This window comes from Sylvia atricapilla, chromosome 6 (assembly GCF_009819655.1).
Source record: "Sylvia atricapilla isolate bSylAtr1 chromosome 6, bSylAtr1.pri, whole genome shotgun sequence".
Taxonomy (NCBI): Eukaryota; Metazoa; Chordata; class Aves; order Passeriformes; family Sylviidae; genus Sylvia; species Sylvia atricapilla.
The window spans coordinates 3,976,643-4,048,731 of NC_089145.1; the positions used below are offsets into that span (position 1 = coordinate 3,976,643).

At 41.9% G+C, this 72,089-nt stretch overlaps 1 protein-coding gene across 1 annotated transcript; it reads right to left on the minus strand.

Annotated features, from left to right (window-relative positions):
- Positions 1-30,452: 30,452 nt before the first annotated feature.
- On the minus strand, positions 30,453-43,132 carry RCN1 (reticulocalbin 1). The gene is made up of 7 exons (XM_066320292.1): positions 42,741-43,132; positions 41,664-42,251; positions 37,599-37,792; positions 35,896-36,074; positions 35,311-35,371; positions 32,526-32,725; positions 30,453-31,662 (listed from the first exon to the last, which is right to left on the minus strand). The coding sequence occupies exons 1-7, from the start codon at positions 43,130-43,132 to the stop codon at positions 31,555-31,557; spliced, it is 1,722 nt and encodes a 573-aa protein (XP_066176389.1). The 3' UTR covers positions 30,453-31,554.
- Between the last annotated feature and the right edge of the window lie 28,957 nt (positions 43,133-72,089).

Consider the following 72,089-nt stretch of genomic DNA (forward strand, 5'->3'; position numbering starts at 1 on the left):
CCTGCTTCCCGGGCCTTTCCCCTGCTCCCCGGGCCTTTCCCCTGCTCCCCCGGGCCTTTCCCCTCCTTCCCCCGGGCCTTTCCCCTCCTTCCCCCGGGCCTTTCCCCTCCTTCCCCCGGGCCTTTCCCCTCCTTCCCCCGGGCCTTTCCCCTCCTTCCCCCGGGCCTTTCCCCTCCTTCCCCCGGGCCTTTCCCCTCCTTCCCCCGGGCCTTTCCCCTGCTCCTCTGGGCCTTTCCCCTGCTTCCCGGGCCTTTCCCCTGCTTCCCGGGCCTTTCCCCTGCTCCTCTGGGCCTTTCCCCTCCTTCCCCCGGGCCTTTCCCCTCCTTCCCCCGGGCCTTTCCCCTCCTTCCCCCGGGCCTTTCCCCTGCTCCTCTGGGCCTTTCCCCTGCTTCCAGGGCCTTTCCCCTGCTTCCAGGGCCTTTCCCCTGCTTCCAGGGCCTTTTCCCGGCTCCCCCGGGCCTTTTCCCTGCTCTCCAGCCTTTCCCACCTCTCCAGCCCTGCCCTCCCCTCGCATCCCCTTCACCGTTTTCAATTAAACCTCTGCGACGAAATGCCAGAGCGCAGGGATATATGTTTGCTGAGAAATAGCTGGAATTATACATGGGGAAAAAATAATATATATATATATATAAAATAACACTTAACTCTTCCTTAAGGAAAAAAAAAAAAAAAAAAAAAAAAAAGAGAGAGAGAAGAAAGAGACATGTTGAAAGCTGTAACAATTGATGTGCTGGCTTTCCCCTCTGGGCCCTTTTAAAGGGCTGGTGGTGGCTGGGGGTTGCAATTGCTGCTTTTCAGAAGCCATGACAGTCACGTTAAGATCTATGAAAAGAATTGTGTAATAGGTAGAGTGCAAAAAAATGAGATAATGGTAATTCTCAAAGGAATACATGCTTTAAATTAAAAAGCCACAGTGCTGCTGATGTGAGCATTCTATTAATGCTTGTATGACTCAATCCTCAAAGCTCTTTCTTCTTCCTCAAGCTGTTTGCTTCACCCTTGAAAGTGAGGGCTACCTGGTGTGCTGACATGGCCAGCACAGATTGCAACCCGAGTTATGATTGCAGGTGCTTCACATTCTTGGAAAAAGTCAAGCTTTTGCAGTGCACTTTTCATGAGTAATCTATGCAGAACAAAGGTGGTGTTGGAATGTGGGAAGATTAAATGTGGTCGTGGCAGTGGTGGGTGAGGCCCTGGCCATCCTTGTTGGGAGGCTGCAGGTTGGCACAGGACAGCTGAGTGACCCCACTGCTGTGTGGCACAGACAGGTGAGGTGAGGCCACTCAGCCCTTCCTGCTGAGTTTGCCACTGATGGGGTCTCATTTTTTATGTGTAAAGTTCAGGTTGCAAACCTTGTGTTTGCACATTGTGTTTAAACATCAGAGAACTACACACTGTCCTCTTACTGTTACAGGGAGGCTGGTCAAAATCACCACAGTCAGATGCCCATTGCAAGTATAAGGGATAAAAATTATTGTCTTCATACTGGCCTTCCTCACCTAGGAAATATTTCTGCAGTTTTCAAAACTAGAAATGCTCTATGAGAGAAAAGGAGTGGTGGAAAGGGGCTCAAAGAACTATCAGACTAAATAAAAAAATGTTACAAAATAGATTGTCCCGAAAGGGGAGAGCCTTCTTACTTGTGTTGGTCAAGTATAATGATTGCTTTCAAAATTCATCTTGGCTGTATAATAAGAGCCCATAAGTTCATCTTATTTTATAAACATTTAAAAAGGCATGAAATCCCATCACATGCTTTTTGTAGTAATTAATGATTAATTTGTCATATTCTCCTGTTTACCTTTCCAAAACAGAGTTGATACTTGTACCTTCTGTGCACTTTGGTGTATGTGAGGGAAATTTTCTTATCTTGGATTTCATAAGGTGAGCAGAGGGGTTACTCTTGGCCGAGTTAGAGGCTAAATAAGTGATCTCCTCAATTCTGTCATCTTCTGTGCAGAGCTGTGGAGGAGCACAGTGCTTGAGAGAATATCAAAGGCTGCCTTTGCGAGGCCGTGGCTGACAGGGACTACCTCTGCTGTGGAGTAGTTCTACCTTTCTGCAGTAAACTGTTGCCTAGTGCTTTTTAAATGTATTTCATGTTTCCCCATCTGTGCCAGCCAGGTCTGCTGGATCTACTGCTGGGCAGATGAGTCAGAGGCAGGGCTACTGCAATTGCATCCTCTGTGGTGAAGGCTGAGAGATAACTTCTTGCCTTCTGAACCCTTTCTGAGCAGTCCTATCCAGTAATGCAGCTCACATTTGTGCCGGCTGGCGACAGGAGAGGAGGAGCTCTGGCTGTACTATCAATGCTGCTTCCTGCTCAGACTCATAGCTCACATTTATAGCTGTCACCACAAAAGGCAAATGACATTTTTACATGGAAAGCTTTCACAGGAGCACTCAGAGGGCTGATGAATGTGCTTTGCAATTCTGGATCAGTTTAGACTGACTGCAGGAAAGATCTAATGCAGTGGACCAGCTAAGTGTTCTTATTTCTTAAATACCTTCAGATGCGATTGTATCTGCAGTGGGGATTTTATCCAACAGGGTAGCTGTGCAAATGATGAAAGTACCTAATAAGTAGGCATAAATATTAATATACAATGTGATTTTTCTTTTTTCCCCTTCCTGAAGTGCCTGTTGAAATCAGGGCTATGGCACTGGCACAGATGAAGTATGCAGATGCTCAAGGATTTGGTGCTCTGCAGCTCTGCCCACCATAACCAAACCATGAGACCAAAATTCTGCAGTGATTTTTTTTCCTTTGTACATCTCTTTGGCAGAACCAGTCCAGCTACAAAAATCCACTTGTTCTATATTGTAAGCCTATATTCAGTATCATGTTTTGCACACAGTGACAGTTCATCCAGATATCTGCAAATCTACTTTGCAGCAACACAATCTGCTTACCAAATTAAATAAGTGAAATCAGGGGAATTTCAGGAATCCCTTGAGAGCTGCTTTGCAAAGTAAATGAGTTTGATTGCCACTGATAGCCATTTGCCAGAAGAGCTTGAGGATTTTGGCCATGCCACCTACATAATCCTTGGAAAGCTGGCTGGGTGCAGAACTGTGCCTTTGCTGGTTTTCCCATGCTGAAGGACAGTTCTTGCAGGGACACCCGTGGCTGCTCCAGTGGCTTTTCGCTGACAGAAGCCAACATGGCTCAGCATGGACGTGAGACATCACCAGCTGCTTCTGCCTGCAGCTAGTCAAGGTGAGAGAGCCTAACTCTTAACAGGGGTGAGGTGGTTTCAGAAAAACGATTTAATTTTGCCCTGGCGAGCACTCTAGCCTGTGGGAGTAGTGGAAAAGTTTGAGGGTTTCTTTGATATGAAATTCTTTCAGTGAATCGTAGTGTTTAAAAGGAATTGAAAGATTAAGTCTAAATGTTTTCTCTTTTTTTATCTCCTCCTTTGAGTTTTTGTGTCTAAGTTGGTAAAGGGCTGTCCAAGGCAGAGCTGGAGCTTTGCATGCAGGTTTAATTAAGGCACAGTGTAGAAACCTGATTTGCAGAGCTTGCTCTAGAGCAGCTGACTTGGATTTGCTCAGCAAACCCACCTCTTTCCTTGCTAAGAAGACCCATGAATATATGTATCATCAAGCGTGTGTGATGTGATAGCAGGACCTTGTCTGCTTCAGGAATCAAACATGTAAAAATTGTAATAGCTGTGTCTATTCCTTTTATCATCAGCTAGTTCATATGGAGAAAAAAAAAAAAGTCTTTTTTCTTAGCACATGTAATATATTTTGGGAGGGGTGCCAAGCATGTTCTCATTTCTATTTTGTTTTTGTGCAAAGGTGTTCTAAATGAGAATAATCAGCCCCACAGAGGATAAAGAGACAGTATCCATGTATTCTCTGCCTAAGAATTTTAAAAGGACTTTCCCTGAGAGGTATGATTTTAAGTTACTGAAGCATCTGTACCTTGAAAATATGTCCTGATGCTCACATACAGGTCTTTAACTACTACCATTTCAACCAAGTCTACAAACTTGTTTTAATGCATGAGGTACTTTCCAGATTTGGACTATTCTGGGGCCTCACTCTGTATTTTCACACATTTGTCAAGGAACAACAATATATTTGATGGATGCTGGGTGTTAACACATGCTGAGGGAAACTTTCCTCCAGCCAGAGCACTTTGAATCCGGTTGTCATCGTTCTGTTCCTTCTGGATTGATGTTAATTTTCTGTGATACTGCTGGGGCTAGAAGTGGACTCAACAACTTTCAGTTCATGTGCTCTTCCATGCAGCAAGTGAAGGAAACAACCTTTCTTAATTCAGGAAGTTGTTCTGCCATATCTTTCCAAATGGTTATGAACAATCCTAGGAATTCAACACTTGTTAACTTTTATTTTCTATCTTATTTGGGTAATCTTTAAAGCATTGAGAAAGAGCTGAAGATGATTGGCAACCCCCCAAGGGTAAGAGGGCATGTGTAATTCAATAGAAGATGAGTTTTTATGTTTTTTGTGTTTTCCTGTATTGTATAACCTGTCCGTGAGAACTTTTAGGCCCGTTGGGCTTTGTATGTTTTGCTCCTGGCTCACAGCTAGCTCATGTCCTCTGGCTTACTCTGTTCTGATAAAACATGACTTGTAATTTAGAAGAAAATTATGTAAATTAAGATGTTAAGTTCTTACCAGGGCATTGTAAACTTCAGTTTTAAAGGTCAGCTTAAAGAAAACATAATCTTTTTGATGTTGTACTTTTCGGATTATTTTAATTGGCAGAATGGGCAAGGGGGCACCCTGATGATGATGATATCTAACAGATAGCAGCATGAGCTGTGCTGAGTAAAGCTGGGCAATAAAGTCTTTGATTACCACTTGTTTCTTCGCTGAAATTTTAACCTCAGAATAAACCAATTTTTCATGGTACAAAACTAATCTCTTTAGTAGCTATTTCTATAGTTATATTACTGTATCTACTCTTTGACAAAAAATGCTGTAATCTGGTCAGCAAGGAGGATGTGATGCTCCAAGTCCTACACCAAAATGTGTTCTCTCAGAGCAATCTCAATGAACAGATTCTTTTCTACTTTCAGATTTTTTCACAGTGTTGCTGAAGATCAGTCTGGTACTGCCTTTGATACCCATGTAGAGGGGAAAAATGCACTGGGGGTGTGGGGTTGTCTCTTTCTGTTGTGACTTTTCTGGTGGCACCCAGGCAGTAGTCTGTATCGATACATCTTTGCTTTTAATAATTCTAGATGTTATATACTTATTTATTTAAAGGTCAGAAAATTCCTTGCTAGGACATTAAGGGTTTTTCAGGTAGCTGGGGTCTCACTCGAGAGCTGTGTGGAATTGTGATTTTTGGATTAAATTGCCTTGAAAGATTGTTTCCAACACCACTCTTTGCTGCCTGCCATCTGCTCCAAGGGCTGTTTCTTTTTTCAGCTGTGAAACGCAGCCAATTTGGCCCTTGTTCCTCGGGGTGTTGGGAGGAAGAACTTCTCCCCAGCTGTTGCCGAGGGGAATTCCCTGCAACTCTTAAATGTCCCAGAAAGGGTGAAAGCAGAATGAAGCCTGACAACAGACAGTGCCAGGCAGAATCCTGCTCAGTGAACTCTGCTCAGCTCAGGTCAGAATATCTGTCAGTTCTGGGCTGAGCTACATGGCTGAGGAAGTTGGTCCTGAGTGTGTGTCAGAGGCAGACTTGGAGCTTCCCTCCCCTGGTTCTGGCCAAACAAGGTGTGTGACATACAGAAACCGGGAGATGAAGTTTGGATTAGATTTGATTGCTTGGATCTGGCTGTGGCCTTAATATTATATGCAAATTATTTCAGGTCCATGCAAATAATGACAGCAAAACCTCCTAGATGAAGTATTTTTCTTCTCAGTCACAAGCTTGGTGTGTTGCATATGAAAATCTACAATGTCCCCAAATCCTAGACTTTAGTTTTAGGCAGCTCTCCATAGTCATTGATGCAGAAATAAGGGATTTTTCCAGGTAGGAAGGTTTTTGTTTGGTTGTGTGGTGGTAGGGAGGGGATGGGGGTGGTTTCTGGGTTTGGTGTTTTTTTGGGGGTTTTTTTTGTCTGCCCAAAAAATATTAGAATCTTAAAAATGAACGTGTTATTTGCTATGCTCCTATTAGCTTTCCACACCTAATTTTGGGTTCAGTGAACAGTCAGTTAGCAGTTTTCCCTTTCTACAATATACCGTGGAGGACATTCATGCTTCTTCATTCTCCTTATGTGAATGCTCCCAGATGCCTCCTGTAGCTCTGCTGATAGTAGATTATGTTGCTATGCAATAGATTAAAAAAATTACATGTACTTTGTATATATTTGCATTTCTTTATATTATCTAAAAATATATTTTTACATACAGATATAAAAAGTGTTTATATGTGAAGCCCAGCCAGCAACCGAGCCCAAGGTCAGCCTTGCACTCATTCCCTCATGGTAAGATGGGGGACAAAATCAGAAGGCCAACAGTGAGAAAACTCAGGGATTGTTACAAAGCCCATTTAATAAGCCAAACAAAGTGGAACAAGGGATTATTTTCTCACCTCCCATTGCAGGCAGGTGCTCAGCCATCCCCAGGAAGGCAGGGCTCCATCATGCATAGCGTTACTTGGGAAGAGTCCATGGCTCCAAACATCCCAGCTTTTCCTTCCCCCAGCTTTCTGTGCTGAGCATGGCACCAGATGGTCTGGGATATCCCTTGGGTCAGCTGGGGTCCTCTGTCCTGGCTCTGTCCCCTCCCAAGTCCTTGTGCACCCCCAGCCTCCTCACTGGAGGGGTAAAGAGCAGAAAAAGCCTTGGCTCTGTAAGCACAGCTCAGCAGCACTGAAAACATCTCTGTTTTCAGCACAAATCCAAAATGTAGCCCACATCAGTTACTATGAAGAAAATTAATCCTACCCCAACACAAACCAGCCCAACCCATCTTATATAGTGCCAGTCTATCTGTAATTTTCAGTGTGAACCTGTGGGAATCCAAAACCAAAATATTTTCATTGTCCTGACTGAAAATAGTGCTGATATAGCTGAAAAAAAATTGCAAAAATATGAACACCAATCTTCCAAATTAATATGGTTAAAATTTATATTATAAAAGCTAAGTTCCTCTGCTGAAATCCCCTGAAAGCAAAGCAAAAGGAATGAAATGCCAGGAAACAAGAAAAATTCTACTTGATACAAAACAGAATGTGCAACTGTTTTTAATCCTATAGCTTTGTATACCATAAAGTTAAAATTACTTTGTATTGCACAAAATAAAAAAGAGAAAGGGAAGAACTTTAAATCAACAAAGTTTCCTAAAGTAAATTTATATCACTGGAGTAATCCAAGAATTTTTCTGCTGTGTGTTTCATCACAGAACGGAAGTAACAGTCATTCAGCCTTGTTATGCACTGTTCATTTTGCACTTTTGAATATTGCCTTTTCTTTCCCTTTGGGTTATTTTTTTTTTTTTTTTTTATTAAAAAAAAAAGCTCTTTTAGTGTGTAAGATATTCTTGATGTTGATACTGTGTGTGCATGTTAACTGCTGTAGCAGGCCTGGCTGGGCTCTTTGGATGCTACAGCTTCCAAATGATTAATACAAATACTGCTGGGAAGATTATTACAGCAGAGGCAGAACCAGATTAGGGAGAGAAGTGCAGTAATGGCATCCAGGAATTCCTGAGCTTTCAGCTCACACTGGCTACCAGCCCTCCTCAAGTAAATTGCTTCACATTGCTGCTCTTATCCTCATTACTTAGAGAAAATAATATTTTCTCAGGACAGTATAAGATGACTATGGATAATAGAGAAATAGGCCTTTAAAGGGCAGAAACTGTTATTGAGCAGTTTTTTTACTATCATGCACATCTGTTTAAGTCTTTTTTTCAGAGAAAAAAAATCCACATTACTTAAGAAATGACACTCACTGTCTTTTGAAGGAATTAGACTGGTATTGTTTTAGCATTAGACTGCCATTAAAAACCTGGGGTATGGTTTAGAGGTGGGTGCCACTGCACACAGTGTTTACTTGTGGGGCAGTGAAAGCAGAGGAATCCCTTTAGGATCACCAGTGAGTACTGGAGAGCCGTGCATCCTGAGCAGTACATCCAATATTCTGCTCCTGTGACTACATCAAATATCTTGTGGTCAGCTGCAGAGCAGCACAACTGTCTTCTGGTTTCCTTTCTCTCTGCCCCCAAGATGATTTTGTACCCCTACCCACGTGGGCATGGTGAATTTGAACAAATATATACATTGTTCCTTTGCAAAGAACTTCCATGCACAGTTTCTAATTAAATGATTTTAATCATTCCAATTCAATCAAGCTACATAAACATCAAATATTAAAAAGGAATCTCTGTTCCTGTAGTCCTCTGCTGCCTCAACAGAATGATTCTCAGCCATATAAATGATGTTTGTTCTCCTGTTACTGCATCTCCAGATAATGAGCAGTTTTATTATAGTTGAAGCATTATCCCAGCATGTATTTGCAAAGAAGTATATGACAATGAAATAGTAATTTTTCATTATTTTTCTTAATATCTTTAGACCATCTATGCCTCTGATAAATATTTATACTCAGCTTTGTATAGAAATATATTCCTGTTTTCTAAATTACCCTCAACTGCAGTTGCTTTATATGACTTTTTTTTCTCTTTTTATCTATTATAAAGCTGTTTTTAAGGTCATCTCAGTATTTTGCATGAATGCTTTTTCTTCTCTGTGTTTGTTAGGAATGTGTGTTATGGACAAAGGAAGCATTATTTATCCAGGGTAATTTTCAGTTTTACTTTAGATCTGTTGCAGACTACTGCAAAGCATTTTGTTTTCTTTTAATCTATATCTTAGTGATGAAATTATAGTGACACTTTTAAAAGCATTACTTATCTTGTTTTCAAGTAGACTGTACCATAAAAATAGGTGGCATGAGATATTCAAAAGGATTCTGTTTCTTACAAGATTTGTCCCATTTTTATTTGAATGTCCCCCTAACACATAAGGTTCATTACAAGTAATTATTTTGCTTACACTTGGATTTATGATGTACTTCCCAAAAGGAAAAAAAACCAACTTTATTTTATCATATTGTTTTCTTCAAAGAGAAAGTTTGGCTCATCTGGGGGAGTGACTGCACCAAAACACCTCCTGTCAATAAAAATATCTTCATCTTTTTCAGGGGTTAAGAAAATGAGAATGAGAGAGCTGAGTGCCAGAGGGATGTGTGTGGGTCTCCTACTTCTTACTTTTTAAACTATATCGTCTTTCATAGCAAATATTAAAGATGAAACTAGTTCCGATTGTGGGCATTTTTTCCTTCTACTGCTTTGTTACATTTATATTGGTGATTGTTAGACATGAATTCACATGAAATGAACTCTCCCATTTTAATTTTAGTCTCATCTAAAAATAGAGATTCTATATCAGAAGAGTGTAATAGAGGATAATGAGATGATATGTAGAAAGGAAATACCAAGAAGCAAGAGAAAGACCAGAAAAAAAATCCATGTAGCACTTATGTCCTGGTTTAGGGCAAATTTGGGAGAAAACCTCTGAATGTTACAAGATAGCAATCCAAGTGTCCCCTGCTCTGCTGATTTCGGAAAAGATTTCTCCTGACCCAGGTGTGGAAAATCCTGAGTGGTGTAGAGAACGGGCCAAACCTTGAAGGATCCCCCTGCTTGAGAATTTTCACGTGAACAAATTCAGAACCCAGATGGGGTGGGGATACAAGCATCACGAAGTCACCCTAGGACAACTTAGCACTCATTTTGAGGAAACAAACTCATTGCCCTCCAAAATCTTGACAGTTAAAATCCAGCTTTTTGTTGCTGCATCCTTATAATTTTTGCTTTATATGTTTCTAGAATTATGGCATTTTAATGTAATGGGGGGTTAGTGAGTTTATTTCACAAATCTCATTTGCACAGATTAAATGGGACGAACAGTGCCTTAGTGACCAGAACAGAAGAGGCTCCCAGGGCTGCCCCTTGTTCCACACAAGGAAAAGAGTCACTGGCAATCTGAGCAACATAGAAAATGGACGTATGATGGATCTGTTTTCTTTCTAATTTAAGAAAGTTAAGACGTGTCTTCATTGCAGATCTTTTCAGGCATGCCTGCAAAGTTGTGGTTTCCCATATTTCTTATTAATTTACTGTTAATGTTTGGATAATTCTCAAGCACTTGTTGTTGTCTTTTCTCCTCAAGTGCATGTTAAACATGGCCTCGCACAGATCTTGGTACATTGAGTGTAATTGGCAGTATTATTGATATTTGCCAGTATGCACCGTTTCAAAGGATTGCATTATAATGAGTAATTTTTCACTTAATCATCCTTTTTTTCTCTGCCAGTGTAGGCTAAGTTAACCTCACTGGGTGCAAAATGAGGATTTGAACCTATATTTTTATTGCCAGCGACATCAGGACTCATATGAAAGAATTAATACGAAGCCTTTAATATACTGAGTGAAAAAATATAGTGCAGTGAAAGCCACCTGTTTTCATGGTGGTCGTGGTATTGAGAAAAATCTGTTCTGCTTCACAACTCCTTATTGTATTATATAGGACCCAGGAGAGTTTAATGCCATTAGCAAGTGTAGGAATGAATGCAGAAATGTTTCAACAGATGTCAGAATTGTGCATTGTTTTGCATTTCTGCTGTTTTCAAATACTTTCCATCTAACACCACCTTTGTTCTGCCAGGAGAAGAAAACCAAATGGGTTTTGTGTGGATGTAGAGTGTTCATCTTCGTGTTACAAGGCAGCCTTGTCCTTCCGCAGTGCACTTCACACAAGCAGCATGGAGCCCTGTGGCAGCTGTAGTGACGCAGAAGTAGTTTAAAACATCGGCCCAAAGCCTGGATTTAAAATTCCCAACAGGTGGAGCAGATCTCATTGCATTTACCAAGGTATTCCAAGGCTCTCTAGCTACTGTACAGAAAATCCTTTTGTTGCTATTTTCAAACAGAGCATAACATTTGCTAAGGAGTTAATTGTGTAAGAAAAATCAGTTGTTACTAAACAGGATGAAAGTCTAGTTTTGTGGCAACTGTAAATGAAGAAAAAAAAAATAATGGTAAAAGATGGTAGAATAACCATGTATATGGGTAATATTGTGAGCCTTTGAAGTGGCATGTAAATTGTTTAACAAATCAGCAATTTCCATATTTCCCAAAGCATATACTTTCAATTTGCTTCAGTCTAAAATAATGCAAGTGTCATACTAGTTGTAATTTTATTTAATTTAAAACAATGGCTGTTAGCAGAATTATATTAAATCAGAAGTTTGGAGATGTTGAATCTGATTTTTTTGTTTTGTGAGGAGAAAGATATTCTACATCAGAAGGAGTGAAATAGAAGATAATGAAATGATGTGTTGAAAGGAAATACCAAGCAGCAAGAAAAGCTTTATTATTACAAAGCACCTAATTATAAGTTGATATTTTTATGAAGTTTTATTTTGTCTATAAATTAATGTTACAAAAAGTTATTTTGAGAGATTTTTGGATTCTTTTGGGAACGTGTTCATTTTTCCTTTTGTGCAGAGAGTTGAACATAGTTTTGATTATAAAGTGTGTTTTTATATGTTTTTACTTTCTGTTACAGGACTGGCTGGTTTTTGCTGGTGCTGTTTAACAGAACACTTCATGGTTTACATTCATCTTGAATTTTGATTACAGACTACAAGCTTATAGTTTTCAAAATTTGAAGTGAGGATACAGAGATTATTGAATAGCTTGATGCTGAAATGATTGACCTATTGACCTATGTTATCTTCTTTTCCTCTTGCTGTGTCTATCAAGTTTCCTTGAAGATCTGTGTATACTTTTGATGCCCACTGCAGAACGTGTTGAGGTAGCTTTTGCCTAAGGCAGTGCTGAGTCCTTTTGGCTCTTTCAGGACAATGCCTCTGTCTCCAGAGTAAAGGCTTAAGACCTGAAATGAGTTGCAATGATCAATATTTCTTTCTTCCCACAATAATTCTTACAGAACTTTGAAGAATGAAAAACTGACTCCCAAAGGCGACTGAAACTTGTAATTTCGTTTTGCTCGACGTGAAGTTATATAATCCTTCAGCACATTACATGGTTCTCCCGTGGCATTAGGGTATTAGTACTAATGGAAAGACATAGTTATTACAAACAATTCCAAATTTCACGGCGTGTATCTTAATAGCAGAAAGGGATTTTCTCATGATTAAAAAGAAAAATGGGTGGCAAAATAAGGAAGGAATGCTTGTTACATAGGATGATCCCCTGGGGGCTTAATTACTGAAAAAACAAATAGGAGGTAAATGTTCAAGATGTTTACAGGTTAAACATTCCAGGAGTATCTTTTAAATAAGAGTATCTGCAACCTTGGAGCAGCTAATTCCTCAAGAATCACAGCCATTTGTGCTGCCTCATTTTCCCCTGGGATCGACACTCACAACAGGATAATTCTTACCCTGATATAAGTGTCACAGTAGGAACTCAGTGTAATTTGCTGATATGATATCAAAAATAGCATTAAGGTAATTACATTTTGCACTTGTAGTGTTTCACAGGCAATAATATAACTAAAAATTGCTCTTCTTTCTGCTTAGAGTAACCTGGCCATTCCCCACCAGAACCACAGTTTTCTTCTCTTTTTCCTTCTAAGGTTGAGCAGTGAAGTTATTAATTTGGGGCTTTTTAGCATCTTCAACACAGAATTGTATCCAATAATCAGAGATGAAGAGCAAATTGAAGTGAGTATTACACTGTTTGGCTTGGGAGATGTTCTGTAGACTAAGATGATGCGTTGTGTGATCTGTCTTTAGTACTGTTCCACTGCAGTTTAAATGGAACTCTTTGTTACTTTCCTTTTCTGGAGGAAAAAGTAAAATTAGTAGATTGCTTTGTTGTTGTCATTTGGATGTATTTCAGTTGATAAAATTAAGCCTTTGTGTTGAAAAAATTAATTCCCTGTAAGACTAACATTAGCCTGTGAATTGCAAAACCTATGCAAGGTATATCAGTATTTGCAGCACTTGGAATTACCTGGTCATACAGTTGTTGTAGCAGTCCAGAGAAAAAGTGACCACAGCAAGAAAACTAGACCTTGGTTTGTTGGAAATTGCTGCAGAGATCTGGATTTAAATTGAGCTCCTCCTGAATTTACATCAGATGACAGCATGAACCAAGTGCTACTCACTTGGGCCACCAGGGACAAAAGAAATGGATGTAATTGTGATATCAACTCAGCTCAACCAGAGATTTTGCAAAGCTTTCTAGTAAGTGGGTGGTTCTTTCAAGTCTTATACCAATTTCTGGGAAATGCTCAAGTCCTGGGAAGCACTTTCTTATTTCCATGTGATATCTTATGTAGGTGGTGCCTATCATCTTATTTAGACACTTTGGATTAGATTTACAGCTTTGGTATTACAGAAAGGATGTTAAATCCTGGTCCTAATAAGCAAGGGTATCCCAGAGATGACAAACATGGGGGATCAGAGTTTACGCTTTTGTAACTACAAAAATACAGTCAAGCTGAACCAATGGCAGCTTTCAAACCAGCTGGTGTAACTGGTATGGAGGTTGGCCCACAAAGCCCCCAGAGCTGGCCTGTGGAAATTTGCTCTGGAGCTGCTCTGTGACTTGGCTCTGCTTCATCCCCACCTCCACTGAGTTCTTGCAAAAAAAAAAAAAAAAAAGTATTTGTCTACCTGACTTTGAGGGGCTCCCAGACCACGCTGCCCGTGCATGACTGTTTCCTGCCAAAGAATGGTCATGAAAATGTGTAGAGGAGCCAAGCTGGACTGATAATTTGTCTCTGCAGCTGTTATATTTTCAATATGTAGAAGAAACCATTGAAAGAGAGATTATTCTTCAATAAAAAAGGCACTCTGAGCATCTCAGAATTAAAGCCTAGAAATGAAGGTGAATTCAGATGATGTATTTGAGGCTCTCCTGCAATGGGCTAAATCACGCAGAGCAAAAAAAAAAAAAAAAAAGGAAAGGCACACTTGAATATAATTTTATTTTGCCACTGAATAGTGCTAGAGACCCTTTTTGTAGATAGACAAATGCTTGTCATTACTTTATGCTCAAAGGCAACATTGAAAGTGACCTGGAACAGGCAGGAACTGACTTTTTTCTCCTAATATGATATGAAAGTTTTATCGTATTAGGAATTTTCTGTCATGGTGGATTAGTATCAGGTCATATTAACGTTTGTTTTTACTAACTTACAATGAAATGTGCTAACGTGACTACACTATCACATGAGAAAAAAAGCAGAATGATTTTATATTAATGTGATACCATAGAAAGATTTCAATACCTCTGTCCCATGGCAAGTAGGAAGAAGTTAAACATAAAATAAAATATAATGGCTTGGGACAAGGAGTTTGTGGGTTTTTTTTTTCCCAGGGATGAAACTCCTTCCCTCACCCTCCCCACCCCCAAACATCACGTCTATATTTGTTTAATGGTTTCTGGATTTTTGAAGTGATTAATTTTGAAGCAGTTTGGGCTTGATTTCATAATTATGGCTTCTCTCTCATTTCTAACTAAAAGTCATTGGGAGCAGCAAATACTGAATATCTATACAAAACAACCCAGGGTATTCCAGGCTGATTATCCCTTTACTTTCAACAAAGCAAGTGTTGACTTCTCAAAATGTTGATCTGGAAGCCAAATTAAAAGAAAAAAAAATAGAGAGAGTGTGGGGAAAAAATAAGAGGGAGGAGGAAAAAAATGGAAAAAGAAAAGCCATCACATTGTGTCCATGCTCCATTATGCACAGAATACTGTGGCCAGAAATAATTAACAGGCACAAAGGGTGGCAGTTAGTCATTTGGCTGTATGATCGTACCTGCAAGGTTTCTTTCATCTGGAGCCAAAATCTGATAAAAATGGATAATGCTTGAAATGTTCAGTCTTATCTAAATTATGACCACAAAAAGCCTGGGTTTAATCTTGGCTCCAAACTTTTACCAATCAAAGCAGATGAGTTTGGCTCCTAGTTTCAAGATTCAAGAAATTGAAGTCATCTCTAATTCTGAGAATCTGTAATGCAGTTTTCAATGTTTCCTTTTTGATGCAGCTAACATTCCTAAAAGCTTTGGTCTAAAATAAAAAGGGACAAAAACCCTTCAAAAACACTGAAGAGGTGATAAAGTAAAGCGGAGTTACTTTTCAAAGGACAGGATTTCTTCATTAGATGACATCCGTGAAGACTGGGTTTCCTGCTGGAAGGTGATGGAACATATTTACACCAGGTCAGAGGACTTGTGGACTCTTCTTGCTGCATGTACAGCCCTTTACTTCAGGCCCTTGGAAGGTAAGGGGAGAGAACAGCCCCCATCACACTCCCATTTCCAGTGAGGAGAGAACAGTTGTGGTTTTCAGTTGTTGCTCTAAGTAATAGCAGTGCCCCTGTAACTGGTCTGGAGCCCTTTGTCCTTTTGCTGTTTGTCGTCCTGGCCCTGTGTGGGTTGTGCAGTGCCAGGAGCACTTCCAGGAGCACTACAGCTGCAGGGCAGAGCTGGAGATGTTGTGCCAGCCCTTTTGTTTTAACAAACACCTACAAATGAGGCCGGCCTTTGTGCTCCTAAGCATGGCAAGGGCAGGCAGAGGTGGTGGGCTCCTTCTCTCCATCACTGAAATGGGGACTTCAGTGCTGCTGTCAAGCTGGGGAACAAGTCTCCCACTGATCCAGGTTGTTTATGACTAGGTCATGGTTTTGTTGGTCTGACCAGCACTCAGAGGAATTTGGAACCTCAAATGCTCTGCCTCATTCAAAATACTGATTTGGGAATCTAGAGCAAGCAAAGCTAATCCTAATCCATGGCTCAGCACAACAGTAACAGCCAGCTGCTAATGGATACTGGGCAGAAAGTGTGGGTACCCAAGCTGAGTTTGGTCTTTCTGAGACTTGTAGAAGGATGTTGTATTAGGAGGAGAAACTCTGAAGTTTTTATGTCAGTATATTAAAAATATGTTTGTTAATCCTGTGTGGTCATTCAAGAGCTCCTGCAGGTTAGAGAACCTGGGCTCCTCATCCCAGTGTTGTCCCCGTGAGGTTCAGAAGCTTCTCATCAAAATGGCCTCAATTAAAACAGCAGCGCCGCTATCTGTAGATTACTGCTCTCCATCATTTATATTGTGTTATCTCTCTCTTCAGACTGGTTTTTAATTTTTATGTTTGCAATTATAAGTGATTTATAGGAAAATTCATTGCACGACCTGTCCAGAGTAATTAAATTCACCTAGCTTGAATAACCTGATGCTCACCTGGAAATAACCACATCAGTGACATTATCTTACTGAATTTTCGGCTAACTTAGAAGTATAGCACTTATCTTTTTCTTCTCTTTTTTATTCCCTCTCAAGTGTAGTGGTGAGGGAGGGGGAAACATTTATAATTCATAAGAGGTAATTAGCCAAGTCTGAAAGGTGTGCACTAATTACAGAATGCTGTATATCTCGTGTAGCTGATTGCAGCACAGGTTTATGAATAGTTGATATGATTTTTTTCCAAACACTGTTCAGTAATTTGAAATGTTATTAGGGGATTAACTTTCCATATGAAAAGCTAAACTAATACTTATTATACAGATTATAACAGCAAGTGGCCTCCGAAGCTGTTGAGGCCATTATTTTGCAGGCAGCCGTCACTGCCAAGGACTGAGAAGAGTGCTGGGTAACCATCCCAGCCAGGGGAATATGCAGAGCAGCATCTTCTGCTGTTCCTCATCCTTCCCACTTCTGCCTGCACAAGGCAAGCCGATGGGCTCCATCTAGGAGCAGGACTCTGAAATCAAGAGGCAGAGGAGAAAACAGTGTGGGGACTGTTTTGTGCTACATCGTTCTGCTGTGGTTGCAAATCAATCAAACTATGCTGATCTTCTTGAGGTCTATTTTTTTTGTTTTAATTTGCTTCCAGATCAACACGTTGAGAAGTCAACACTTGCTTTGTTGAAAGTAAAGGGATAATCAGCCTGGAATATCCTGGGTTGTTTTGTATAGATATTCAGTATTTGCTGCTCCCCATGACTTTTAGTTAGAAAAGAGAGAGCATTTAGTTCTGTACCCTGGTTTAGTGTTAAATTTAGAAAGCCAGTCTTTAGGAAAAGGCTACTGTATATTTACTGTTTTGAGAAAGCTGAGCAGTACACCTGTAAGTATCCATTTCAGCTTGCTGGATACAGTGTAAAGATGGTTTCTGCATCAGTATTTTTAAACCAAATTAAATGGCTTGTTTTGATTTGCTGTTTATGGTGGTATGTACTAGCTGTTGCTGATTCTTCTTCCTTCCTCCCTAGTCTTTGTGCTTTTATAGGATCACATATTCTCTCTTTGTTTGACTTCTGATATTTGTCCGAGACGTGGGGAATTCATCTGGATTCCTCTCAGCTAAAAGCATGAAGCTGTGGCTAGAGCTAAAGGCCTGTAGTTCCAGTGAAAACCTCCCATTCCCTATGAACGAGGCAACAGCAAATGCAGACCTACTTTTAAATGGAGGCCACACATCTGTGACCATGGAGAATGGATGTGGGAATATGTGGGGCAGTATTTTGATTTCTCTGCTGAATAAATCATCACTTAACTGTAGGGCTCACACTGGAGCTGTAAAATGCACACTAATCAGTGGATGGAAAATACCTGTGTACAGTTTGTGCTTCTAGGGGAAATGTAACCTCTTGTTGGAAAAGAAAGGGGTAAATGATACAGTTTGCTCACCTTTTTAATTCTGTACCCTGGTTTAGTGTTAAATTCTAATACCAGCTTCACCACCAGCACTAATCCCTCTGCTACCCCCAAAAAAAGAAAACAACCGTGCCATTATTTTAAAAAGAAATTATTTTTATGTAAAAATGTACTAGTTGAATCATATTATTTACACTGAGTTGTGTTCTTTGCTTTGGAAAGTACTCGGTCAATTCTTCATTAATAATTTTCAACAGATTTCATTATGACTTTTTTTCTCTGCCTTTTTGTTTTCCTTTTGCATTCTTTGATAGATCAACCAGCAGAGTTCTTCCTAAGAGGACATGCATCTCCTCTTTAACAAATGTCCAAATTATTCATTGGAAAGTAAATTATCTGTTCTCACATCTGCCTACCTTATTAATCAATGCTTCCTTTGGTTTGCTTTTTAGTGCTCTTTCTGTTTGTAAAATTCTACCTTCAGCTATAATATAGCTGAATATAGCTTCAGCTCCTCTGTTTCTGCTGATATATGATTGAATAGCTTATTGAATGCACTTTGTCCACACTTCTGGAATACATTTGCTGTTCTAAATTTTTTAATGCATTTAGCTTCCAATATGAAACTTGGGGAAATGGTTCTGAACATCTCCACATCAGGCTCCCATTGCGTCCCTTTGTCTATCCTAGCAGTAATATCCTCTGAGATTTTCTCCTACAGGCATCTCTGAAACCCTTAATTGAACCACGAGTGTGCTTGTTTAAAGTGTTTCCCTCGCGTGGCTTTCTAAAATGAGTTTTAAGCTTTCCCTACACACATTTTCAGTTTCCCCAGCCTTTCCCTTTAACTAATGGCATGATGATGGTCTCCTGCCTTCAGGGATCTCTCTTGAACTACATGAATTTGTGAAGTGTCAGTGAAGAATTCTCTACATTTCTGTTCCCACTTTTATTTCTCTCTTGGATATCTGATGTCTGGTCCGTGGGCTCCCTTTGGGCTCAGCTGTGAGTAGCTGTGCATCCTTTGGCAAGAGAAGAAAGGTGTGTAAGTCATTGCCTTGCTCCCTTGCACGGGCTGCCACTGAGCCAATAGGGAAACTGCACTGTATGAGGAAAATGTGACATTGATGCCATCAACAGTGGATAAAGCAGTGAGTTCTTCTGAGTGTTAATATCAGGACATGCCCATATGGTATTTGCATCATTAGTTGTCTAACCAAAGTTAGAAAACTCAGACTGAAGTGCCAGTGAAGCATTAAGGTTATAGCTATGGCTTACATGTAAAAAAAGTCAAAGATTTTGGAAGCCTTGCAGGAAAGATTAAGGAAGATCTATGAAACACCCAGGATGATAGTAATTTTGAATTGTTTCTCCTAGTAGTTTATTTTGATTTAGAAAAAGCAAGCAAACCCCAATTCTATCAGTTTTTTTACCCAAGATCAGCCACCATGAAACACTTCACCTTTGCTGTTTTGATCATTATGACAGGGTAAGGAGCCAGACAGGACTGAGAAAGCCACTTTGCCCCAGTACCCTGCTGCAAATCACCATCATGAGGGGTGGGGCATGGTCAGTGCCATCTGCCTCCTGTCACCCAGAGGTGACCTGCTGGGGACACTCTGGGCAAGGACAGTGTGTGCAAGGAGTGACAGCCCTGTGCTCCACCAAAGCTTCTGAAGGACCAGAGAGCACCCAGAGCTCCCAGCACCCAAACTGGCAGCCAGGGAGAAGAAGGGCCGTTCCCTTCACTCACACTGAATGAGGATGTGGTACAATTCCTGCAGAAACGAAGGGTAGGAGTTGCCCTTCAAGTGCTGCTGCTGCACAGCTGAGGTTGCTCATGCACTGGAAGTATCTGACACAGTGATCACCTGGGCTGCTTGTTCCATTTGCCTGAATGTGAGCCAAAGTACCTGCTTGGGGAGTGTGTAACTTGCATTGATACAATCAAGTAGTAAAGGTTGGAGACAGCTTTAAAACTGCTTATAGGAGTACTCAGGTTGGAGGCATCACATACAGTTATATCTTGGAACAGTTACATTAAGGCAAAAAAAAATTCTTTAAATATTCCAAGTAGTCATTGCATTTTACTTTGATGTTTTTCACTCTCATTCTGGAAAGTGAATTGTTAAATCTTTGGGTTTGACCCAATTAAAAAAAAAAAAAAAGTTTAAAAACCCAAACCAGGGAAAACGTCACACTGAGAGATTTTGACTGTCTGATTCACTTTTGGTTTTTGTTTCATTTGGTTTAGCCTTCTTCTTTTAATACTTGATCAAATCTTTCACTTCCAATATTCTACAGATGGCTTCAAAAGCAGTTTTGTTTGTCTTACATATTGTTCCATATATCTGTCTTGAGCTATGCTGGCTTCTCTTGTCATTTTGACACTGATTTACTGGAATGAACTTACATTTTAAACTCTGTTACTGTTCCTTAAATGCCTTCCATTCCACATTAACATTTCCCAACAATAGTTAGTTCTAATTAGCTTTTTTCCAGCCTGTTGGCAAATCTAGCACGCTGTCTTTCGAAAACAAACTTACTGAAGAATATCAGAGATTTGAAGAAAATAAGTGATCAAGTGACTTTCCTGCTGGTAGTTCATCTACATTCTGTGTGTGCTTGTACCCAGTTATATGAGTGTCTAATATTCATTTAACTCCTAAAGGAAAAATTTAATTCTATTAAAAGGTTTGCTGCAGAAACTCATTTTTTCAATTGACCTATAGCAAGTAGAGATTCAAAGGCTTGTGAGTAGGTCATAGATTTCGATTAGGGAGTTCTAAAAGAGCTCACATGTTCTGAGCCCCAAAATCTCACTCCCACCACACTGGGATGGGAGAGAGAGTTGGAAGAGTAAAAGGGAGAAAAATTATGGATTGAGGTAAAGACAGTTCAATAGGGGAAGTCAAAGCAATCCACACGAGCAAAGCAAAGCAAGGAGTTCATTCCCCCTTCCCAGGGGTGGGCAGGTGCTCAGCCATCCCCAGGGAAGCCAGGCTCCATCCCATGGAGCAGGGACTTGGGGGGACAAAGGCCACCCCTGCTGACAGCCCCCTCTCCTGGGGTGGGTGAGAGGCAGAAGAGGCCTTGGCTGTGTGTAATTCTGCTCAGCAATAACAAAAACACCCCTGACTTACCAACACCGACTCGAGCACAGATCCAAAGCACAGCCCTACTATGGAAAAATCCCTCTATCCCAGTCAAAACCAGCACACATTCCTATTGGCATGTTTTGATGGCTTTCTAATTGCCCACCCATATGTGTGTGCCAGTGTCTGTCTTGATCTAAACAGGTTTTCAGTTTTTCTAGAGACAATGGAGAGTCAGAGTTGTACCAAGATAGCTTTACAATTCTCACTGAAAGAAATTTGCATATATGTTAACATTTTTGTTCTGTTTTAAACCAAACAACTGAATAATTTGCTTCCTCATCTGTCTTTCATGTGCTGCTGCACAGATACCCATTACATGTCCTCTACAGCAGCAAAAAACCTGTGCAGAGATGTTTCATTCAGTGTTCATTTTTTTCCTTGGGGGATTGTTTGCAGACAAATTTATTTTAAATTTATTTTTAACAGTGCCTGGGGATGTAAATCAGCATAGGTACATTGAAAGAGAGAAAGAAAATATCGTTCTTAGAACCATACAATTAATACGAGCTAAGGGTTGATGCATTTGTGGTGTGCCATTCTGATCCATGTGATTATTTTCTCTCTCCCTTGTATGCCATTTCTTCATGGTTTGGTGCTCTTGAGGTATGAATTTTAGTCAAAGAAAGATAAAACTGTAGTTGATTTATCACTTCTCTTACTGGAAGTCTTAGGAATCCCAGTCATGAGGCAGAATTTCACTGCCCTAACCACTGCAGCAATGCAGAAGCAGAAGAGATTGCTGAAGAAATTACAGTGCAAGAAGAAGGAAAGCACAGGGCTGGAGGCAAAGGGAGGAATGCCAGCCCACGCTCAGCACCCTGGATGGGACTGGTGGAAGTCTGAGGAAGTTTCTTCCTCCCCACTCTCTGCAATGTCAGTTGCTCTTTTTTAGGTCTTCATTTCTTCCTCTCTGTTTACTCTTGCTGACAGAGGAAACATAATTAATGTGCTAGTTGGCAGTTATATTTTTTGAAGATGTGGCTGAGGAGAGAGCATTGGGAGCTAACTAGAACTTTAGAAAACCCTCTGAAATATGAGGAGCAGCATAGGAACATATGCCCTTTTTTTTTTTTTTTTTTTTTTTTTTCTATTTGGCCTTTAGAAAAATAACTTAGGTGAACAACAGTAATAAAACTTTCAGCAGTGGGTGAGAGATCAGTCATATTGGGGACTGTGAGGATTTTTGAAAGTGGAGTCCCATGGAATTGGATGCACAGGAGGGAGGTAATTATTTCTCTGCTTTGCAGCGTTGCTTGGAGCTGTGCATTCAGGAGAAAAACACTGCAGTAATAAAATTACAGGTAACGAGGGACTGCCTGGCTAAAAGGCTTACCTGTGTGCATGGACAGGAGAGGTCTTGTGTGAAAAGAACCTGCAAGTCTTTGGAGTTTGCATTCCAGAAACTGAGTTTGGATGGATGTTTAAGAGAAGTGCAAGTGCAGCTCAATGAATGCAAACAGTTAGACCTTGTCTGAGCAAATATTGGCAGTAAATTTGGCATTAATTTTGGTTTTAATGTTACTCAGATTTTTAAGGGAGCCAAAGCACAAAAAGTGAAGCAGATTTCATCTGTGCTTGATCTCCAGGTTTGATTGGAGAGCAGTGGGACATGGAAAATTCCTCTCCCCTCACAGTACTATTGCTGTCTATCCATCCCCATCTTTGTGCCTGCTTATTCCTACCCTAAGCCTTAATGCCAATTTCATAACATTTAGGTGACCTTCTAACTGTGGTCTTTGCCTTGTTCCCCACATGCCAGCAGCTCAGTGAGATACAAGGATGACACGTGAATGAGCAGACCCTTGAGAAACCAGGAGTTTTGGAAAAAAGAGCTGTGACAATGTCAGCAAGAAAACTGCCCTGCTCGATTCCTCTGTGTCGCACCACGGTAACAAAGAAACGCTTGACACAAATGTCACATTACCTTTCTTCCCAAACAACCTGCAGGACCTGCAATTTTGGCAAAGCACTCAGATTAAAGAAGCAAGCAAGGCACCACGCTGCCCCTTAAGCTGCTGTAAGGATTTGGTGCGTTCCCGTCTGCATCGTGCAGCCTCATCCCTGTTACAGCTTCACTGTGCTCCACCACCGTGGCTGTAAGGAATGTGAGCGACTCCTTGTGTCACTGCTGAGTGGAACTGAGGAGACAGCTCAGCTCTGACAATCTCCAGGCAGAAAACAAAACCAAAAAAAAAACAACACCAAAAAACAAACCAAAGTAACAAACAAAAAAAATCCAAAATATTCCCCCCCCCAAAAAAAAAAAACACAAACCCAAAAAAACCAACCAAACAAAAAAAAAAAAAAAACCCAACCCAAAAAAACCCCAACGACAAAACACAGCAGAACAGGGAAGGGATGAGCATGGTTCTGGTAGTGCAGGGCTGACCTTTATCTGGGATTGTTCTGAGTTTTGTCCCAGAAGCAGGGAGGGATGGTGCAGAACTGAAGAGGGTACAGGAGATCTGAGGCTTCACTTGCCTTCACAAGCCTGTCCCTGTTGGAAATAATTTGCCCCTTTGACTTAAAAATTTGCTCACAGTGTGTGCAATCTTTTCCCATTACATGTAATTTTTAATTTCATTTTAGAACACGTTTGGAGATAGCATAACGCTCTCTGCAAAGGAAATCTGAAATTTCAGCATGCAAGTGAGTGTAAAACATTTGATTTGATGCTGTTCAAACCAATGCTTGTTAACAGCATGGCATACAGGTAGAGAAAGTATAAAAATATGGTGTAATGCAGTGGAATGAAAAAGTATCTTTCCAGTTCTATTCTGAGAATTCAGCAAAAATAGTCCAATGTCAAATACTATTTGAATATCACTTCTAAATGTGTCTGATACACTTATTCTTTATGTGAGCCCACTGCTATCTTGCTTATGCTGCAAAAATTCAAAAATACCTATATTAAATGTGTTTTGTTTTGGTTTTTTGGGTTTGGTTTGGTTGGGGGTTTTTTGCCTCTAGGCATATCCAATTAGCTTCTTGGTTTCATCCTCAACTCATGTTTTTTTTTGCATTGACTAATTGTTGGCATTCCTACCTTCAAGCTGTAGAAGAGAATTGAAACTTAACAGCTCCATATACTGTTTACAAAATCTTGTCTCTCTGCAGGGGAATCAGTCCCATGGAGTTTCACTTCTTGATGAAACTGAGAGAAGGTGGCTGCAAAGGATTTAGCACTGGTACTTGTGCTCTGACCCCAGTGCTTCTCTGTAAACCCTGGCAGAGACAGCAGTGGTAAAAGAAATCTTGTGAGAGGTTGGATTTTATTCTTTGCTATCAATGTGCAGTAACCATAGAACAAGCAGCTAAATGGGAGCAACAGGTATTAAACATACTGCCTATATTAAACAGTGTTTTTAGCTAAATTAGGTGTTCTGTGCATCCTCGTAGGACTGTCTTGCTGTATTGTCTCTAACCTTTAGCCACAGCTGGGACTGCAGCCTGAGTTCTGTGCTGACAATAACCACACTGTCTCACTGACTTACTCTGACAGTTTATGTCCGGTTACTTTCAGTGATTTGCAAAGCTGACATTTCCCTTTAGTGAACCTGAAATTCCTTTCTGCTGTATTGCCCAGATATTTTTAACATACCAGGCAGTAATGAAAAGAGGGCTCCATTCTCGTTGAACCTGGGGAGGGGATCTTACAGCAAATATGAGGGGTGAAAGGAGCTGGAGTTTAAACCAACGACTGGACCCCAGATTAGTATAACTGTGGTCAGAGGCTTATTTCTACTAACTTGTCATGCCATAAATGCCACACTACTGTCCTATTCCATAGCAGGTATTCTTCTGATCTTACAATATTTTCTTTCCTTACGGTAAAGTGTATCTGATTGAGCCAATTTATACTGACAGCTTTCCTAAGTTAACTTCTCTGTGAATTCCCAGTTCATTTAATATATTTTCCTCATGCTTCCCACATTTGTGTTACCTTTGTTCTGTGTCTGAAGGCTAGGAAGCTGATAGTTATTTTATATTTATATTTCAAGGCTGCTTAATGTTTAATGAGGCTGAATATGTTGTAAAAAGCTTCAGAACACTCAGGCTGGTTAATATTTCATGTCGATCTACAGAGACAACTATATTGATCTTTTAAGCATCTGCTAAACAAGACAAGGAATAAATTAGATTTTGGTCAGTTTGATTTGGCTGGTGAGTTAAATAGCTTTTAGAGCATTATCACCTTTTAAAATGTTTTGTTTCCAGTTGAATAAAGTAGATTTTAAAGGCAGTATTTCATGTCGTTTCTCATTGCTCTTCATCTTGCCTGTTTCATTTCAGCTCTGTTTGTGTACATTATGAAGGGATGCAGGAATATAAAGAGGGGATGTTTGCACTTTATTCACCAATAATTATACCTTTTGAGGCCATAGTTGAAGGGCTCTACTTGTCCCTGTTGACTGCATTTTGGACACAGGTTCCCACTAATTAACTGATGTTTATTTACATCACAGTTACACACCTAGAAAATTCTCTGCAAAGCTGGACCATGAATAGTCTGATTCAAAGGAAAATCTACTTTATCCCCATGTTCCTTATCCCAGAGGACCTAATTTAACATCTTGTCTGCAAGTTTACTTTTTCCCAGCTTTGGGGTATCAAGTGCAGGAAATGGATTTCCTTGCAAAGAGGAAAAAAATAAATTATCGCATCCATTCCGACGCCTACAGAATTGTCCTGTGAACCCACTGCAAGTGGAGAACAAGACTGAAAAAAAGTCCCTTTTATACTGAAATAATTTCCTAAATTATTCTAAATCTGATCCTGTTTAGAATGAGGTGGATGGGTTTTGTGATGATTGCACGTTTCTGGACTCCACACCCAGAACACACAGCACGTGTAGAGCTGACCTAACCTAGACAATTTTATTAAGAAGCTGAGCAGGCAGCCTTGGCACAGAGCCATGGGGTTTAACTGTTAGCTCAAGAATAGGTCATGCAGCTACCCTAGAGAAAGACCCATGCAGGAAACATTTGTCAGTTTGACTAAACTCGAGTGCAAATTACTGCATTTATTGTCTCCATGAAAGAAAGGACTCTCTAGCCTGCAAGTATACAAACACTTTTCTGATATAAGCTATCTTTTAAATTATTTCGTAGTAAGCAAAATATTCCAGCTCAGCATAACCCTAAATAAATCTGTTTCAGGTTAGATATATTTATAAGTATATATGGGAATGCACCTTATTTTTGGGAATTGCACCTTATTTAGTCCCTTGCATTTGTAGAGTTTTTTCAATTATTTGTTTAACTATACTTTGCTGTTACCCAATTTGGAGCGAATGTAATAGGTATGAAAACATCATTTCTTTGGCACAAAACATTTCAGTTTTCAGCTGTGTGGGGAGGTTTGGGAGGTTCCCAGAAATGTTACATCTGTACTGTTAGCTGAATTTAAAACTGAAGGACAAAGAAAAAAGACAGGTGAAGGAATTGATACAAAATCTGCTAAGCTAATAGCAGGAATGAAGAGAAGCTTTTGGTTTTGTTCTCATCTAGGATACCTCTCCAGCCACTCTTTTTGCTTCATTCCTGCTGGCCATGGAATTTCCTTATGAATTCACCCTTTAAAAAAGATGGTCCCTATGATTTGAAAATGTCTCAGCTACATGTTACCATGTAAAGATTTCAGGAAGTTTTAGCCATCTGAAATGTGTTGCACTTGTCACTTGATGGATTCTGAACTAGGATTGCTTCCTTTTGTGTCTCAGCAACCAAGGCTGTGTGTGAAAAGCCATATTTAAATTTAAAAGGTGGAGAGGGGCATTGGGAGTAATTTGGGAGGATTGTCTGTCTCCTCAGTAATGTGTTCTGTATGCCTGTGTTATCTTACAGTTGATCTAATGACAAAAGCTTATCCCCACTTTTATTTCATCCTGAAGCATTAAATTCACTTTTATCCAAACAGAGGACTTCCTGAGAAGTCCTGAGAACATCAGGCTCTTGAGAGTTCAGTAAGTACAGTAATTACTTGAAGGTGTATTTTCAAAAGCTATGCTAACTTTTCATCTTTAGTGCCCCCTCTGGTCCTTTTTAAAGGCTGTCAGGCTGTTCCCATATAAAGAAAATATTTCCTACGCATCTTGATGCATATCTGAATTCTTGCTGGTCTGATAGAACATTGTCATTTCTAATGCACATGTTGTCACCCTTAGTTAGTGTTCAGACTCGGGATCCGCTTGTTCTATACAGCTGTTCTGGAATTTCAGGTATGTGGCAGTTTCAGACCACAAATGAGGCCAACTAAGAAACACTTAAAAAATACTAAAACTTCACAAGTTAGTCAACCAGACCATATTTGAACCCTTTATGATTATGAAGTAAGTTCTTCCACAGGAAAAACAATTAATACACAGCACACGAAATGGAGCTCTGTTGGCTCTGCTGCCCTACTGCCATAGTGAGGAAATGCTCCCATCTGTTGGAGATGTGTTCCTTTGTCCTGTGGAGAGGCAGAATGCAGGTGTGTCACGTGCACCTGTGTGCCCCTTGCTCACTGTTCCACACTAAGGGAAAGCTGGTGACTTGTTCTTCCGAGGTCACTTTGAAATTTGTCATGACTGGGATAATCTATACAGCACTTGAGTCACAGGGACATCAGCCTTACTGGTGCCTGACACTTCAGTGGGAAACAATCCTCAATTCTCCCTTTCAAATTAGTGGATATGGTTAATATGCTGCTTGCTGGACGTACTGAATGGAACACAGTATCCACTAAATTGGAGCAATGAAAAGAGAAGTGCTTCCAAGTCCAGCACTTCCAAGTGCTTGACTATAGGCCAAGTCAGGTTTTGCACAATTTTTAGCTATGAAATCTTTTGTCGTAGATCCTTCCATCACTCTGTAAAACTCACTTCATTTGCTAAGAGTGATGCCACCATGACTCAGTGAAATGCCTCAGGCTCCCTGAACAGACACTTTACACCGTGCCTTCCATGAACTAGACTTACACCCTAACTATCTCACAGGAGTATGAATCAGTCTAATTCCTAAATGCTAGTGCTCAGTAGTAGTGAGGAGATCGGGATCTGATGGTTGCAAGGTCATTTCTGACCTCCAGTCCCACCACCCGTTGTTCTGCTTGCCTTTGGGTGGCCAAGGCCTTAGACCAGGCCTTAGAGTAGTTCTTCTACTCCTTAGAACTAGGAGTTGATGATAACTTCACTGGGATCAAGATCAGCTTCTGCACAGCAAATAATAAAATATTATGCAACTATTGTAAGGTACTTGTGTAAGTGTAACAAGAGCAGGATGGGCTGTGATCTCCTTTCTTTAGGGAGTTATGTACAATACCTTTTATTGGAATAGGAGACAGATTCAACCTGATTGAATCATTAAATGGAATTATAAGACAGTGAACATTAGCCACTTAGCTCATTTCATAAATTCCAATAATTAAAACTGCATGGGCAATAATAATGACTATTCCAGATATCTAAGTAAGAAAAATTTACCTTTGATGTATTGTGGCACAGGCATAGTAAAAACACTGAGTTAATGGAGGATCTATGTCATAAGTTACCATACAGAACCTGCAGTTGAAAATATATAAACACACTTCCCAACAGAATTTCACCGTGTCACAATTGATTAAGAAAATCGGCAATAACTGACAAGATAGGCACAAAATGGATTTTCATGTTGCTGGGATGAAGTATGGCTCCCAGCAATTAATGGTTTTAGTCATATTAAGCAGATAAATAATGCTATCTGACATTACAGTATTTCACATTACACTAAAATTTTGTAACGTTTGCTCATAATGTGAGTTGAAATATGTTACCTAGGAAAAAAAATGTTATCTCTGGAACAGTCAAACCCCATTAGAAACCTTAGGCTTGAAAAATCACAATGTTAACAGTTATATCCCCTAGCAAAGGTTTGCTTTCCTTAAATAGTGTTAAATTTAAACCCAGAAGCTCTAGTCTCTTTTGGAGTTACTCTTCCATAGTGTATTGAGCTTGAAAGGGAAATTTAGTGCATGGAATGTACTGTGCCATTACTGAATGTTGGTAAGAGAAACACCATGAAGGACTGCAGAAACAGGGGAGCCTTTAAAATGAAATCACATCAGGGGTACTTATGCTCTCTAAAACTGTTTCTATATTCTGCTTTATTAAAAAAAGCTCCTAATCTTACTATGACCCCATTTCCCACTATTGATAAATAATTTGATTATTTTAAACCTCACTCTAATTGGCATGTTTGCCTTTTTCCTAGCTGGATATATGCTAACTGAGTTCTTTTGGGAAAAAAATAAAACCTTTTTATGGATCTAAATTTTCAGTTACTGTTGGCATGTGAACTCCTCTGATTTCAGCATTCTTACTCTGAATGTTAGTGTTATCCTGGAAAATACCAATGTGTTCTAAGCAGTAACAGGAATCAAGAACAAATATGAGAACACCATTTTTCTCTTGCATGCCGCTAATTCTGTTCCAAACTCGTTTAGTAATGTGGAAGAAAATGTGACTGCTTGTCAAAGCACAGATGTGGGGTTTTTGTTGGGACAGTGCACAGTGCATTCCCAAGTGTCATGTTTAGCTGAGGGCAACAATGCTTAGTGTCTCAGCACCCAACTCCCACTGAATTTCAACAAGAGTGAGCAAACAACCTTCCCCTGGGCTCCAGTGAAAATCCTTGGCACAGCCCGAGCTGCAGTTTCACTTGCAGGAAACAAGCTTTTTTTTGAGGTCTTTTAAGGTATTATTTCCTGAAACAGCAGAAGGCAATCTGAGAATACACAGAGAGTACTGAAAATCTGTTAGCAAAATGTTAGTTTGATAAAGATTGTCAGGATTATTGAGTACAATAAACCTTTCCAAATCCAAGCCATAAACAAAATATATTATCATTTGCATGTGCTTATCTTATACAGATACAATTTTATGGCTTCCAAGATAACACTGCATTTAGGCTTTTATTTAACTTGAGGGTACTGTAAAAACAAAACCAGTTCACTTTTATGACATTTGCCCTACTGTATGTTAGTGGGAGAGGTAGGGATTTTTCAGATATTGCTGGCAATGTCATAAGAAGTACACCCCAAAAGCTTAGTAGTGGTGCCAGCAAGCACATGCAATCTCTGTCAGACACAGCAATCTAGATATAATTATCTTCAAGTAAAATATTCCACCATGGTTCTTCTCTGACCTTATAAAAATGACACTGTTTACTGAGGTCAGTTCTGCATTGACTCCTGATGGTTTTCACAAATGTGTTGAACTGCTGAAGTGTCTCACATCCTGGGAATCTCAAAGCTTCCCTCTGGATGGTTATGGGAACAGGGTATGATATTTTAGACCAGACCTTCCAGGAACCTCCCAGAGAACACTGCTGTGGAGTCCTGATCTCCCAGTATTAGTCACCAGAACAACTTCTAGTTACAGCAACTCTGTATACTGCACGTAGTTTTGGCTTTTCTTTTTTTATTTAATTTTTATTTATTAAAATTTTATCTATTTAAATCTATTATTTAACAAATTTATCTTTAATTAATAACAAAGAACAGTTGGAGCTGTATGTCCAGATGCTTTCGGAAATGATCACTCCGATGCTTTGGGAACTACTGGCTTTAGAGGCTTGGTTTGTGTTTTCACATAATTTCTCTGGTAATCTGTGTTAGTGTTATTGCATCTTCACAGTATCAAAAAGTAGTATTGTTTTATTGTGCTTATTTTAAAACCAGTACATTTAAAAACAACCAAACTTAGAGGAGTCGGGTAACTAAAAATATACATGTAACAACTCACATTATACAGTAAAAAAGAAAGCACCTGTGTGGGAAGCCTCCCCCCTTTTTTGGAAGGAGAGCTATCTTTTGAGTTGCTTCAGTAACATGTACTTATACATGTATATACACACAAACCCAGAACTTCAGCCACAAAAATCTGTCCTCTTATGTGGCAGAGGAGACAGAAGGCCCAGAGGGGTGATATGTCTCATTCTTTCTCCATCACAGAACTGCTGCCATTCACACTGCGTGAACAAGAGCAGGGCTCGGGTAAAGTGTGAAAAGCAGGAGATAAATTAAGCTCCATGTGGCACAATTCCTCCAGGAAGCAGCAAAGCCAAGGGCCTACAAACAGTTGGACCTTTCCCTGTTGTCAGAAGGAGCAGCTGCCACCCTGGACTCTGCATCCCTGGCTGGGAATGCCGGGGTCAGGGACCAGGGCCACCTCTGCATCTTGCACATTAAAGCAGGAGCCATGGGGCTGCTGGACACTCCTGCAGCACCACTGACCCCACAGGGACACAGAAACGGTGTGGAGACAAAGCTGGTATCAAACTCTTCTCTGGGAGGAGGCTCAGAGGGTTAGCTGTCACAGGCTATCAGAAAAGACAACTAAATAACTTAAGTCTGTTTAAACATTAGGGTTCTAATCTTAGGTGCATTTCACTATGGTAAAAGTGGGTATTTGAAGGAAATACTTGGCTATTAAAGACCTTTGCAATGTTTTTAGAAGTGCCTTTTCCATGTCAGGCTCTAACCTATTCAGAAAAGTTACCTTCTTAGTTTTCTACGACAAAAATGTAGTAATTATATACTGTATTTAATCATGTGAAAGGAGTAAAAAAGCTATTTCTACATGGTTTCCGAGGTAATAAGCTGGCATGTTAAAAATAGTATTAATGCAAGTCATTCAGTTGTGAGTGTCCCTTGCCCATCTTCCCTCTAAGAGGCGATGGACACAGTGATTTCAGTAAAGTAGAGAGAAGATCCGCGGAGCACTGGTTGGTACTTTGTATCATAGTTCATCATGGTTTCTGGTGAGGTCCTCCCCATAATTAGTAGCTTGACTTCCAACAAACATATTCCAGTTGTCTAGAACTTCCTCCTTTGTTAGTTTTTGATCCTGGTAGGAGGAAAACAAAACATCTCTAAGAATATCTTCAAAACTAAGTCAAAGACACACCAGCACAGACTTGTAAGAGCCCTGGGAAGCAGGTTCAGCAGTCACTTGTAGCTGCCACTGTGAGTGAAATTCAGAGCTCAGCTGAAGACAGAAGTCCCACAGGCTTCAGTTGGGTCCAACTGCTACCTGAAAGCTCTTTGCAACGAACCCACTGCCAAGCAGTAGGTACAGCAGGTTATCAGTGGACTGATTACCAGTACACAGTTTTGCCCTGTGGTTTGGTTCATCTTCCTGACAGTAAAAATGAAAATCCTCTGGTACTCTTTGTGGAAGATTATGTTAGCAATTTATACTTTCTGCAATAAGAGTATTTTGGCTTTCAGGTTCCAGCTTTGCTTGCATTACACTTCTGAAGACCACCATCTGGAATACACTATCCCTCATCAGAGCCAGTGTTTAAGTGAAAGATACGTGCTTGAATATGGAACTGAGAGTGGTTCTGCTACCCCTACAGTTGAGTACAAGGGGTATCTAAATGTAGCTTTATTTTCCTCTTTTAATCTATATTAACATTCAAAAGTCATGACCGCTCTTAAAAGAAAAGGAGTATTTTTGCTGTTAAAATGTTAAAATAGTTTCTCATCTCACCTTATGCCAAGGGAACTTCTAGAGCTGATACAAAGCTGTAAAATAGAGTTTAATTCTAACACTACCAACTGAAACTGGCATGAAAACATTAAGCCACTAGCAATTCTGGTCTCCAAAGAAAAGTTATTAGGAATAAATCCTTGCAAGCTGTTATTTTAAGAGACCCGCAACACCATCTATAACTTCTTTAAAAACAGTTCTGGAACAGTACATACCTTATCTACATCAGATTCATGGACTAAGTGCCTGGCTTCAGCTAGTGCATGATCATAGTCCTGGGGGAGGATCCAGTGCTGGATCTCGTCTTTGTCCATCTTTCCATCCTTGTTGAGATCACGAAAATCTGAGAACTGCTCACGCTCTGTAGTCACCCAGTCAGGCTCTGGTCCACCCTCTTCATTTGCAAACATATCAGCTGGAGAGGAAATAAGGGTCTTACTTGAGTCCTATTTACTTTGCAAATTAAGCATAAACTAAAGATATCTTCATAGTGTTCCTCAGAAGAGACTGAACTTTTCACTCTTTGCACAGTCCCTCTGTACAGAAAAAGAAATGTGGGGTGTAAATAGAGTAGCTGTATCTTCTCTCAGGCCTATTTCTTCACTGTTGGTGATTCTGCCCATTCTCACACTACCCTGGATCATACCTGTGCACTGCTGCTGGGGCTAACAGGAGAGGTGAACGTGCTCAAAGACCATCATCTGAGTTTCAGAATGAACAAAATCCTCTAAGGATCTTTGGTTGAATAGCAGTCATAAGCTTTAGTGCTAGGCTCGGTCACATGGGGAGAAAGGAACTTAGCCATTTTATCTTGTCCCTGCCAGCAAATGTCTTTGTGGATAAGATCAGACTCCAGCCAGCTGAGGGATTACAGGAAAAAAGGCACAGGGGGAATTTAGGCAAATAAAAATTGCTAAATGGAACTTGCATGCATTTGTACTGCTTTTAGAGAAGTCTGTGTAAGAGATATTCAGCTCAGTAGACCAGTTCTCTTTTAACCATGCAGTGCTGCAGCACACTGCAGTAGAAGACACTTGCAGAAAGGCACAGCTGCAGAAGTCATGAACCAAGCATTCTGTGAGGAAGCACAGGCACAGTGCATTTGTCACAGGCTGGTACCTGGCGAGGGAGCACTGTTTGTGACATGGGATGCAGAGATTACTGCTCTGCATGTCACTCCTCTGCTACACCATTGGTAGGGCCACAGTGGCAGCTGCTTTCTGCTTAAACACAGGAGAGTAGCAGTGATTATTAAAACCAACTGACTTCTACATGTTCTTTACATCACAGGGCTTTCCAAATCATGAGTGGTGTGTCCATGTCATTCTTCTGGTCACCGTGGCCAATCCTTTCCTGCTCATCAGGACTGCTTTTTCCTCAAGCATTCCACTTTTCTATTTAGAATTAAAGTCTTCTTTGGGATACTATTCCTCTCCTCTCCAGTGTCTTTGGATTTGGTTTTCAAGGATGTGCTAAGGGAAAGTGGACCCACAGGGATGGTGTGAGGGTCAGAGGCTGGCTGTTATCTGTGGGAAACATAAATGCTGAATTCAGAGGCAGGAATAACCCCCTGACTCTGCAGTGTGAGTGTGTACACTGGGCTGAGGTTCTCCCTTGTCACTGTCCCCAGTGTCCCTGTTAATATTCTGTTACTTGCCCATGCACAGTGAGAATTTACTTCTCTCTGCTCAACATTGTTATAGGTATTTTACCCTGCTGCTTGTATAAATCTAAACCAGATTTTGTAAAAGACAAAATCGGAGGACAGAAGGAAAAGGAGGGTGGAATCATTATATAAGCTTCAGCAAATCTCCCCAACAAATACTCCATCTAGAGAATGAATTTTTTGGACTTCTTTTTGTTGTTCTTTATAAACTAGAAAAGAAGAGAATTAGTTTTTTGTTGGTTTGTTAATCTCAACTTCATCAAAGTTTAAAAAAAATACTAATGATAAAGGAAAGTAGGAGTATTTTAAGCATAGTTTTCTCAATTCATGAAGAAAACTTCAGACAACACATTCACTTTCTTTTTTCATTTTTTAAAGTGCAAATTATATTGTTTATTTGAAGCAACTGACATGTCCTGTCAATTTGATTTTTATCATCCTTGCCAATGTGGGGTGGTCGTGACTAGAACATTCTATGTTCCTATCTATAGAAGACAAGAAAAACCAGCATTCACATGGTAACAAATGTTGACAATTACCTTATAATTATATGTAGGTAATGTCACTGAATGAACTGAAATTACTGTGGAAATTATGCTGCTCTGTTATTTCAGTCATAGATGAATAGCATTCACTTTCTGGGCTAAATATAATTTACAAGGAACAGAACCCCCTGCCATTAATTAGCATGTGTATATTGTTCCTGATTCTATGTGAAGTGATCTTTATAGCACCACTAGAAACAGAAAGGTTCATCCAGCTTTGCACTAATGCCTTCTTAGTGCTGCTTTCTGGATTTAAAACTCATCAAAATAGAATGGTATCATCTCTACAGAAGTATGGGCTTTACTTACTAATTAAACTAGGAAAAAAACCTAGTAGGAACAAGGTGAATTTTTCTCTTTTTGCAATAGTTGCTTCCCAGGTGTTTTGGATATTTGAGAACCATCCAAACTTGGGAAAAGACCAAGTCATTTTCCATCATCCTGCATTTCTAAACAATGCCTTCAAACAGCAGTTAACTTGGTGTAATATGCAAAGAATATCCCTGCTATGAAAAATACTATTCCAGATTCCCTGCTTATGTTCTCATAAAACTCTAAGCTGAGTTACACGAGAACAAGAGGAGAATTTTGTGCTGTGAAGCACGAGGAACTCTTCCTGGTCACATTGCTCTCTACCTAAAATGAAATGAAACTTACTGGGCTGGATGGTTGGTGTAAAATAGTTGAACTGGAACACAGTTCACTCTGGGTTCTTCATGCTGCTGCAAATTTGAGTGAAGATGGAAAAATGGACTTGAGATTACATAAGAAACAAGTAACAACACTTACCAATGTACTCATCTTGATCCACAAAACCATCCTCGTTTTTGTCTATGTCTTCCAAGGTTTCCTGGAAAACAATTTTGCATGAAAGTAATCACAAAAAAGCTGAGAACTCTGATTACCTGCCTTTGATCAGTTAATGTTCTGAGGTCTTGACCTGCCCCTGTACACAAGTGAATGTAGTCTCACTAAATCCAGTGTGACTGTTGTTTATACAATGAATATACAAGTATCCTTTCATGCTGAAAAAAAATTCCCTGTATGAATGAACTGCTTACGTTAGGGGCAGATACCAGCTTGCATGAAACACTCAGCTGCTGCATGTCAGCACACTCTCCTTTTATTTTGGTTTAGGTCTGTGCCCCAAGATTGTTTCTTGATTCCATTTAGGAGCTATCTAAGGGCACTTAAAAAGTCTGTCTTATATTGAGGCTTCTAAACTAAGTGAATATCATGAAAGGCACCCCTTTCTGTTCCCTATTTAGCTATTATGTGTGTGTCTCTTTCTAAACCCTGCCTGGAAAGGTTAGAGAAGCCTTCAAAGTTCATCCATAAAAATAGAAACAATGGCACTGATTTTGCTTTGCTTACTAAGACAACAATGTTTTTCATGTGCTCAAACTCCTCTGGGTGAAGGAAAGCAGTGAATTCTTCACGAGTGGCAGCCAAGTCTCCATCCAGATCTGCAGTTTTGAATCGTCTTTCATCTCTGGGCAGCATTTTTTTAAAACTGTGCTGATCAGTTGCATCTTGGAATTCTTCTGGATTTTCTGCAAATGAATCAAGATGATCTCAGAAGTGTTTTCCTTTAAAACATACCAGCAAAACAAAGCTGTTTGAGTCTAGAAATAAAAAGGTTTATTGCCAGAATAGCTGTTGCTCTAACTGGAAATTCTCTTCCCCATGAAGTTTTAAATTCAGGGGTCAAGTACTTGGTTTGATTTTTAGAGGTGACAGTAGTAGAGGTAAATTTCTGAGCAAGCCTTCTGTCACAATCCAGAATAATGGATTTTGCAGTACGGTATATTATCCCTCACGGATTTTTTTTTTTTAATCTGCCTTTACAAGCACCACTTAGGCAGCATTTGGGGCAGACTTCATTCACAGAAGTTTTCTTCTTGTTTAGGAATCAATATGATCCACACAACTTTTCAGTTTCAAGAAGAGGAAACCAAGGAAAAATAGTTTCAGAAGGTGGCAGACTGACTGAAATTATCTCAGTGCTACTACGCCTCTGCTACAGGGAACCTAACAATTATTTTCAGTTTAAAACAATGACATTTTTTCAGGGTGTTCAGTGGCATAAAAGAAATGGTATTTGATATAATTTTTAAACTAGGATCATTAAACTGACACAAACACAGGTGAAAAAGACCTGGCCAGGAATTACAGATGGGAATTTTAAGTGTTCATTAATGCAAGCCCACAATGCTGCTCTCCTCATCTTGGGGCTTAGAGGGAGCAAAGACAAAGGGCTGAGAAGGGTTTCAGGGATAATTCTGCAGGGACTGCGTGTCAAATACTTCCTTTCACAAATGTAACAAACTCCACTTTAATCTAAGGTAGAATTTGGAATTATTACTGCTATAGGAGGCTTGCTCTAGAAATTGCCTCTGTGGTAGGTAAATATTGTGTTCTCATTTCCAGTAAGTATAAATGGTCAATTAATACTGATTTGTTGCTCTGTCAGTATTGCCCTTTAGCTTAAGTGATCTCTTCTCCTCCTCTTCCTTCATTAACTTATAAAAGCAAAGGGAACATATAGGGGGGTGGGGGGAATTCAGGTATATTCTTTAATAAATGTTTCTTTTGCCTGATTTGTTAAGGCTTTTCATTTGCAGTTGATCACAGTCTGAAGCATGTTATTCTGCAAGAATGATTTTAATCAATAACTTGGCTATACCTTAGATACAGACTAAATTTTTAACAACTACACTTAAGATTTTAGAGACTAGATTCACAAATACAGTTAATTAGACAATATATTATTTTTTAATTAAAGTACCCTTTTTAATGTTAAAAAATAATATATTTCTAACTGGAGGAGACTTTCATTCAGCTGTGTCAGTATATTTAATGATACCACTACAAAACTTCATTGTGCTGGTGACCCACGTGCAAAGGGCTGCAATAAATAACTAAAAAGTGCTTTTGACCTCTGAGCATCTATAAAATTTAATGCGAGCTTCAAGAGTCCTAAATGTGACACCAAACTCCTGCTGACTGCAAGGCAAGAGATCATATTTTATAATCTCAAAAATCCTTGATGGTACAATCTGAAGATGTTCTCTTACCCAGATAATAACCATATGTGGCTTGTTTGTATTCTTCCCAGGCAATTTTATCATCCTTGTTTAGATCATAATCTTTCCAAACTTTAGCCACATTTTCATAGATGTAGCGTTTCTGCACTCGTTTAATCCAAGTTTTTAATTCCTCTGTCGTGATATAGCCGTCTTTGTTGTCATCTATTCTATCCACAATCTTCCTGTAAAAAGAGATCAGCATCTTTGAGAGCTGGCAGAAAACCAAACTGCATGTCCGGCCGATTTTAGTAATCTTTATCTGGCCCCGGTTTTCCACAAAAACGGAGTGCCCCAAACTCCTAAAAGCTGTCCTACTGGTTAAGGCTTTCCTGCATTTTACACATCATCTTAAGGAATATGCCTCTGTTCATATTTCAGCTACAAATAATTCAAAGGGAACTTGCACAACCAAAATTAGAGAATACCTGGCTTTCTCAGGCTGTGCTTCCTATCTTAGGGGATCTGTTCTTCACTGCCTATAGGGATCGGTCATGCTGATGCAGAGCAGGAGACACTGATTTCACTTCAGGACAAAGCCTGTACTCAAACTTGCTGGAGGCAACCAGGGAAAAAATCCAGGACTTGGTGGACACCTGCAGTTTCCCCTTTGGCTTTCCAGCAGATTGACACCTGGGTGAAGTGAGTTCTATGACTGTGGAATGCTGGGGGTGTACACCAGGTACAGTCTCCCCTTCCACGTCTGCCCCTCCACTTGTTTCTTTCCTTCCATTCCCAGCAGAAATCAGTATTGCTGGTGTTGCCAGGAATGCCTGTTACTCACTAAAGCAGTATCAAGTTCTGCAGCAGGTCTCCTGCCACTGCTGACAGCTGGGCAATAAACCTCTGTCCTGTGTCAAGTTGCCAGCCTCGAGCACCGTTGCAATCAGCAGGAGCGAAACGTTCTGCACACAGCAGCAGTTACCAAAAAAAAAAGAGAATGCTCTCTCTACCATGTATGTTCTCTGCAACTAACCTCTCTGCAATTAATCTTTCTGCAATTGATAAACTCCACCATTTTGGGGCTGAGCTTGTAAAACTGGCTTCTGTCCTTGCTCTTGGAATTGAGCACACCCACCCTGGCTTTGGGCACATCAGCACCACGTGAGCTGCAGGGGCAGTCTGTCTGCAGGTGCCAGCTTATGCCATGCCTGTGGAATACTGATGTGCCACTGGAATGCAGGGGTAAGAGCAGGAGCTGAGTGGTCTAAATCCTGACTTGACATTCAACAGGTGAGTTTTCCAGGCAGCCACAGGACACAGGGAAAAAGATCTGCATGTTTAAACACTCTTTTCAATTCCACATCTTGGTTCTCCACGAAGAAACCACACTTGGCCAACTGGAATTGCTCAAGTAGTGAAGCAATGTGTCTTCCCAAGCCCTTGTTACAAAGTGGTTGCTGAAATAACAACAGCGGCTTTTGCTGAACTTCCAGCAATCTTCTGTGAGTCTGATAGCATCAGATTGAATTTATAAACCCGCTGTTTCTGAGTTATGGGGCAAAAAGGGGCTGCTGAATTTCCTTTCTGAATTGGCAAAGTGTGAATTAACTGACCAGAAAACCTTTTCTCTTTTCTATCAGTGGTCCCTTTCCCTGCATGATGGACTCCATTTGTCATCAGATTTTCTCCACAATGAATTTAATTTAATTTGTTTAACTGTTGTTTTTTTTTCTACTGTTAAGGTACTAAATGATTATGCTAGTAGCTCTTGGCAATGTATAACATGAAAGAAGTCAGGACTGTGCACCAGACTCATGCCTCCTCCTTTTCATCTGTTCTTATAGGTCCATTGCATCCTGTGCACTATTCCACCCACTTCTCAGCCGAAGGTGGGGACAATGAAACAGTCCTACAGGCTCCCAAAGGCACAGATAAAAAGCTGTTGTATGGACTGTGGACCTCACATTTAACTGTTATTATTGGGATGACCAGTGTGCTGCCACATTTCCTAAGCAAGGTAAAATGGCTTATAAATAGAGCAGCATGCACTCTGCTCAGAGCAGCAGACTGTGTTTCTCTTTTCTCCCAGAAGTCATTTAAAAATAGCTTTTAATTAAATCTGCTTTCTTCCTAAAAGCCAATCACTTGCTGAGAAGTGACTCTGTAACTCACTATAGAAGTTGCCCATAACAAAAATGGGGGGAAGGGGCTCAGTATATCAGATTATTAAGCCAAGAGACATTTTTTAAATCCTCTCTTTACCTCCCAGCATGCTGCTATCCAAAATTACAAGGCTGGGAAATGCTGGAAGTCGTGAAACTTTCCCAAAAGCCCCCCAGGAACCACATCCCTGGTGCAGTGATGCACAGGGCTCACCCCACAATGTGTACTCAGAGGGCCACTTCAGTCACCTCCATTTAAAAGCTTACAGGCTATATTTAACAGATTTAACATGCCTGTGCCACCCCTCCAAAGGGTAATCAGTGAGACCACTGGAAGTTAAATCTTCTTCTCTTGTTGAGTTAACATTTGTAAAAATTGTTTAAAAACAGCTGTATTGGTAAATCATTGGTGAATCCCTGACTGAATTATCTGTACTAGTAAGTGCAGGCGAGTATTAGGAAAGGCATGTCCATGATGGTGATACAACCCGTGAGAATCCAGGTCACAGATCATCTATGCTGCGAATATGGATTCTTTTGCTACTTCTTGAAACAATGAGGATGAAGTCGATCATTTCTGGTAATCACTTCATCTGTTTACTCACTGAGACACGTAAATAGTAGTCACAGCTCTCAGAAGGATCAAGAGGTTACTCAGTGAGATCACAGTGCTAGTGCTTAGGGTAGGACCAGACGGAAAATTAGCAAGTGCCACTCCCTATGGAAGGGAAGGCAGGGGGAATCTTGGTGAGAACATGCAGATATTTAAAACAATCCTTTTCGTGATAACTACATTATAGGATCTTCCTTTAACTCCTATTAGATTTAGTTCTTCTTAGTGTCCTGTAGGTGTAAAGGAGGGAGAAGCAGTAAAGTAAGGCATGGTCCCCCACTCTTTGCATAAAGTGCAGCATGGAAGTAATAGCAACTGAAACACTGTGAGTAAAGAAGTCATAAGCGGGCAAGCTGTGGGAAGATGCTTGAAGTGGACTTGTAAACGTAGCTGTAAAGAAGGAATGGTTTAAACTCGATTAGCACTGATCCGGTGTTGGCAAGCGTCCCGGGGGCAGGGAGCTGCAGCAGCAAAGCCCTCCGGCTGCAGGTCCCACAGCCGGAACCGCAGCTCCCTCTCCGAGGCTGATGGCTGTGGGGCCAGAAAGGGCAGGAGAGAAAAACACCGAAGCCAAGAATTGTTAGCTGCTCCTTTGCAAAACCAGCGGGGTGTGAGAGAAGTCGAAACCCAGAGGTTTGACCTGCAGACCACTCTGGGGTTCAGGGTCCCACACTGGGGTTCAGGGCACCACTCTGGGTTCAGGGCACCACTCTGGGGTACAAGGTCCCACAGTGGGGTACAGGGCACCACCCTGGGGCTCAGGGTTCCACCCTGGGGTTCGGGGCACCACCCTGGGTACAGGGCACCACTCTGGGGCTCAGGGTCCCACACTGGGGTTCAGGGCACCACTCTGGGTTCAGGGCACCACTCTGGGGTTCAGGGCACCACTCTGGGTTCAGGGCACCACACTGGGGTTCGGGGCACCACACTGGGGTTCGGGGCACCACACTGGGTTCAGGGTCCCAGAGTGAGGTTCGGGGCACCACACTGGAGTTTGGGGCACCACCCTGGGGTTCAGAGCACCACTCTGGTGTTCAGGGTCCCACTCTGCGTTCAGGGTCCCACTCTGGGGTTCGGGGCACCACTCTGGGGTTCGGGGCACCACTCTGGGGTTCGGGGCACCACTCTGGGATACAGGGCACCACTCTGGGATACAGGGCACCACACTCGGGTTCAGGGCACCACTCTGGGGTTCGGGCTCCCGCTGCACACAGCGCTCACGGCGGGAAGGGTCCCGCCGCCCCTCGCACACTGAGGCAGCCCCAGGCCGCCTCCTCCGCCCCGGGCCCACCTCGGGCCCTCCCCCTGCCACGTCTCCCGCCCGGGCCGGGCGCTCACCCCAGGCGCTCACGGCTCTCCTCCGGGCTGAGCTGGTCGAAGCTCCGCGCCTCCTCTTTGCCCAGGAAGGCCTCGTGGTCATACTGGAAGCCGGGCCGGTCCTCATGCTGCGCGGCTGCGGGCCGGGCCCGCTCCTGCCGCGCCGTGGGCTTGCCCAGCGCGCCCGCCGCCAGCAGCAGCGCCAGCACGGCCGCTCCGAGCGCCATGCCCCGCCGGCCCCGCTCCCGCGGCCCCGCTCCGCTCCGCCGCCCGCCCGGCCCAGCGCCGCCCCGCCCCGGGCCCGCTCCGCCCCCGGCCCGGCCATTGGCAGCGCGCCCGGCCCGGCCGCGCCACGTCCGCACACGGCCCGGGCGGCGGGGCAGGCCGCGGGCACGGCCCTCACGGTTACCGCCGAGGAGCCGAGGAGCCGCGGAGCCGCGGGCACGGCCCTCCCCGGGGCCAGCGAGGGGCCGCGGGCTCGGCCACAGCGCCCCGGGCTCAGCCCCATAAAACGGCTCCAAACAGCGGGGCTGCGCTGTCCCGCCGCTGCTGCTCCTCCGTCCAGAGCGCCGGGCCGCTGATGGTTTTGTGATAAAGTGTGTTTGTTCACTAAATCAAGGATGAAGGGAGATAGATAAAGAATGTCTGCTCACTAAATCAAGAGATAGATAAATTGTATAACTTTACTGACCCCTTCCTGTTGAGATAAACATTTTCAGGGACACGCTAATTGCGATGATTAACTGCATCTGAGGAAAGGCTAATCAAGACCCTAGCAACACAGGATGGACATGCGCAGAGTACATCGAGGACAGTCACGTCGACAAGGAACAGAACTGTATAAGAGGACACCAGAGACCCCGGATCGGCGCGGCGGGTTTGTGGGACGAAGAGCCCACCTGTCGCCCAGCGCTGAAACTGCTTTTGCTTTGCTTGCTGTAATTAATAAAATTTCAATTGGAAACCATAATTGGCTTTTGGTCATAAATTGGTAACAATTTGGTGCCGTGACTCGGATGGGAATGCTGGTGGACTCGTGAGGGGCTTGAGGAGGCGCCCCACCTACAATAATAGGTGGCCTTGGCTCCCGGTCTTCACCCCACTCCCACCGACGATCCGAAATTCAAAGCAAAGGCAGGGAAAAGACCGGTCGACCCTATAAATTCTGTGCACAGGAGTCCGGACGAAGACGCAGGAGCGCGTGAGTACTGCCCGTTGAGCAGGGGAATCCGTTCGGTCGGGGTCGGGAATCCCGGAGTGTGACGTATGATGTGTGCGTGAGAGGGAAACCGGCAGCCGGATTTCCCAAGTGAGAGCGGACCCTCAGTAGTGCGTTTCTCATTGCCCGCGAGGGCGTGAGCCACGAACCAGGGGAAGCGAGTGAATACGTGTGAAAAGAAGGCACTCCGGAAGATGGGACAGGGGAAAAGCAAGCCCCCTCCACCCATAAAGCCCCCTCCAGTACTTAGGAACTCCCCGCTAGGATTCATGCTGGAGAATTGGGAACATTATCCCGGGATAAGGGAGAAAGATAAGTCTAAAATGATACATTATTGTGTAAAGGTTTGGGGAGGGCAGAAAATATCAAAAGATGTGTGTTGGCCGATGTATGGGTCAGCTGATGATTGGGTACAGCAGTTATTGAACTTTTGGGTGAACTCCAAAACCCCTTTCAGTCAGGAGGAAAGTGACTATGCGGCAGTTTGGCTGACGACACCAGGGGTCGCTATTTTCAAACTTTCAGAGGAAAAAAGATCTAAGGAACATAAGGCTCGAAAAGAGGAAGAAATTCCCATGGGACCCCCACCTTATATACCCCCGTCACCACTGGCTCCCCCTCCGCCTCACCCCGAGCAAAGTGAGCAGGAGGAACTGGAGCAGGGACCGCAAACACGTAGCAAAACCCGGCAACATAACCTATTTCCCTTAAGGGAAATGCCGATGGGGGGTCCCCAACCACAGATGGGATTTATATCCGTACCTCTTAACTCAGGTGACGTACGGGATTTTAAAAGAGAGATGGGAAACATCCTGGAAGACCCTTTAGGGGTAGCAGAAAGAGTGGATCAATTCCTAGGACCTAACATATACACATGGGAGGAGTTGCAGTCCATTCTGAACATATTATTTACCGCAGAGGAAAAGAATATGATCAGACGTGCTGGGATGCGCATTTGGGACGCCCAGCATGTCCAGGGGCCCTTAGCCGATACCAAATGGCCCTTACAGAATCCTCTCTGGAATCATCAAGACCAAAACCATAGAGGACACATGCAAGACCTTAGGACTATTATCATCCAGGGTATTAGAGAGGCTGTTCCAAGAGGCCAAAATATTAATAAAGCATTCAATGAAAGACAAAAGAAAGATGAAACCCCCACGGAATGGCTGGAGAGATTACGAAAAAATCTGCAGTTGTATTCGGGCCTAGACCCTGAAACACCGTTAGGACAAGCATTACTAAAAACACATTTTGTAGCAAAATCATGGGAGGATATTCGGAAGAAACTTGAAAAATTGGAAGATTGGCAAGATAGAGGTTTGGATGAGCTATTAAGAGAAGCACAGAGGGTATATGTTAGGAGGGAAGAAGAGGGTCATAAGAGACAAGTTAGAATGATGGTGGCTGCAGTCAGGGAAAGTAGAGAATCGGATAGGCAGGGTAAGGGGGAGAGAACCCGGAGACCACCCCCAAAGCAAGGGGGACCGGTAGAGAAGAAAGAAGAAAAGACTTGCTTCTATTGTGGTAAACGGGGACACTTTAAAAGAGACTGCAGAGTCAGGATACAGGATGAAAAAATGTTTAAAGAAGATTAGGGGAGTCAGGGGCTCTACATATTGGGGACCCCGAAACATCCAGAGCCCTTGATAAAATTAAAACTAGGTCCCCAAGCTAAGGAGGTAGAGTTTCTGGTGGATTCGGGGGCTGAAAGGTCCACCTTACAGAGTCTGCCTCCCGGGTGTAATTCATCACGGGAAACAGCCCTCGTTGTGGGAGCGAGTGGGATTCCGTTCAAAGCCGGGGTGGCTAAAGACATTTTAATAGAAGCAGAATCCAAACTGGGGGTGGGGGATTTTTTGATAGTACCCGAAGCTGAATTTAATCTATTGGGACGAGACTTGATAATTGAATTGGGAATAAATTTGGAAGTTAAGGGAAAAGAACTGAAAATAAGACTCTGTCCTCTTAGAGTAGAAGATGAACAAGAAATAAATCCTGAAGTTTGGTATACACCTGAAAGTGCAGGACAATTAAAGATACCTCCCTTTATGGTCAAAATTAAAAACCCTGAGATCCCGATAAAATTAAAACAGTACCCTATATCCTTGGAAGGTAGGAGAGGATTAAAGCCTGAAGTAGAAAGATTAATAAACAGGGGATTGCTAGAACCCTGCATGTCCCCATTTAACACTCCCATCTTACCAGTAAAAAAACCGGATGGGACATACAGACTAGTCCATGATTTAAGGGAAATCAATAAGCGAACGGTTTCCCGGTTCCCGGTGGTAGCGAATCCATATACCCTACTGAGCAAACTGGGACCTGATAATTTATGGTATAGTGTGATTGACCTAAAAGATGCCTTTTGGGCCTGCCCCCTGGACGAATCATGTAGAGATTACTTTGCCTTTGAATGGGAGGATCCTGATACCAATAGAAAACAACAATTAAGGTGGCGAGTTCTTCCCCAGGGCTTCACGGAATCACCCAATTTATTTGGGCAGGCCCTGGAGCAACTCCTGCAAGAATATCAACCCCACCCTGAAATAACATTAATCCAATATGTGGATGATTTATTGATTGCAGGAAAAGAGGAAGAAAAAGTCAGAAAAGAAAGCATTAAATTGTTAAATTTTTTGGGATTGAAAGGACTTAAAGTATCAAAAACGAAATTACAGTTTGTAGAAGAAGAAGTGAGATATTTGGGCCATTATATCAGTAAGGGGGAAAAAAAGATAGATCCGGAAAGAATAAAAGGAATATTATCCTTACCAACTCCGGGGAATAAGAAGCAGATCAGACAATTGCTGGGGTTAGTAGGGTACTGTAGGCAATGGATTGAGAACTATAGTAGCAAGGTAAAGCTCCTGTACCAGAAACTTAGCACAGACGGGTTATTAAAATGGAGTGAGGAAGATAAGGGAAAACTACAGAGGCTACGGGAGGATCTCGTTAACGCTCCGGTCCTAAGCCTACCAGACTTAAAAAGACCCTTTTATCTGTTTGTCAACATAGATAATGGTACAGCTTATGGGGTCCTAACCCAAGATTGGGCAGGGAAAAAGAAGCCGGTGGGATACTTGTCAAAGTTATTAGATCCTGTGAGCCGGGGATGGCCCACTTGCTTACAGGCAATAGTAGGATGTGCCCTCCTGGTAGGGGAAGCTAAAAAAATCACTTTCAATAGCAATCTTAAAGTACTATCTCCCCACAATGTTAGGAATGTACTCCAACAAAAGGCTGAGAAATGGATATCGGATACTCGGCTCTTAAAGTATGAAAGTATCTTACTAGAAGCCCCCAATCTGACTTTAGAAACTACCAGCTTGCAAAATCCTGCACAATTTTTGTATGGGGAACCAGATGACACAAAATTAGTACATAATTGTCTCCAGACTATAGAAGAACAAACAAAAATTAGGCCTGACTTAGAGGAAGAAGAATTAGAAGAGGGAGAAAGGATTTTTGTAGATGGGTCCTCCAGAGTAGTGGAAGGCAAAAGGAAGTCGGGATATGCTGTGATAGACGGGAAAACCCTTAAAGTGTTAGAATCAGGACCCCTGAGTGGCACCTGGTCAGCCCAAGCCTGCGAACTATATGCTGTATTGCAGGCCCTAAACAGATTACAAGGGAAGGAAGGAACAATATACACAGACTCCAAATATAGCTATGGAATAATACATACTTTTGGAAAAATTTGGGAAGAAAGAGGGCTAGTAAACTCACAGGGGAAAGATTTGGTGCATCAAGAATTAATAAAGAAGGTATTAGTAGCTCTACGTAAGCCAAAAAGGGTAGCAGTGGTACATCTCAGAGGACATCAAAGGGGAGTGGATTTTAAAACCAGAGGGAATAACGCTGCTGATCAAGAGGCCAAACAGGCAGCATTTAAAGAGTTAATTGTAACTCAGAAAGAACAAGAGGAGCCCAGACAGGATTCCTCGGCCCTATTATTTACGACACAAGAAGAACAGAAATTGACCCGGATGGGTATTTCAAAGAACGCAGAAGGGAAGTGGCACTTAGCAGATGGGCGAGAGGTGTTATCTAAATCAATAGCTACTCGAGTGCTAACCAGGTTACATAAACAAACACACTGGGGAAGCCAGGCTTTGATAGACCATTTTGCCACCAAATACATGTGTATCGGACTGCACGACTTAGCTAAGCACATTACCCAGGGATGCCCCACCTGCTTGAGAGTTAACAGATCAGTACAAAGAAAATTGCCATTGGGGGGGAGACCTTTAGCTACCAGACCATTTTCTAAAATTCAAATAGACTTTACTGAATTCCCTAAAGTAGGAAGATATAAATATGTACTAGTTATAGTAGACCACCTAACCCATTATGTTGAAGCTTTCCCTACCACTAGAGCAACTGCGCAAACGGTGTCTAAAATTTTGTTGGAACAAATAATACCTAGGTACGGGGTAACTGAGGTTATAGATTCTGATCAGGGACCACACTTTACCTCCAAGATAGTCAAAAACCTTGCTGAGGCTTTGGGAATAAGGTGGGATGAACACACCCCTTGGCATCCTCAAAGTTCTGGAAGAGTAGAAAGAATGAATGGGGAATTGAAGAAGTAATTAGCCAAGTTAACGATAGAAACCAAGCTCTCTTGGATAAAGTGTATTCCCCTTGCCTTATTAAATCTTAGGGCCCAACCTCGAGCTGATATAGGAATATCTCCTTTTGAGATGTTATATGGAATGCCCTATGATGCTGGAATACCACAGGATCACCCTGGAATTACAGACAAAATCATTCAAACATATATTAATGAATTGATGAGATACAGACAAGAATTATGGAAAAAAGGACAATTAATCCAGCGTCCCCCTCTTGATATTACCTTACACCAGGTAAAGCCCGGAGATTGGATCCTTATAAAAACGTGGAAAGAAACCACTCTGCAACCTCGGTGGGATGGCCCGTACTTGGTATTATTGACCACCAATACAGCGGTGCGAACTGCAGAGAGAGGGTGGACTCATGCCAGCCGCATAAAAGGGCCTATACCCAAGGACGAGTGGGAGGTCAAGAGCCCAGCCGGAGACTTGAAACTTAAACTGGCTCGTAAAGGGGGGGGGAACCCCACTTGAGAAAGACACCGATTGAATCTGACTGATTCTGGTCCTCTTGACTTCTACATCTTTTAAATACAGACATTGGGGAAACATACAAAGGATACATATATATTGTTTAACCTTATGGAATAAAAGAGAAGTGGTTAATGGATAGGGAACATAAGCATAGAACCTTTAGAATAAAATATTTACCTGGGGCTAGAAGGGATGATAAGGGGAATGTATATGCACAAGATGTGCAAATAAAGTGTACGGATTTATATTGTAGGGGAACCTGTTATCCATTTGTATGCTATCAATGCTTAGTGTGTAAAGACAGGTGGTGGACCCATTGTAATAACGGGTACCCACCAAAAGGAGTTTGTTATTCCTGTTGGTCTCTCCAACGAGAAATAACTAATTGGACATTGGCCCAGAGGGTGGCCACTGGAAACTTAATATTAGGATCTAATGAATGGTGGAATATTTTTGCAGAAGGGGTTAATCCGGACCTTTACTGTTATCATTCAAACGAACCAGTGCCTTTCGTGGCGCACATTATAGCAGGACTGTGCCGCAAAAGGGCAAAGAGCATCAATTGTAACGTTCCAGAGGTCAAAGACCATAATTGGAACACTTACATTCAAAAGACAACCCGAAGGGGGCAAAACTCCCCTCCTGAAGAATACTCTTGCTGCCGAGAAGATGGTACACCCCGTGGCTCGAAGCAACCGAGTCGACGGGCGAGGCAGAGGAGACAAAGACTGTGGAGGAGGTCGCCCCGATATCAGTGGAATCAAGAGGTTATGGTCCAGGAAATGCCCCAAGAGTGGGAATGACCCTCCTATCCAAAATCGTACCTGTTATTACAAAGGAGAGACCACTAGTTTAAGGCTGACAATTAAGATGACTATCATGTTAAGTTTATTTGATGGAGCAGACAAGAGCTAAAGCGATTTAATGAACAAAACAAAATAGCCTGAAAGAAAAAGGGGGGATTGTGATAAAGTGTGTTTGTTCACTAAATCTGGGTGAAGGGATATAGATGCTTTGCTCACTAGAAGGGTGAAGGGAAATAGATGTTTTATTCACTAGAAGGGTAATAGGATATAGATGTAATAAAGTACATTTGTTCACTAGAAGGAGTGAAGGGAGATAAGTAAGGTATGTCCGTTCACTAAATCAAGGATGAAGGGAGATAGATAAAGAATGTCTGCTCACTAAATCAAGAGATAGATAAATTGTATAACTTTACTGACCCCTTCCTGTTGAGATAAACATTTTCAGGGACACGCTAATTGCGATGATTAACTGCATCTGAGGAAAGGCTAATCAAGACCCTAGCAACACAGGATGGACATGCGCAGAGTACATCGAGGACAGTCACGTCGACAAGGAACAGAACTGTATAAGAGGACACCAGAGACCCCGGATCGGCGCGGCGGGTTTGTGGGACGAAGAGCCCACCTGTCGCCCAGCGCTGAAACTGCTTTTGCTTTGCTTGCTGTAATTAATAAAATTTCAATTGGAAACCATAATTGGCTTTTGGTCATAAATTGGTAACAGTTTCTGCTGTCGTCCGAAATCGGTTGGGAAGGGGCGAAAGTGTGATTTCAGCACAAACAAACGCCTTCACGCTGTCTTGAAAAAAAAGTGTGGGGGAAAGTTTGCAAGCATTCTCAGAAAGGGTATTTGTCGTGATGGGGTCGCTGTCACCGTCACTGCAAGGGAACCGAACTTGAAAATGTAGGAGAGGGGAAGCCCAAACCGTGTAGTAAAGGATCTGTTTTCCCTAAAATGAAATTTATTTTGTTCACAGTTGTGAAAGTCTCTAGGCAGAGATAATTGATTCCTTTCCTCAGTGTGATTCTTTTTCCCATGTCATACACGTCATTCCCGACTCCAGAAGTGGAGTGTAGAGAAGACTGCGGTTGTGTGCGGTACATTGCAGGCTGATGACCCTGTTGCCGAGTAGTCCCGTGGTGAACTGTGCCCACCGCCAAGGCTGCTCTGTCCATTGTTACTTCGGACATGTGGGTGCTGCTATTCCAGATTGCAACAACTGGTTTGTCAGCCCAGCCCACAGGGTGTCCAAACCCCGTCTGATGTGGCCTTTGGGTGTACCACTAACATGGATGTGCAAGATGCTGCACCAGACCACAGCTTCCCCCTGTGCTGTTGTTACACTGGTAGAACTCCTTTTGACCTAAACCTCACCCGTAGCTGAGCTGTGCCTGGTAGAGGATTTGGTTGTAATGACCGCAGAAATGTGGTGGTGGAGATCTCCACGTGTGCTGTCTTGTGTCTTTTGTGGCTCATGCAAAGAGTCAATGAGAGCCGTGCAGGGCTAGTGCTGGTTTGCCTCAGAACCATTGGCAACATCAGCAGATTTCAAACATTTAAACAGTCAAATACGTTGGTTTGTTACTTAATTAGACACAGTAATGCACCCCCCTGGATCTCAGTCACACGAGCTGCCCCATAGGCTTGGACAGTGTCCTTTGAGGAGGTTTGTGCATCCACAGCTGAGCAGCTCCCTCAGTGCCGTTTGGTGAGAGCTGTGATATGCATGTGGCAGCATGAAAATGGCTCAGCTGATCAGACCAGCTGTGTTTGGGTTTCCAAAGCGAGTGAGATGTAATTCTTCTACCTCTGTGTTTGGGTTTGTTTATTATTAAGCATGTTCTTTCAAAACCAAGTTTTTGTTAACATATTCAGCAATCTCATATTTGTACAATAATTCAGATATGGGGTTTTTTTGTGTGTGTCTCAGTCTTCTAATATTCCTGTCTCTGCTTCCTACATCGATAATTTTTTTTAATGTTATTCCAGAGGTGAGTTTGTGCTGAGGTGCTGAATTTTTAGCTTGCATATCCACAAGTGCCAGAGTGTGCAGCTAGTTATGAGATGAGTCGTCTGCATGGGTAACAGGTAGGCTTTACTGCCCATTCACCCCATCAGTGTTGGAGTCAAACATCAGCTTGATGCTTGATCTTAGCAGCAGAGGGATATGAAGTTATTTGAGAGATGTGGGAAATGAATTTCTGTTTTGTTGTCAGAACAATTTGGAGACGCTTCTGTGAGAAGAGCTACAGTAAGAGCAATGCAGAATGGGCTAAGTGCATACATGGTCGTTCACTGGAAACCCTCCAGACACTGGGAGGCTTTGCCTCAGGGATATGGTTCTGCCCGTCGGAACATTTTAATTTTGCCCTGTGTTTGGGTTCCAGTGAGAACGAGCCCTCAAATGCAGTGGTCTTATGAGAGATGGGAAATCACGAGTGTTCTGATCCCTCCAGACTTGGTTCGGGACCATTGGTAATAACAGTAAAGATTTGATTGATCCAATATGACTTTTTTGTGGAAAAGGAATGATATTGCCATTACTTGTCCTTAGAGGGCTGAAGTCTGAGACTGTAATGCTGAGAATAGGCTGCACATTCAGTCAGAACAGTTGTTGATCTGGTCAGTCTTAGCATTGCCAGATCTTTGTATCACTCAGATTAACATTTACAGATTCTGCTGTTGGGCTGTCATGACCTTGAACTCTCAATCCTCTGTGAAGAGATGCCTTTGACTCCTCTTACTCAATTCACAAAATGGTAGCTTTCTCTTAAGTCCTTTATCCACAAAGCTCTTTTCTTAAAATGTTTGTATTTTCTGGTTTATAGGTATTACTTTGAACATCTCTGAGGGAAGCTTTCAGCTCTTGGATGATTAATTAGTTTTAGAGTTTGTGTGAAGTTTTCACCTTCCACATTTCTTTCAATAATGCATCTGAGTTTTGTACGCGTAAGGTTTCTTTGAAACATTGCAAAATACCAGATCTGCAACATCAACAATGTTTTTAGCAATACATTTCTGCAGGAGCAGGCATGCTGGGTAGTTCATAAGCTTTTAATGAAACGCTGGCAGATATTAGGGTTTTATGGGCTGGAAAGCAGTGCAAATCAAAGAGCTTTGCTTACTGTTTATAGCGTTTTTCCTCTGAATCTAACAATATTTATCTCACTTTTTCCATCTTGCATTTTGCTCTTCACATATTTACTTTCCCTTTCACTGATACATTTAAAGCCAACAAACTATTTTGTATGAAATACATTTAGAGCTATAATACTCTTGTCACCATGGGTGTCCAGTCACTGGGATAAGGCCTTAGATGACTCATTTCACGTCTCTCTTTGTCTTCAGCGTGCCTTTATCCTAATGAGTTTGCACGTATCTTGCATCTTTAGCCAGTGTTTCTGGACATCATTAACTGGCACTTCCCTGAGGCCATGCAAATGATCCCTAAGGGCTGCTGTGCTTTCTGACTGCCTGCTGGCTCCTACCTGCTCTTGTCATGCTTCCAGTAGCAAAGCTCTTCTCAGAGCATACCTCTGTCAGTATGTTTTTCTTGTTCTATCTGATAAAACAGTCAAAATACTCGCTGGCAGTATAGTATCCTGGTACTACTAGGAGGTAAAAATATATGTCTGAGAGAAGAAGATGATTTCTAAGTAAACAAAATTGTTTTTAAGAGAAGCTACAAATGGAAAATATAGCATTTTCCCCCCTCAGTTCTACTATAGTTTGTAAATCCGCAATAATTACAATATTTCTCTGTATGCAGAAAATGTGGTTGGTTTGAATGGATATGAGACCTGTGTGTGCCACCTCAAATTAGATTATAGAAACATGTTTTGTACTTTTCAGAATTATACTTTACTAATTTTATACTAATGTGGTTTACTCAGGTCACAGTATCAGCACTGTTTTTAAAGCTTTGTCTTTTCCTGAGGACACTGAACACCTTCTTCAAACTTGTTGGAAAATTTTCATTGACACCAATAGACTGCAGCTCAAGTTGTTTGTTCACAGTGCAGCTGTATTTTATTGGAAATGTAACAGTATCAGTATTTCAGAATGAGCTTTTAACGTCTAATTGACTTTGTATGACCTAGCATTAGATACGCTGTATTTGTACTTTCATCCAAATTCTGCTGAGTGTTAATTGCTCTTGGGTCTACAGGTGTAGATGGACTGTGCCTTTTCTCTCAGCTCCAGTGGGAAACCACTCAGCACAATCAGATCCCAGCCTGCGAACAGCAGCAGAAACTTTGCAGGAGAGGAAATAGAGGAACTTTCAGAGAACCATTTTGATTAGGCTTAGTTTTGGCTTGTCCTGATTAGCTACTTCATCACAACATCCTATCTCTTATCTTTTTCTTAGCGTGGGTGTAGTCTACATTGGTCTCTCCTCCTTCTCTTCTATTCATCTTTTTGTGCCTAGTTGACAGAAGAAAGTTTCATGACATAATCCACCCAAAATAATCATGGCCTGTGCTGTCAACGAAGCTGACAATCTCATTTGCTCTGTCTGACACACCACTTCTCCTTCTCTTTGCCTTTTACATCTTCTTATACTCGAAACTCCTTGGCAGGGATTTCTGCTGTTCCTGCTGATTGATTTCTGCTTACTACTACTGGTGACTCTTTCCACTGATTTTCTACTGGGCCTGTGCAGTGTCTGTCTTCACTTGGACATGGCCTGACTGGGTCCTTAAGGTATCAATAAGCACAGTTAACAACAATTTTGGAGCACTCCTGAAGTTTTTCTCATATCAGGAACCTTTGTGATTAGTGTTTTTTCGAACATGTACTTTTTCAAGTGTATAAAAAGATCCTTTGCTGCTGACAGCATGAATCCGTGCGCTGTATGTGCAATTTGCCCTGGTAATTACTTATGTATGGTGATAACCATAGCAACATCCCAGGTAGATAATGTCATGCAAATTACTGCAGCTCCAGGGATGGGAGATGTTAATACAAGTATGTACTTGCACCCCTGGTCTTCCACATTTTGCAGTGACTTTTCCTTTCCCTCCCGCAAAACACGATAGTTTAAAATTTCCTTTCCTTACTATGATTGGGAAGCAAAAGAAAACCTCTTGCTATGTTTCTTATTGGTAATCACAGAGGGAGAGAGGAGGATGGTCCTTCAATGCTTCTGTCATGAATAATTTTGTATGCACAGTGGAAATTCCACAGTGTATGTAGGGCATAGAAGTCTAGAGACTTGGATACACTGCTGGGCTGTGTTGTGCTTAAACCCAAGTTCCCGCGTTTGCAAACATGGAGTGTGAGCACATGGGGGTGGAATTGCAGCCACAGATGTTTGGACTGAGGTGTAAACGTCCTCAAACCAGTGACAGAAGATACAGGAGAGCAGCTTTGTTGCTCAAAGCAGACACTGCTGTAGGTGGATACTTATGCCTGTGCTTTGTTACTGAAATAAGGAAATAGCAGAGAAGGAGCTGGTAACAGTCATCCCTTGTTTGGTCATAAGCAAGAGCAGCAAAAAATCCCAAACAATCTGTAGGAGAGCTGATCTGCATATACACTAGTCCTTGTGTAAACTTAGAACCCCAGATGTATGAAAGTAAGGTACTTTCCTAACCTGTAATGAGAATCTTTTGCTACACAGAAAAAGCAGACAAAGAAATTGGTTAAGTAAAGATTTTGCTTATTTTGGCGAAGAATGAAATTGTTGCTGAATTCGGGTTTTTTTTGGAGTTAAATAGTGAGAATGTTGTTTTAGTGCTGCAATCTATGCTGAAGTTGCTGATTACTGAAAGCTGCAATGCTCCAGCCTTTAAATGAGGAAATACCCCGATAAAAGAGAGTGGAGATTTGGGGAGAGTGACAGAAAGACTGGTGCAGGCAACCACAGGCACAGCTAGATCACAGTTTGTAGGGGATATGATCCCAAAGCAGGATGTGCTGTTCAGTGGGCCAGCACTGAATAATCTTCATCATAAAAACATGGTCTGTCTCAAACAGAACCATGTGGAAGAGTGCAAATGCAATTATTAAAGTCACTGAGAAATTTTATTTGTGCTAGAGGTGGTATTAATTAACTGGAGATTAAAATCCTGCTAATCTGTATCCCTTGATATCTGTACAGGAGGGTTTGCCACTCTTACAGGTCTGCCAGCAAATCCTAGGTTGTAAGGTGTAATCTTTTCTCCTCTAATTTCTCTGTGATTTAACAATTCGGTACTGTGCCCGACGGTAGCACTGGCAGCACTGTTCAGCTGTGCCAGCCTCCCAAGCAGTGCAATTTGAAAGGTGCCCACGTTCAGGTGATCCAGTTTGTTGTCAAACCTTGCCACAGCACCTGAAGTTATGGACCACCCTGATTTACACTGGTGTATTTCTTTCAGAGGAAACCACCTGTTAGGATGCCTACCTAAGAAGAACAAGCTGCACCAGAAAGAAATATATTAGGTCAGGCTTTTTATTCATCTGACAGAAACTATTGAACCTAATTATCTTCAGAAGATCTTTCATGTCTGCCTACTTTGCATTTAATGGATATTTCTTTGTCATTTCTATTTTCAGCATGTGATTGTCTGAGAGTGGCCTCTCCTTAAAACCTGAATCACATCAAAGTGAACAACAGGTGCCTTGGAATTACAGGGATAGCCTGAGGCCCTGGCAAGTTGAATACATACTTCTTCAAAATAAAATTTGTAATAACTGCACTGCTAGGCCTACTGAAAACCTGTCCATAGGCCAGTTTCTGACCAGTGCCAGAGTTAGAGAAAACACTTGACTGCAGTTATGCAGTCCTCTGCTTCCCATGGCTAGGATGTCCTCTTCAGGACTGAACTGACCTCCTCCTAAGTCTAGGGGATAGTGGGGATGAACACTGGCATAATTTTTGTTTCCTGGTGGCTTTGCTGTGAAAGTGCATCTCTCTATGGTTTTGATTTATTGCTGTTATTCACAGGGCAGGATATGATTAACAATGTTTAAAAGCAAAAAGGCTGCAAGCAACCTAGGAATGTCTGAGCAATGGTGTCAGCTGTTAATGAAACTCATAGCAACTGAAGATCTTAAAAGTTCATCTCAGAATCTGCTGACATTGCAAAGCTTCCCTCAGAGCTGCAATTCCAACACAGAGGAGAAAAGTGTGCATGAGAAAAGATCTGTCTAGGTTAATGGCATGTGTAGGGCTAGTGTTGGATTTAGTAACTCTGTTTCCCTGCTCTAGTGAGGATGCTGCTCTCCTCCACAACATTTTTTCCATTTGCTTCCAGCTAACCACACTAAAGGAACCTGCCAGCATGTGAAATCCTGCTATATTACTAGCTGGGCAGTTTGTATTTAACAAGAGAGTATGTGTTATCAACAAGCAAAGGAAATAATAACATCAAATTCATATGTCAAAAAGGTAAGTGTTTAACAAGTGTTATTTGATGTACATGATTTTATTTACAGTCATTTCTCCTCACTTTTTCTGCCTCAGCAGTTACTCACCTTTGCTGCTTTATGACAAAAAGTTCAAGGATACATTGCATTATCACAGACATCAGTGGAGAGAAATTGGCTTGTTGTTAATAAAAATTGTAAAAGCAACCCTACAATAAACCCTGCTTTTGTCCACGACCTCTTCCTCCTGGATGCAGCAGTGGAGCACAGCCCACAGCTCTCACTGAACATTTTTAACCCAAGGTTAAAATCTCCGTGTGCAAAGGTCAGGTGTAGAAAGGACTCATCACTGAGAGATGCCTAAGTGCTGTAGCTGCAGAGCAACCTGGACTGGAGATATCCAGGGGAATAGAGGAACTTCGCTTTCTTTCCTGGCTCTTTTGTAGGGCAAAAGGGATCTGTTCACCAAAATCAGCTGAAAGCATCTTAGTAACTTTATTTTGTCAATGATGCAAAACAAAGCCAAACAGCTTTTAGGGCAGGAAGTGCAGTATGCTGGAAGCAATGTGAATTCCTTTTGCTCCTTTTTGCATCACTAATTTTTATTTATCACACAAAATCATAAACTGTGCATAAACTTAAATGCAGACATAATGTACATTACTATGATAATAGAGAAGCCGTGCTCCTTTAACCAGACAGATGAAATAGAAATAGACCTATTGAATGAGTTCTCCTCAGCGGAGTGTTCAAATTCCTTATTTTTTCCAAATCTTTTAATTCTAACTTGTCTGTTAAAAGAAGTATAATTATACTAAAATGTGCTTTCATAGGACAGCACATCAACCAAATTTCTTCAGACAGGAGCACATGAATGTCCAAAGACTTGGTTGAAAGCCTTTCATACAGGACCTTGCACTCAATATCTTTTCCAAGTTTTGTTGTAGATTGGCTATTTGGAATTTGCAAACTGTTCAAGCAGAATACACAACAACTACAGATTTGAATGTGTATAAATAGCACTCCTGTATGTTAGGTTAGTTGCTTAAAAATATAAATTAAGGGAAGTCTACGTTTCCAGCTACTGTCTTGCTTTGAGCAAGGTCGCAGTGCACCAGGGCTTTACCAATGGCAAGTACAGCCAAAGTAGATAGGCAAAGCCAAAACACCTATGGAAAAACATATTAACTAGTGCCAGAATTGCGAAGTGCAGATCTAAATAAACTGAGTTATGAACTGAAACTGGCTACAGTAGAGTTGCAACTGTCAATGAAGCAAACAAGCTCATTCTTTGCCTGTGAAATAGCTTTGGAACACATCCTATATACAGCCTACATTTAAATGTAAATATGGGATTACCTTTTAGGTTGTGAAAGAGAATCATACAGGCAACAAACATTGTGTCTTGGGTCTTCTGTGAGTGAAAACTGTTGTGTCAAATATGGTTAGATTAGTAGGGTTGATGGGCTTTATTCAAGGTTCCTGGAATTTATCTGCCAAGCATAAATAATTATTTAACAACTAATAGGGCGAGGCCAGAAATATAATAGCTTTTATGTTGAAATTAACATCAAGTGATCTGTAGACATCTGCTAAGCAAGCCAAACGTGGTCTATGTGCTGTATGTTTTGCCTCACTGCTTCAAAATAACAAGCAGTGCTTATATTTGGAGGGGCAGTTTTCCTTGTTGAAGTGGAAAAAAAAATGTTCTGATAGAAAATCACTTGCACTGTTAGGATCAAATGTGTGATGAACATTAAATAGCCCTACAAATTTAAATAATGCTCAATGTTGAGATTTCAGCCTTGCAAATGCTCATTTCCCCATGTGTGCTTACTGTGGTTTGGAGGGAAACCAAAGTTCTTTCTTGTTAGAAAGAAAACAAAGTATCACCCAGTATATTCCAGCTCGGAACTGCTTCAGCTTTCTGGGGTCCAGTAAGTGTGGGGCTTCAGTGATTTTATTTTTTCCATAATGACCGGAAAGGGTGAGGGAATCCTACGAAAAGCCACAGCATTAAGCAAGCCTGAAAAAGTTCCAAGTCGCAAAGACCCTTTCCAAGCAGATACTGGCTGTTGCCTTGCAGGGACCTGCATTGTGTGTGTAAGTGTTTGGGTGCTGTGGATGCCAGAACAGAGACTGTGCTTCCTTTCCTTAAGAGCACCACTGTTGGCATGGCCTCTTTGCTTTGCTGCCTGTTGCAGTTTGTCTGCTTTCAGGGCCAACCATTCAATCTTTGGCATCTTCTGCAGAGGTCTTGGCCTTTCCTCTGTTTTAGAAGTATTAGAAGGAGGTTGAATTGCTGAGTGGGGAGTGTAATCTTTGTGAGGCCAAGTCTAAAGATATTTGTAAGCTCAAAGGGCTGCACTGGCAATTTACCGTGTACTATGGAGGAATGAATGAGAGACTCATATTCATTGTGCTTATGTATGCTCAAGCTCTTTATGTCCATATTTAGACCTATTAACACAATAAGATTAAGCCAACTTGAATTTCTTGACTGAACAAAGCGGTAAATGGCAGAGCCTCAACAACAGACCCCATAAATTGTACTGCCACCAGCAGCATGACTAACACTGGACCCGAGATCCTGTGGGGTTTGGCAGTGACACAGAAGACACTGTTCTGAACAAGCCGGATTCCCTCTGGTACAGGAGCCTTGGCACCAATCTCCCTGTAAGCTGGCTCGGGCTTTTATGGGGACACTGAAGGCTGGGCTCTGTGCTGGACTCAGTGTCTCTGCCCCAGGCTTTCCTGAATATCAGAGTGCAGCCTCAGGCTGCTCTGCTTCACCCTGCCAGGAGTCCCTGGGAATTCGTCTGCCAGTTGGGTTAGCCAGAACACACAGTGCTCCAGCCAAAGTCAACTTCCCCCCATGAGGGCGACCTCAGGGAGGAAATGTCAGATGCTACCTGGGCCAATTTTCCAATCCCACCTCACCTTTCCCAGCGGGGATTTCCCCAGAATGTGAGTGGCAGAAATTTCTGTCCTGTGGTGGCAGCTCCAGAGGACAGAGTTAGAGAAGTAGGACAAAACATCTGGAGGAAGAGAGCTGTTGCACTGGCAAATCATGAAGCAATAGCAGCATAGAATGGTTTGAATTGAAAGGGACCTCTAGGGGATCATTTATCTCCAAACCCCTGCCATGGGCAGGGACACCTTCACCAGAAGCCAAGTTTAGACTGTGACATTTTTCTTCACTGCTTCATAGCACAAATGATGAGAAGGAAGAAACTCTGTTTGCAACGGCCTTATCTTAGCTTTCTGTATTGAAGTAGTGCACAAAGGAGTTTGGAGCGTCCTGAGGCAGGAATGCTTCAGGAATTTTTTTCCCAGATGAGGCTCCTTGTCCAGCACAGGTAGAGCAAGCAGTATCCAGGCTAGATAGAGAGCAGACAGCCAGGTCTGTTGTTTGGATACGGTGGCTCTGGCTGCTGCAGGGACTAAGCATGGGCATCATTCTAGGCGGTATAGTTTGGCTTCATTGCAGGCATTCATCTGATGTGAGTGAGGAAGTTTCTCTGTGCCCTTTGGTCCCGGTTTTCTGAGGGAAATGTGAATTGCCGATTCCAAATAACAACATGTAAGAGCTCCTGTGATGAGGGTGTGTAACAGCCCATTCAGCTTTACTTTGATGATTAGGTTACTGCTTTTAAATACAAAATACACAGCAAGGCAGTCATTTCTTTGCATGTTCTAGGGTGGTGCATTATTGCATTTTAACACTTGACATGAGCATAATTTACACACAGTCACTGCTTTGTCTCCTATGAAAAACAAACCCAGCAGATGCAAGAAATCTACCTAAAGATTTGATGTTATTAATGTTTACAGCATTTGTTGTAGTGCTGCCTGTTAATTACCACATTTAAGAGTGTGCCCGTCTGCTGTGAGGGGTAGGTGTCTATTTGGAACTATGCTTCTGGAAAAAATGTTGACACTAATCCAGCATTGCTGCATCTGGAAAGATGCTGCTCTCAAGCAAAGTGCAAACTGGGACTTAGCCTGCTGTGAAAAGTGACACTGACTTGGTGTAAAAATGGCTGTGAGGGAGAAGTAGACCCCCTGGTTTCAGAGGTTTCTTGCAGTCCCAGTGCAATACAAGTCAGTGAGGAAATAGGCCATGTGTTGGAGAGAGCACATTTGCTAAGGCTGTGAGGCAAACACTGGTCAAAGGAGGGTGTATGCAAATCTGAAACTCTGTCTCTAGCCCTTACCATCCTCCAGACAGCAACTTCTTCCTCCTCTCCCAGAGGAGTGCCTCGACTGTAGCCAGGCATTTTACTGGAAGTGCAAAACTTGCTGGGTAAAGAGCAGTGCTTTCTTCTGTCTGTTTTCCTTCTGAAAGTGACTCTAACCCTTTATTTCTCCTTTTGGCTGTCCTTCATGCTTCCATCTGACCATTTCCTCCTGTGTGAGTGGAAAACCCCGCCACGTCTCTAAGTTCAGGTGCTGTCATCATCAGGGAGTTGTGCATGTCCCTGCAAAAGGGCATCACACAGGTGGTGGAAAGGTGGCATCATTCTGTGAAAAGAAAAAAAAAATCAAGGAGGGCCCAGCTTGGCATCATGCCCTCTTACTGCTCTTGTTCCCTGCATCCCCTTGCTGTCCTGTGGCTGGCAGGCAGGGACCCTGGGCCTGATGAGGTGCTGTGCCCTTGTTAAGAAGCAGCTGTAACTACCTCAGTGGTGTCTGAGACATGGCAAACCCCACTCTTGTACATTTTGATTCTGTGTGCTGCTCTTCAAAGAGTGGAATTATTAGGTTCTCTGGAAAAATTACACTTTGGCCTGTCTTTATGCATCTGCCTCTTGCTGTGATCAGGGACCATTTTTTATGTTTGGGTCTGTCTTTATCTCCATAGGTCTACCTGACAGAATGGAGGTGTTATTGTAGCATGTTGGCCTGTCTTAATTTAAGCATCAGAGGTAGTAGCAGCAGGGAGGAGGCAGCAGCACTGGCCAGCAACCAATTTATAAAGTCTCCAGAGACCTTGTGTGTGTATCTCAAGGTATGTTGACACTGCAGCAACTGCTGCTTACAGAGATACCTTGAGATAGCTGTTAATAATTTCACAATGACTCAGTGGTTACTTAGCAATGCCTGAGTTCAATAATTGTCACAGAGTTTATTCTGTGCCTTGGGTGAGTTTTGCAGCTTGTCCTGCGTACCATGCTGCTGTGGATGGGATGCACTCCTTTCAGCTAGCAGGAAACAGGGATGGTGTTTTACGTGATTAATGCGAATGTCCATCCAGACACATCCTCAGCACATATGAAATCAATGCTAAGGGACAAAAGAGGGAAAATGAGTCAAACGCAGAGAAGACTAGCTCTATCTAGAGCAATTTTATGCCAGGGGAGGGATGAGGACAAAGCAGCGTTTCCACTCCAGTGCTGGAAGTATGAGCCCACGCCAGAAGAATGATGACCAGAACTGTTGAAACCCTCCCATGGTGCCTGATTCTGGAAGATACAAAGTGCTGCCAGAGACTGTGTCATGCTGCAGAACATGCTGCCAGTGCCTCAGAAGTGGTAGAAATAGAGCATGAAAAGTGGGGCTGCAAGCCCACCTGACGAGGCGCGGCTGTTACCTGCCGCACAGCCGTCCCCGGGGCTCTCCTGCTTTACCCTGTGGCGGGCCTTATGTAAGCTGTCAGGCTAATGAGGGCCCAGAGAGCTGAGCCGAGCTCCTGGGCTCTGCTCTGCCAGCCCCTGCTCCTCCCTGAGCTCTGCCTGCCTGCTCAAGCCGAGCCCTTGCTTCTCTCATCCCTGCAGGTGCGTTTGGGATGCTAAACCAGGCACCCCGTTTCTGTGCCCCTTCTCTTTCCTGAAAAGGAGCTCAGCTTCCCATTCAGTCCAGCATAACTGGACCTTTGGACTTGGGAATAATCTCAGTCTTTCAGCTAACAAGATTTGTCCTCGGGACTTTTTCTCACATTCCACTTGGAGCATCATTTTTACATGCCCCTTAAGGGCAGTGGGAATGACCTGCACATGGAGATGGCCCTTGTATTAAAAATAGCTGGCTTTGGTTGGTCTGCAAAGTGTTCTAAATGAGATGCCCTGCAGTTTTTTCAGGAGTCATTCGAGTGTGCTCCCCGTAGGTGTAGGCTGGCTGTTTATCTCTAGCCAGCGGAGCTTTGCCACAGGAGATGTGATCCAGGTTTGGGACGAGCGTCTGGCCTGGATCTTTGTGAATCAGTGTTTTAGCCACAGCCAGAAAAGCGCTGGGGACTTTGCCGAGAGGCCCAGAGGAGCGGTGGAATAGGCGATGCGGAACGCGGGCCGTCTGTCCGGCGGTTCCCGCTGGAGCCGTGTGTCCCCGCGGTGCGCTCGGGGCTGCGGAGCTCCTCCGCTGGCTGCCGCCCTCTCGGCGCCGCCGGCCCGCACTGCAGCAGCCCCACCTGCTGTCCGACCGGCTCCCTCCTTCCCTGCCGTGCCCACACTCGCTTCCCACCTCCCACCGCCCGCCCTCCTGCCCCCTTGGGCGCTCCCTTCTTTGCCGTCCTCGTGTTTGTCATCCGCCGTGTTGACTCCAAGGATATCTTATCTCTGCTTGGAAAGCGCCGAGTAAATTTACACACGCTGGGAGTGCTTGATAATAATAATAATAACGACGCTAATCTTTTGCTTTTGCTAGTATCTGATTTCAAGAGCTCTCTCCGTGAAGAGAAAGTTTTGAAGGCAAAGATGTAACTAAGGTTCTTGAGATGGTTTTATTCTAAGCTGAAGAGGGTTGCTTCATGTGTGTTGAAGTTTTTTTTCTCTTTAGAAATGAGAGCACCACACACAAATCTGCCCAGAATAAGAAAGAAAATAAACGGGACTTTTTAATTGACAGTACTTGTAAAAAGGACAGGGTGATACATGATGCATTAAGGTACTTTTTCTTTATACTGCTGCTTTTATGGGTTTGAGATGAGCACAGTGATCAAGAGTAAGGCTTATTAATGCCACAGATGTACTTTGAGATGGGGGTGCTTTTGGAGGAGATAAAGATTTTTATGTCTAAAGGCTTTTTAAAATACATATATAAAAATATTTAAGGACAAATTCTGCAACATATTTCAGCTCATGCCTGTTTTTCAACAACAGTTTTGTTTTAATCAATGTAGATGTTGCTGAATCAGCATCTAGACCATCAACTTTACTTCCCCTAGAAATAAGCCCTGCAGTTCCAATGATCACTATCTCCCCAAGTATCTTGTTTTAGAAGAGTTTGTTGGCCTACAGTGTGACGTACTGTGTTTCATTTGAGAGTAGGAAGAGACTCAAAGCAGCAGAACTTGCCTCTGGAACGAGATTCCAAACACTTTGTTTTGAGGATTCTTTAGATTCAGGCAGTAGAAATGTGGAATTGTGAGTGCATGCCTGTATGTGTTTTTATTCCTTCTTGTGCAATATGGTATGCACAGGTAGAAGTAGAGTGAAAAGATGTTGTTACTTAGTTTGGGGAAGTGTAGGGACAATTGACATAATTTTTTGCCAAAGTAAGTAGAACTAAAGTTCAGGCATTATCTGAGATGGAGGAAGCTTCCTCCCAAGATACCTACTCTGCAAAAACCCAGCAAAGCAGGCTGCAGCTGGTATTGGGAAACCCTTTCTTATTGGTGACATAGCATGTGTTTTACACCTGGACTTATAAAATTTTTATAGAAAATCTGTTTTTAAGCCTTCATATGTCATTTTGATCGGTTGATAGGACAGCTAATAAACAATGTTGAGCATCTGCTCATTTCCAGCACATTGAGAGTTGGATTCATCAGTGAGGAAAGACTTCAAAATATTATAAAACAAAAAATGCTTCACCACACGTTTTGAATGCATAACAGAGGAATTTCTTTTATTCATGTATATAAGACACATCCTCTCAAAAGATAGTTTAGACCTTAATTTTTAAAAAGGATGTTTGGATTTCTTAGATGAGTAAATGTTTCTGCCCGTGTCTCTGCCTGATCTGCTTTGTGCCTGTGTAACCCAGCAGGGAGAGCACAGCACTTTTTGATGTTCTCAGACAGGGTGAATGTACCTTGCTTTGAAGATGAGGGAGGCACAGTAGTGGTTCATGTGCCATGTGCAGGTTCTCCACAGAGGTTACTTAAAATGTCACAACTTCCTCAAAGTGCAGTGAGTCCAAAAACTCAGTGCAAGATGTACAAAATAAAGAGAAGGGGGAACAATCTAGCTGCTGCTTTTCTTGATGTCTTTTGAAATATGACCATAGGTCATATCTACACATTAGAAATTACCTATGATAGATCCATATCGATATATAAGATGTTTCATTCAGCACTAAGTAGCTGGAATTTGAATTGTTTTCTTAGTATAAAGCATCTTAGTGGGTGCCTCTGATGCCAGAGTCATGGCAGTGGTGTGTAACAAGTAAGAATGTGCCCTGGCTTTACCTTACAAGTGGAACAGTCCCTCCCTTTCTAGGCTGAGACATCTGGTAGCCACAGCTGTGTGGCAGCTCAGTGTTCTGGTGTCTGTAGTGTTCCTATATGAGTGCAAAGTAGGTTCAGATGTTTGGAAAATTTAAAGAGGGATGAAGAAAGTATATTTTTGTGAGGAATTCAGTAGGCAAGCAGGTCATCCTTTACTACAGTTCTCTTTCTAAGTAGTGTAGTAGAGGCTGATGGACAGGAATCTGGAACTCTGAAGGATGAAGCTTTGTGATAGCCTTTGTGGAAGGTCTTGTTTCTGTTACTGGGCACAGCTCATAACCACTAGAGCACTCTGAAGTGATTGATTAACCTCTTCTTCAAATGCTTGTTAATAAGTTGGAGACCTTTTATAAACACAGCAGTGAAACAAATGTATGATCATGTCCATGCACAGGCTCCTGTCAGTCTGCTCACTCAAGAGTGTGGCAAAGAAAGTGTGTTGAGTGGTATTTCATTGTTTACCCAGGGTTTTAGCTAAGCATGTTAGAAAAGTCTGAGTTAGCCAGCAATCTGACTATCCCTAGATTACATGGCTGAGGTAAGATTTGCAAGAGGAAGTTTTTAGTTTATTAAATCTACGGCTAGAGTTGGGGGAAAAAAAATACACAGCATTCTGGGCATATGAACCATCCTTTGGGCACTTGAGAAGGATTGATGGCAGCATTTGCTACGTTGAAAGCTCAGTGGATGTGAACTTGTGTCTGTTTGGCTCAATTACTGTGCTCTGAGCAGTGTAATTTAAATATTGTGTGTTTCCGGAAGGTTAACGTTGCTGGTACACTTCATGCTCTTCGCTGTAAAAAGCAAGCACTTTAAAAACAAGTGACAATCTCCCATTTGCCACTATGCAATCAGTGAAACTGTTCCGTTAAGATCGAAATTTTCAAGGCTAAAGTCGATTAGAGGGGGGAGAGGAAGGTTTCTTAAATTTGTTAGTCCACGTGAAACAGATGCAGAAATGACACTGGAAGTAAGGGGCAGGCAGCACACCGGCCAAACTGGGGGCTAAATTTCTTTATATAAACAGTACTTTCAGGGGAAAGGCTGTGCCCTGGGGGCAGAATTGCCCACCCTTGCATGGTTTAGAAACTTGTCAAGGATCTACTGTCACTGAGGCAGACACTTGCTGAGTGGTGTGACACAGACATAAATTCTGCAGCTTCCCTGGGAGCCTAGTGCTGCCACTTTCCCGGCAGCAATATCCCAAATATCCCGTGTTCAACCCAGAGCCAGCCATGGGTTTTGCTGGCAAGGAGTAGCTCTGTGTACGTGCCCTGAGGTCAATGTCTGCCGACGTGATCTTGAGGATAATCCCTTCTCTAGGCACCCTGATGCATTGTTGTGCAGCAGGGAAAGGTATGGCATTAGTGTACCTTCATCTGTACATTTATATGTGTTTATAGAGCAGTACTAACACAATTCCAGTGAGGGAGAGCAGAGCACAGACAGGTTCCTGTGCAGCTGATCATTGCACAGTGAATTCACCTGAGCCATTGCAATAATTTGCTCCTATAGCTCTGTTCTAGGATACAGTCCCAGTCATAAGTGTCATCTGAATTGAAAGTAAAGCCCATTTTGTGCTTTTTAATTTTAGCTACTATTACCAGTTTCCTAGCAAGGTTTTGGAAGTCCAGCTGCTGCAAGTAGCAGACTTCACAGAGTGGCTGTGTGTATATAAATATATATGTATATGTATATGTATATGTATATGTATATGTATATGTATATGTATATGTTTAGATTATCTTCTTGACTTCCATTCACTTAAATGAAGTGGCCCATGATTTTTATGTTATAGGACATAGCAAAAGATGCACCTGCCAGTTTTATTTCTCCTTTTATATTGTTGGAAGAGGTTTGGAAGTTTGATCTAAGTATATTCCCGAAAGTTGAGATGCTCCTCTGAATCTTTTCAGTTTGCTGGAGGAATATTTTGATGGGGGATTTTTTGCTAGAGGGCAGCCCAGGGTCTTAAAGGTCCATTTGAGACTTACAACCTCTGATTCTTGGAATCAAAATGCAAGCCCAAATGATGAGCACCTATATATGGGGGTTTCTAGTGAACTCAATGAAAATCTTGTATGAAATATGTGCTGTCACATGCTGTGTTGTCTTTTGGGCAGATCAAAAATATCAGCATTTCTCATGGAGTAATTCTATTTTTGACTCAGTAGCAAATGATCAGGAGCTGGATATGACATAGAATGGAAAAGAAAATGAAATATGAACAAGAAGAAATCTTTCTTTAGCCATTTACAGAGTAGCCATTTGTCAGCAGCTGGTAATACATATCTATTTTAAGGAGTAGAGGAACATTTGAAATGTGCCACTCATATGTGATTTGAGTCCTAAATGTAGCTTTTGGTTATGAGTCTGTCTTTAGCATATTGTAGTGTCCTGCCCCAAAGCCTTTTGGTCACATAAACTTAGCTCAGATTTAATTTTCTTTCACTTGTACTATTAATTCGGGGGTTGTTACAGTTTGTTTGCTATAAAACAATCTGTGTGATTTTTCTTTGCATTTTGCAAACCTCATCATTTTGGAATCCTAAATGAACTGTTAAAAGAACTATTTATTATAACCCTATTATATGGATGTATTTTGACAAAGAATGTGCATGAGCTTGATGGTGCATCAAAGCAAAAAAACCAAAATGGGCTTTGACTTTAAGGAAAAGACTTGAACCACTGTCAAAATCAAAGTATATTTCATGAACTGGAGTCCTGATTCAGCAAAGCATGTAAGAAAGAATTTCAGACACAGTGAGCTTTGGTGGCAGCCAGTGAACATGATTGCATTTACTGCTGGGATTCTTGCTCCTCAAAAATCCCAACTAAACAAAACAGTTGCCAACAATGAAGCCATCAAAAATATTGCAGTGTTTCTTCATTTTCACATCCTTGCACAGCATTCCTTACACAATTTGCATTATTCATACTGAATTGCTTTAATCACAAGGGCTTAAAATTTTAAAAGTTCCTGCATTTGCAGATCTGTTTCTCTTGGTAAATGTGGTTGGGTGGCAGGAAATAGCTTGTGTGCTTTTCCATGTCCCAGTAATCTTTTAATCAAATAGTAATGTTTCATGCAATAGACTTACTGCTCTTCTCCATCACCAAGAGTCTTAGAGTATGTATGCTGACACCAAATAAATGAAAGCAGTACTTTTTTTTTTTAATGGGAAATGCCTGGTAAGACACTCTGGTTCCCTACATCCCTCTTTGTCTCTCAAGCAGACCAGTGAGGGCTTTCAGCCAGACAAATGTTTTATGGCAATAGCGTTTTATGTTTTCGTAACACCCTTCTTCTAAGGGTCTAAAATGCTTTACAGCACTAATAAATTAAGCCATAGCACTTCCTATGTGGTAGGTAACTATTTTGCCCCTTTTATGGGGGCTAGACTTTGTGGAGTAAGCTGCATTCAACACTTCAGCACACTGAGCAGCCATTTGGGGTTTCATCCCAGAATGGTCATGTGAGTGCGGTCTACAATGGAGTCTATAAAAGAGGTACCTACAAGGCAAAGCACTAGGACTTTTAGAAGCAGTGTTTGTCTTAGGACTTTATGCGGAGAGCTTTAAAAATTTGTGAAGGAAACTGTGATTAGACATCAAGAAAATCTCAGAAATAATCCAAGATGGAAAAACTCTAATAAATGATGAAATGAGGATTCATCAGTCTGGAAAGGATGGTAGTGTAGAAGATGGTATGGGGAATCAAAGGGAAGGTTTTAGAGTGGAGGAACCATGACTATGTTTTCTTGGCGGCAATTAAAAATGTACAGGAGCATCTGGTCACTCCATAATACTTCAATTGAGATAAAAAAAGTCATGACATCACGACACTGTTAACCATGCTAATTCCCAGCCTAAACCTAAATAACTCTAGGCAGCTGCACTAACTCTAACTGCAGTTTTTAAATCACCACAACTGAGCTGTAGCTCTGGGTGCTAAAAAAGACTTTCAGCAATGTATTTGTGTGTGAAATCTGACTGGTGAGGCCCCACAAGCCCATGCAGGTGTGCTAAACATCTCACCACCTCTTTTGCTCATGTCCCTTTGGAGTCTGCAGGGACAGTGACCACTCAGGTTTGAGGAAACACTAAATCATGGAAGAAACTGTGACAGCGAGCATGTAAATCCTCAGGAACAAAAAAAATCTAAATTACTTTCAAAATTAAGCTCAATCATTGTATGGACAGGCGTGTGGGGTGTGAAGGTCTGGATTAGCTGGGCTCTAGGCATTGATCAGGGAGGGGCCCCTCCCAAGATAAATTAACATCATGTGATAAACTCAGTGAGTCATGGCATGATTTTTGTTAAGTTGTTAAAAAAATCATATCATACAGGGATAACCTCATTATTGTGTTAAGATGAAGCAGAATACAGGCACCAAGGAATATCTTCTGTTCTGAAATATTCATAAGTTTTTTTGTTTTCTTTTTCTACTGACACAAACAGTCAAAAAGCAGCCTGGAGGAAATGTCCTTCGCTTTTGGAAAATGAGTTGGTAATTTATTCACATAAGGCCATGTAGTCATTTTGAATTAGCACATTGTGGAATCTACTAATAAAATGAAGTCAGTTTACATTTTAAACAACCTTTAATATTTGTAAAAGTAAATATCCCTTAATTTCTCAGCAATTTAGATGTAATGGTAATTGTCAGAAATTTTAATTTCTCCCTGTTTAGCTCACTCACAATGGCTGTCAAACAGTCAAGTGATATGACGTAAAGTACTGCTAATCGTTTCAGCACAAGACAGTACTTCAAAGGTAAGGCAAAGGATGTGCAGACACTAATGAAATTTTATTATCAGAACATAGAATTAGAATTGTGACAAGAGACAATGGTTGCAGTGACATGCAGCTAGAATGTTAAGCTTCTGAAATCTCCAGGCTGAGTCTCGCAGACAAAAATAGCAAAAGCTACAGACTTCTTAATAGTCTTCAATGGAAATTGAATGGGCTCAATTAATCAAATGAACAAACCATAGGAGATTACAAAAAGGGCTCATTCTGTATATTCTATTCAGGCTATTAACCTGCATGGCCACTATGTTCTGTTTATAATGATGTGGTTTGCAATCCATATGTTGCTTCTCTGAGAGTACAGGTTTTTGCAATTGCTAGGAAATCATGGAAAGCTCGTAAGACAGCATGGCATGATGACTTTCATAAGCACCTGCTTTGGCAGACCCTTCCCAAGGCGAGTCTTATTTCAGATGATCAAGGCAATTCTGTCTCTGGAACAGGACTGCATATTTCTGGATATGTGAGCATAAGGAGTTTGCTTCAGAGCAGATCACTGGTGCCCCCCCAGCTTATCCAAGGTAAAATGATGACTTTAAATGACCAATGGGCATGTCTTACTATTTTGGTGTTCACTAAGAGAGTATCTACTTTACAGAAACCTGTGAGAATCTCTCAGGTGTTAAAGAAGACACAGGTTTGATGTTAGTGGGTTCACTTGAATTGAGTCCTAAAGTATTTTTAAAGTAACTGTCATTGTCCTCTCCTGTCCTCATTCTTCTAATTCTCTGAACTGTGCTATGTGTCATGTTGCCTTGTGAACCTCAGCAGCTGCAAAGGGAAATAAAAATGCCACATGGAATCTATTAGATTTGCTTCCTTTTGAATGTGAGTTAAACGTGGGTCTGAGGGATCAAGGCCTGGAAAGTTCTCTCTCCTTTGAAGGGCACCTGCCCACTGATATTAGGACCTTGGTCTCTGGTTCTCAGATAAGTCCTGTTAACAATGCCATCAGAGATAAAGAAGTATTTGAGAAGGGTTGGAAACAAAAAGATACCCATCATTATATTCTGTAAGTGTGTTTTTGGCCCTTTTAGAGAATGTCAGTTTGGAGTTCTGTGCAAATATAAGGGCTTTATGAAAACTCACACCCAGCATGGATGCAATAGTAGGGAGCTCTGCTGCACAGGACACTAACCCAGCAGGAAATCTGCAGTGACAGGCATTGGCTTTCCTTCCTCCACCTGCAGAATACCTATTGGCATTGGGGAAGAATGCAGAAGTGTTTTGAGTGTAGAGAATTGTTAGTAAACTCCTCTGGTTGCACTGGTGTCCTTATAGCACAATTTCTAGCTTCATTTGAGAAGGGGGTGGAAGGTGTATTGTTCTATTTAGGAGACAATCCTGCACTCTGATGGATCTCTCGGCAAGAAGGGAGACTTTCCCCTGCAGAAGGAAAAGTTCACAAAAGTCATGGAATTTATTAGCCCTACCTTAGACTTCCTTCCATGGCACTGGCAGTACTAACAGCTTTCTAAATAATGCAGGTGTTGGTATCTTTCAGGTGTTGGTTTGGCCTGGCAGGAAAGTCCAGATTTTGAGTCCTAGTCAAGACTGCCTGTACCTGGTGCTTTCTGCTCAGAGCTGCTGCATTTTTGTTCCAGGGAATGGGATGGTATCCCACTGTGCCTTTCCCTATTCTCTTCCTCTGATGGCTGCATTTTATTTTTCCCATGTTCTCCTAAAATTTTCCAGTTTCTCTCTCTCTCTCTCCTCGATTTTCTATCCTTGTAGTTTTTACTCTTGCAAAGGCCATCTCCAGTGTCCGAAAATAGATAATTCCCGTTTCCTTGTGCTATTTCCTGTGCCACACTGCCACTCCCCCGCCAGTGTGGAGTGTAAACATGTAAGGATTCAAGCTATGCTAGTACAGATGCTTGCCAAGGGCAAGCTGTAACCCAGAGTGCTTGATCATTAGCTGAAAGCAAACTGCACATCGTACATGCACATATGTTGTCTGTTTACAGTTTTGATTCCATTGCTAAGTTATGCAAGTCTACCAGTCAGGGAACAAAACCAATGCCACATATGTTTGGTGAGTAACCAAAAACATGATTAAAAAAAAAAAAAAAGGGGGGGGGGGAGAAGAGTCAAAAGCTTGTATTCCGCTTACTAACGCAATTTGGAACAGAGGTGACAAGTGGCTTGAAAATATTTTGGTTGTTTTTGTATTAATGGTAAAAGCAGAGCAAATTCTGAATGGGCAACACTCAGCTGTGTTGCTGCAGGGAGAGCAAACACTGCCACATGGCTCGTGCGATGCAGCCAGCACTGTGCCTGCCCTGAATATCTGCACCAAACTGCTCCACAGAATTTTCCTGCTGAGGAGCAGCTCCCACTAAGTTTCAGAACATCACAATTAGTTCATATGCAGCGGAATGCTTTAGAAAATTGGGCAGAAAAAAAAATCTTTATGACTTGTTTGTTCCAGAAAGGAGTTCTTTCTTCTCCTGGCCTTAACTTGGAGCTGAAGGTCCTGGACCACAGTGACAGGGTCCCATCCCTCAACTCCAGTGTGCTGGGGCAGCAGCTCTCTCCTCACTAACGAGGGTGTTGGAGGATTAGTGAATTGGAGATTATAATGTGCTTGTGGGGTCAAAAAGATGTTTAAAATGGATGGATCCATAGTGCTGCCTGTCGTATCCACTGCCAGCTCCTCCAATACCTTAGAGCCCCCATCAGGGATGGCAGGGAAACT

Bases quoted from the DNA above. Each gene is read 5' to 3' on its own strand.
- RCN1 (XM_066320292.1), bottom strand. From the start codon at position 43,132: ATGAATCCTAGCGGGGAGTTCCTAAGTACTGGAGGGGGCTTTATGGGT. The intron at 32,726-35,310 runs GTAAGTGTTGTT...TTTCCTCTCCAG, and splicing joins GGATCAAGATGAGTACATTG to CTGATATGTTTGCAAATGAA. The intron at 31,663-32,525 runs GTATGTACTGTT...TCCTCCTACCAG, and splicing joins ATGAATCTGATGTAGATAAG to GATCAAAAACTAACAAAGGA.